Source organism: Vipera berus (assembly GCF_964194415.1).
Source record: "Vipera berus genome assembly, chromosome: 1".
Classification (NCBI taxonomy): domain Eukaryota; kingdom Metazoa; phylum Chordata; class Lepidosauria; order Squamata; family Viperidae; genus Vipera; species Vipera berus.
In genome coordinates, this window is record NC_138202.1 from 93,817,567 (window position 1) to 93,889,655 (window position 72,089).

The window sequence follows — 72,089 nt, forward strand, 5'->3', positions numbered from 1 at the left end:
AACTTACAAGAGAAATATTGTTGAAGTCAGCATGACAAAGAAACAGAATCACTGTGAGGGAAGGACTCCAGTGAGTCCTTCCTTCTCATTAGGTGGCCAAAGTATTTGAGTTTCAACTTCAGGATCTGGCCTTCTAAAGAGCAGTCAGCACTGATCTCCTCTAGGACTGACCGGTTTGAACGTCTTGCAGTCCAAGGGACTCACAGGAGTCTTCTCCAGCACCATAGTTCAAAGGCCTCAATTCTTTGGCGCTCAGCCTTTCTTATGGTCCAACTTTCACAGCTATACTTTGCAACTGGGAAAACCATGGCCTTGTCTATACAGACTTTTGTTGGCAGGGTGATGTCTCTGTTTTATAGTATGCTGTCTACATTTGCCATAGATTTCCTCCCCAGGAGCAAGCGTCTTTTAATTTCTTGTTAATTTCAGTCCCCATCTGCGGTGATCTTGCAGCCCAGGAAAATAAAATATGTCACTACCTCCATTTCTTCTCCATTTTTTGCCAGGAACTGAGAGGACCGGATGCCATGATCTTGGTTTTCTTAACCCTAATCCTAAGGAGGATACCTTTCTTTATATATAATTGTTTTTATTAAAGAACTTGTTTGCAAAGTTAAAAGATAAACATGAAAAAATGTAGAAGAAAAATAGGAAAGAAAGAAAAAAGAAAAAAAGCATTGAAAACAATAGCATAAGAAAAAAAGAAGGAAAAAGTTAAATAACAACTTCCAATCTTTTTTATAGCACTTGTAAATACATTTGGCCCCTTCATGGATTACTGCCTTGTCGTGGCGAAGGGGCTTGTGTAATTCAATGAAGCTATGAGCTATGCTGTGCAGGGCCACCCAAGACAGACAGGTCATAGCAGAAAGTTCTGACAAAACGTGATCCACTGGAGAAGGAAATGGCAACCCACTCCAGTATCTTTGCCATGAAAACCCCATGGACAGTACCAAAAGGCAAAACGATATGACATTGGAAGATGAGCCCCTCAGGTTGGAAAGCGTCCAATATGCTACTGGGGAAGAGCAGAGGGCTAGTACTAGTAGCACCAGAAAGAATGAAGCGACTGGGCCAAAGCCGAAAGGACGCTCAGCTGTGGATATATCTGGTGGTGAAAGGAAAGTCCGATGCTGTAAAGATTTTTTCTCCATAGGAACCTGAAATGTAAGATCCATGAATCAAGGCAAGCTGGACGTGATCAAACAAGAGATGACAAGACGGAACATTGACATCTTAGGAATCAGCAAACTAAAATGGACAGGAATGGGTGAATTTAATTCAGATGACCATCAGGTATACTACTGCGGGCAAGAATCCCTCAGAAGAAATGGAGTAGCCTTCATAGTCAATAAAAGAGTAGGAAAATCAATACTGGGAAAATCAATACTCAAAATGACAGAATGATCTCAGTTCGAATCCAAGGCAAACCATTCAATATCACAGTAGTGCAAGTCTATGCCCCAACCACCAGTGCTGAAGAGGATGAAATTGACGGGTTCTATGAAGCCCTACACCACCTTATAGAACTAACACAAAAAAATGATGTCCTTATCATCATGGGGGATTGGAATGCTAAAGTAGGAAGCCAAAAGATAACTGGAATAACAGGTAAGTTTGGCCTTGGAGTACAAAATGAAGCAGGGCACAAGCTGATAGAATTTTGTCAAGAGAATAAGATGGTCATAGCAAACACTCTTTTCCAACAACCCAAGAGACGTCTCTACACATGGACATCACCAGACGGTCAACACAGAAATCAGATTGACTATGTGCTCTGCAGCCAAAGATGGAGAAGCTCTATACAGTCAGTAAAAACAAGACCAGGAGCTGACTGTGGCTCAGACCATGAGCTTCTCATTGCAAAGTTTAGACTTAAACTGAAGAAAGTAGGAAAAAGCACTAAGCCACTCAGGTATGAATTAAATCATATCCCTGTTGAACATACAGTAGAGGTGACAAATAGATTTAAAGAATTAGATCTGATAAACAGAGTACCTGAAGAACTATGGATGGAGGTTTGCAACATTGTACAAGAGGTAGCAACTAAAACCATCCCAAAGAAAAAGAAATGCAAGAAAGCAAAATGGCTGTCTGAGGAAGCTTTGCAAATAGCTGAGGAAAGGAGGGAAGTGAAAGGCAAGGGAGAAAAAGAAAGATACGCCCAGTTGAATGCAGAATTCCAGAGAATAGCTAGAATAGATAATTAAATGAACAGTGCAAAGAAATAGAAGAAAACAATAGAATAGGGAGGACCAGAGATCTTTTCAAGAAAATTGGAGAGATGAAGGGAACGTTTCATGCAAAAATGGGCATGATAAAGGACCAGAATGGCAGGGACCTAACAGAGGCAGAAGAGATTAAGAAGAGGTGGCAAAATTACACAGACGAACTGTACAAGAATGAGCTTAATGTCCCTGATAACCACGATGAGGTGGTCACTGACCTCGAGCCAGATATCCTAGAATGTGAAGTGAAATGGGCCTTAGAAAAACTGAGTAACAACAAAGCTAGTGAAGGTGACAGTATTCCAGCTGAGCTATTCAAAATCTTAAAAGACGATGCAGTAAAAGTGCTACATTCAATTTGCCAGCAAATTTGGAAAACTCAACAGTGGCCACAGGATTGGAAAAGATCAGTTTTCATTCCAATTCCAAAGAAAGACAGTGCCAAAGAATGTTCATACTATTGCACTCATTGCACTCATTTCACACGCTAGTAAAGTTATGCTTAAAATCCTACAAGCTAGACTCCAGCAGTATGTGGATTGAGAACTACCAGAAGTACAGGCAGGATTCTGAAGAGGCAGTGGAACTAGAGATCAAATTGCCAACATACGCTGGATCATGGAGAAAGCTAGTGACTTCCAGAAAAACATCTACTTCTGCTTCATTGACTATGCTAAAAACTTTGATTGTGTGGATCATAACAAACTGTGGTAAGTTCTTAAAGAGATTGGAGTACCAGACCATCTTATTTGTCTCTTGAGAAACCTATATGTCAGTCAAGAAGCAACATTGACAACTGGACATGGAACCACTGATTGGTTCAAAATTGGGAAAGGAGCCCAGCAAGGCTGTATACTGTCGCCCTGCCTATTTAACTTATATATAGAGCACACATCATGAGAAAGGCAGGGCTAGATGAATCAAAAGTTGGAATTAAGATTTCCAGGAAAAATATCAACAACCTAAGATATGCAGATGATACCACTCTAATGGTAGAAAGTGAAAAAGAACTAAAGAGCCTCTTGTTGCGAGTCAAGAAGGAGAGTGCAAAAGTTGGGTTGAAACTTAACATTAAGAAAACCAAGTTCATGGCATCTGGCCCTCTCAATTCCTGGCAAATAGATGGGGAAGAAATGGAGGTAGTGACAGATTTTATTTTCCTGGGCTCCAAGATCACTGCAGATGGGGACTGTAGCCAAGAAATTAAAAGAAGCTTGCACCTGGGGAGGAAAGCAATGGGAAATCTAGACAGCACACTAAAAAGCAGAGACATCACCCTGCCAACAAAAGTGCGTATAGTCAAGGCTATGGTCTTCCCAGTTGCAATGTATGGCAGTGAAAGTTGGACCATAAGAAAGGCTGAGCGCCAAAGAATTGAGGCCTTTAAACTATGGTGCTGGAGAAGACTCCTGTGAGTCCCTTGGACTGCAAGGCGATCAAACCGGTCAGTCCTAGAGGAGATCAACCCTGACTGCTCTTTAGAAGGCCAGATCCTGAAGTTGAAACTCAAATACTTTGGCCACCTAAAGAGAAGGAAGGACTCACTGGAGAAGAGCCTAATGCTGGGAAAGATTGAGGGTAATAGAGGAAGGGGACGACAGAGAATGAGGTGGCTGGATGGAGTCACTGAAGCAGTAGGCATGAGCTTAAATGGACTCCAGAAGATGCTAGAGGACAGGAAGGCTTGGAGGAACGTTGTCCATGGGGTTACTATGGATTGGACATGACTTCACAGCTAACAACAACAGATACATTTGGTACCAATTCCTCCTTTCAAAATTACATAACAGTGTTTCCTTTTTCCCATAGGCAGCTCTTTCAAATTCAGAAATCCAGAAATCACCAGTTCATTTTTATACATTTTCAGCAAAAAGTGCATGCAAATTATCCAATATTTTATCAATGTAGTTGCTATTACTTTCCTTATCACAAGTCAATTAAATCATTTATTTAAGTTATATAACCATCTTATATAATATATACAACTATCTTTACCATCTTACCAACTCCTCTATTGTGGATCTTTCTGTATTTTTCCATCTTGTGTATATATCAGTCTCTAGCCCCAAAGATGACACAGCAAGATACAATCAAATCCAATATTATCTTTGCTTGTACCTAATGGACAGAATCTTGCCAAACTAAAGTTATGACTTCCTACATACATCCTGAGAGATTCTAGGGTGTGGCTATCCAAAACCTCTTTGCCTCTTCCCCTTCAGTTCAGGGCTGCACAGTCTCCTAATCCAGACCTATTTCTGGGAAAGCTCTGTGTTTCTCCAGGTACATGTTCCATCATATCACTCATATCATTTTACTGCAGTTATTATATAGAAAACCCATCATCCATTAAAAGGTAATGTTAAAGGTTCCCCCGCACATGCGTGCTAGTCGTTTCCAACTCTAGGGGCCAGTGCTCATCTCCGTTTCAAAGCCGAAGAGCCAGCACTTGTCCGAGGACGTCTCCATGGTCATGTGGCCGGCATGACTGGACGCCAAAGGTGCACGGAACGCTGTTACCTTCCCACCATAGTGGTCCCTATTTTTCTACTTGCATTTTTACGTGCTTTCAAACTGCTAGGTTGGCAGAAGCTGGGACGAGTAACAGGCGCTCATTCTGTTATGCGGCACTCGGGATTCAACCCGCCAAACTGCTGACCTTCTGATCGACAAGCTCAGCGTCCTAACCCACTGAGCCACCGCGTCCCTCCATCATCCATTAGTATACACTAATTGACTATCCATAAATCCTAGTAAGAAAATATATATGTATTACAAGTCTACCATGCATGGCAAATTGTCCATGTTTTCACATTTCCACCAACATTTAGAAATATTGTTATACATCTTAGATAATTCCTCTGGTGACATATACCGATGGTACATCATTTTATAAAAATTCTCTCTTATGTTATAAGACAATGTGAATTTCAGAACTTTTAAGCACATTTTCCCTATTGATCTATCTGTGTATTATAACCAAATCACATTTTATGATGCTTTCTTTAACTCGTTCTTCTTCCATTTTCAATCTCAACCCAAGATTGCACATTTTAGAAATTACATGTTCATTATTTGTACATAATTCCGTTTCAAATTCTGTTAAGAGAATACCTTTCAAGTCTTATATAATTTCTTTTAATCAAGATAAAATTGTTATTTAGGGATTATCCAGCAGGGACCAGCATGCAATTGAAATCTTTTCATTAAAAAGTAAATATTTCAGAGCCATTATGGAGCTTATGAACACACACATCCTTGTAAAATAGGATTCAAGATTATTGAAGGACAACACAATGAAAGCAGATCAGTGATAATTACTAAAAACATTTATTGCTACTAAATGTAGCAATAATGGGGGAGGGAAAAATGTAAAAATGTATCCCTGTAAAAATGTAGCAATCGCTGGGTAATTATCCTTTAAGAGTACTGAGGCAATAGCAATGAACAGACCTGGAATTTAATGTTGAGACACCACACAATGGTTTCTTATGATTTACCAGTTGTTGTTTGTAACTTATGATTAATGATTGTAACTATGATTATGATCTATGACCCATTACTTGCAGTTTATATGTACACTGTGAGCTTATGCGCCGGAGATAAATTCCTTGTGTGTCCAATCACACTTGGCCAATAAACAATTCTGTTCTGTTCTATTATTTTTTTAAAAAAATGGAGTGGATCCAATATATGGATACAGAAGCAGGGAGAGAATATGAGTTCTGGAGAAGCAGGAGAAAGGAGAAATGCATATATTTTCAGCACTGGAATAACAAAGAAAAAGAACAAAGGATAGACAGCAAAGCCAGACTTTCTATAAAGATAAATCAGTAGTAGATCAGATGATAGGGGTGTGGGGGGGAGGAGAACTGGTATCTTTCATTGCATGGATCTGGTTTTTGAAAATTAGTAGTAAACACAACTTCTAAAAGTTTGTGAAAGGGAAAAGAAGCCGGCCTCTATCCATAGCTTTTTCCTGATATTTTGAGGCTGGCTGGTCAGCTAAGCATGCTTCTCGGCTTCCTTACCCCATAGTCCTCCTGGAGCTAAGGCTATAGGTCATTTATTTGAGAGAGTGCTGCTTGTATTCAGCTCCATTGTCTGTAAACCCAGCTAATCAGACAAAGTCAGTCAGTTTTCCTAGGCCAGGGATAGGCAACCTTGGCTCTTTTATGACTCGTGGACTTCAACTCCCAGAATTCCTGAGCCAGCCATGCTGGCTCAGGAATTCTGGGAGTTGAAGTCCACGAGTCATAAAAGAGCCAAGGTTGCCTACCCCTGCACTAGGCCATGACACCTTATTTAGCAGACAGTGTTTCTGGGACCCAGAAAGCTATCTTTCTCAGATCTAAGGAGTGACATACTAAAGCGGTCATGCTTAGTTTCTAAAAGGGTCAGCAACATCTTTGTGATTATCACTGCAGTTTCAGCCCATTTGTTCTCTTAAGGAGGCCTGTCCTCAGGGTCTCAATTCCTTGGAGAAGGAATTGAGGAACTTGATATCTATCAGCAGCATCTGCAAAAGGGAGGCTGGAGTTAAAAAAAAGTCAAGATGGCAGAAAAATTCCACGACTGATGTTCTGCCTCTTTTGTTTCTGCATTTGATATCAAACTCATGTAAAAAGTAGTGGGGCTTCAGCCACTTGGTTGTGACTACAATCTTGATTTTTGACACAAATACACACACACAAACACACGCTCACCATTACATATCCTGATTTTTTTTAAAAAAATGTTTAATAGTGAAATTAAAAAAAAACAACACCCCTACAGCACCTACAAGGAAAAGGGTGACTATAAAGAAAGAAGCAGATCCATTATAGTGATTAAAATAGAACAATTAACAGAAAGATCCATAAAGATCCATATAATATGTATTGATAGTAATATATCATTCAACCCTTAATCTTATCATTAAATGTAGACTAAACAGAAACATTGCTTCACCTTCTCATTCAAATATACTGTAATGCCCTTCCTTTTTCAAACATTCTTTCCGGGATCCTATAACTGCAAAATCATCTTTTAAAAATGATATAAAATATATTTTTCATTTTTAAACTCCTGGATCCACTGATTCTTCAAAATTAGACGTTTCAATTCCTCAATCCACAATTGAGACAGGTATAACTAATGCTATCTGTTACTACTTCTAATGGTCTATAGCATGGAGGTTTGGAAATACACAGGTTACACATTTGGAAATACTGGGTTTGGAGAGGCTGACTCGGATTTATTGGTTTGCCAAGACCTATAGTAGAAGTTATGGAATTTGGCCCTGCAATTTAAGGATAAAAGGGTTGAAAACACCACAGATGAGTTTTCTTTAAATAATTCAATCTAGCAGATGGCTGAATCACTAAAAATTCACAAACAATTTCAAGGTTAGGATGGTGTCAGCTAGGTTTTCTATCATATTGCTGCAGGTTATCAAGCAATGATGTTAATAACATACAATCTGCTGGCTGATAAGCCAGGCATTATGTATCCTGAGAATGAAGGGAAAAGCAGATCTCTTCTTGAGCACTGTCAGCTTCACTACCCCAAAATGAGATAAAAATTGATCAAACGACTTGCTCAAGGCTGTACAATGTCTTCAGAGATTAGAATTCCAAAGTATGTGTGTGTGGTTATGTATTTAACATCAATTGCAAGGTAACATTGAAAGAACATTTTGGCCCTTTATTCCAATTGACACCAATTCCCCATTATATTTTCCTTAGTGGGCATTAAGCCTTGAATAAAGTGAAGTCTCTTTCATGTCAGTCTCAACTTCTGGTGATGTATCTATGGAGATTCTCAGTCATCCTGGTCATGGTTGTCCCAAAAGTGCTTTTTTGTTTTTCCTTGAAGACATTTTGCTTATCCAATAAGCTTCCTCAATTCTGACAGAATGGGGAGAATGGAAGGATTTATATTCCTTGAAAGTCATCTGGTTATTAGCCCTCTGAAGGTGATGACATGGACATTTCCCCCCCTATTCCTTGGCAGCCATAAGGAAGTGATTTTTCACTCCTTCTTCCATTTTTCTTAAACTTCCCAAAGTAATTCAGTCTCTTGGGTTTCCTGACAGTTTCATACCAATTATCTTCTGACAATTTAGCTTCTCAAGGTGAGACAAGGTCAGGTAGATGCTGCTATCAGGCTTCTTATAAGTAATAATAATAATAATAAGTTGGAAGGGACCTTGGAGGTCATCTAGTCCAACCCCCTGCTCAGGCAGGAAACCCTATACCATTTCAGGCAAATGGCTGTCCAGTCTCTTCTTAAAAACTTCCAGTGTTGGAGCATTCACCACTTCTGGAGGCAGGTTGTTCCACTGGTTAATTGTTCTAACTGTCAGGACGTTTCTCCTTAGTTCTAGGTTGCTTCTCTCCTTGACTAGTTTCCATCCATTGCTTCTTGTCCTGCTTTCAGGTGCTTTGGGGAATAGCTTGGCTCCCTCTTCTTTGCAGAGCTCCTGAGATATTGGAACACTGCTATCATGTCACCCCTCACCCTTCTCTTCGTTAAACTACACATACCCAATTCCAGCAACAATTCCCTATATGTTTTAGCCTCCAGTCCCCCAATCATCTTTGTAAGGGAGATTCTTCTGGGAGCAGAGGATGATGGTGAAATGAACCAGAGACTCCAGTTCTGATTCTGTGTTTTTGACCCCAGCAACCCAGACCTACTGCAGATTTTCTCCCCAATGCTATTCACAAGGTGGGCAATAAACTTTAATTACAGGGAGCTGACTGAGGATCTTAAATAGTAATGAGAGATCCTTCCTCAAGACCCACAGAGCAAAAATAAGCATTGTTTGCTTCTCTATTAGTGCAAAAATATTAGAAATGTCTACATTTAATACTCATAGTGCAGTATTGTGGAGTCCTTGGTGCTCCTTGGACTTAGTTGTTCACTTGCAGACATTTCATTACCCATCTAAATAACGTTATCAGTGCTACTGAGTGTGGAGTTTGCTCCTTGTTCATAAAAGTAATCTGCCAGTTTTGGTGGGGTGTGGTTTTCTCCATGATAGTTCCTTGATTAGGGTATTGTTTTCTGACTCAAGCAAACAACCAAGCTCAAACAGCAGCAGGGACTGTACAGTTCAACCCTGAGTTACATATAGTCTCTTCCATTAAAATAATGCAATAGCCCATCCATTCATTCATTTAGAGAATAGTCTAATAGTCTGGTTGCCAATATGTTTGTTACTGCTTCTTATGAACTTGGCAAGATTGGACTTCATTGATGGAGAGCAAAAGCAAATTATCTAAAAATGAAAGTAGGGGTAAAATTATGAAGAGTGGAAGACCTACAATGGGAGAATCTAATATTTTTCAGGCTTAGAACATTAACATGAAAACTAGAGGATTTGTAGACAAAGCAGTTAAGGTTGCTTCAAAGCTAATAAGGCACAGATATTTGCTAACCAAAATGCATAGAAGCGTCAGGTAGCACTCTAATTGTTGTTCTGTTGGGTATAATAAACAAATAGACATCCATAATAGTTGATCAGTTATTTACACTCAATATCCACATCAATGTGGGGCGAGCATATTTTTTCATGAATAAAATATTCTTCATTACTGAAGAAAGCAGTTTTTTCCACCAATTAGAAGAAAATATTTGCATTTATTTTGCAAATTATGTATTTATTTGCATCCAGCAAATCAATTACTGTGTCACTAAATTCTATTTAACGCCTGGTTGGGAAAAGATCCATTCACACTCTTTGAAATGCAGAGTAACAATTTAGCACTTCTTCCTCTATTTATTAACTTCTTGTCTTATTGTGGGTGCTATGTTAGTGAGTCTGTGCATCCTAAAATAAAGTTAAGTAAAATACTACAATCTCACACATTTATTCTTTGCAAAGAATTATGTAGCTCTACCACATTTTGAAGCAAGATCCTTGGGGATTTTTTTCCCCATAACACTAATGAGAAGAAACACAGTATGAGGTGAGAACTTGTCTGTTTTGCTGCCTAGAGAATTACTACTATGTTGCATCCACCTGATAAATAATGACAGAAGAAGATGCTGTGTAGATGTGATAAATAGGTGCTGGAAACATTAGCAAGGGTGGGAAAAAATCTGCCGTACATTTCATGATCAAAAACAGGATTTGGGGCAATCACATTTCCAGAAGACTGCAGTATCTTCAGACAACCTTCCCTAAGCCTAAACTTCATTCAAAAGATGGGTGAGCATTTTAACTGTTAAAAAAAAAAGACTGTGGGTCCAAAACACCTTGGGCAACTGAAATAAAAAATTGATATGGTCCTTTGAAGACCTTTTCTTCCTTTCAGTTTGTTCTTCAGCCAATATCTATCTCTAATCTTTTGATGGTCCGTGCTTCCAACCATTCTCAGTCAGCAAAAAGCCAAATCCAGAATTAAACACCGAATACTGGAAGTCAATAAGACCTCTACAGAAAACCATTTACTAACATAGGTAATTAGACAAAGAGCTTATTCTCTATGTATCTATACATGTGGAAAGCTATTTCACATGAATATCTCACAGATACCAGCTAAGGTTCCCTCCCTCTGGAACATCAGCAACCCAGACAGAGGATGACACTGAAGACCTGGTTCTGCCAGCGGGCCTGGAGCCCAGAGCAAGATGGAGCCCATTAAATGGCTAGTTTGAATGTGTGTTGTCACTGGGGTGGAGGGGTGGGGGGGATATTATTTCATTATTTCTTTTGTTATGTTTTTTTATTCTTTTTATATGGTGTTTTTATATCTGTGTAAGTTGCCTTGAGTCACCATGCGCAAGTAGGTGGCAATATAAATTTTCTAAATAAATAAAGAGAGAGAGAGAGAGAGGCAGCTTGCATCACATCTAATATATAAAGTTAGTCATTCCTCCTCACCATGACCACCACCCTCTCCAGTAAGGGTCGTTTTTTTTTTACATTCTTAGATAAATTCTGTGCTTTTCTCTCCTGCCACTAAAGAAATTGGAAAGGAAAAATGAATGCCAGTTCTGACACAACCCTACAGGTATCCACAAGGCCAAAGACTTGCTATATTGACTGCTTGTGAACCTCTCTAGTGAAGCTAGTCCTAAAATTTTCATTTCCTACTTGAGAGGTCTGATTCCTAAGACTATGGTTGCAATTGGTTTTGGGATGGATATAGGTATGGGTGCAAATGCAGCATCTGTCTTAGCAAAAGGCCAGCAGCTATCTCATCCCATTCTGAAGCATTCTGAAGCATTTCTTTCAAACTGAACCCAAAGCTTTGTACAGGCATAGTTTTAAATAAATACCCCTTCCAGTAATTTTAAAAAAATATGATCTGTTGGTGATGTAGCAATCTGGGTTCTGGGGGGAGGCACCCAGAGCCATGCATTCTCAGATTGTATACCTGCTTAAAAAAAAGGTCACACTTTTTGTTTGACACAGTTTGATCCTGTATCTGTGGGTAGGTACAGTGAAATAATGCCTGACTTCACAAAGGAAGGAGAATAGTGAAATTCTGTATAATAAAGGTGCCAACATTCAAGATATCTTATAAGATATCCCTACTCACAAGAATTATATTAGAAGATGAAATTAGCTCAGCACTCCAGACATTACTGAATCAGAAAGCTATAAGAACTGATGAAATACAGTATCTGCAAAAAATATGGCAAACAAAAGAAGAAGAATCAATAAAAATTCTAACCAAATTCAAAGAATGGCACATTAGCCCAAAATTTGGAAGAGGTCAGCCTACAAAGTTTACTAAAAAAAAACACTTAAAAGAGTGTGCAAACTATTATACCATATCCACAATTTCGCATGCACAATAATGCTTAAGAATATGCAATGCAAATGAGAGCCCAGCATGGACAAGGAGATGCCAAATTTTCAAGTCTTTATTTCTGATGCATGCTGGAAAACCAAAAATTCCTAAAAAGAAGAAGAAGAAGAAGAAGTAGTAGTCATGATGGGCTTCATTATTATAGAAAGGCCATTGATTGTGTCAATCATGTTAAGCTGTATAATGCACTTAGAAAAATCAGTATCCCAGAACATCTCATTATCCTCACAAGAAACCTACATACGGATCAGGAAGGCACAATCCTGGACAGTATTTGGCAAAACAGACTGACTCTAGTTTGGCAAAGGAGTGATACAAGTGTATATACCCTCTCCTTAATTATTCAATTCATATGTGGAGCATACCGTATATTTTGAGTAGCCGGATTGGTAAAAATTGATTGTTTTAAAATTGGGGTAGGGAGGAATGAGCAATGCTGACGACATTATTCCAGTGGATGAAAATGCAAATGATCTGCAAGCTCTAGTAATGAAAGTCAAGGTGCACAGTGGGAAAAAAATGAGATAAATATAAAGAAGATCAAATTAATGACTGCCGGTATAACAATCAGCATTAGGACTGAGAAACAAAGAAAATGAAGTGGTAGATAGCTTCATCTATTAATAGTAAAGAGACCAGAAGTTAAAAAATATACCACAGATTGCACCAGGTAGATATGTTTATGTGCCAGATGTATCTATAACTACAAAGATCAATACTGTGCAGGCAATTTTTTTCCTGTGGCACACTATGTAAGAAAAAAAATGGACTTTGAAGAGGCAGAAGAGAAAGATGATTGAAGCTTTGAACTTTTGAGCTGGAGAAGTCTTGGATAACCAAGAAAACAAACAAGTGGATCACTGAACAGATCAACACAGAGTTTTCATTTGAGGCACAAAAGACCAGGTTCAAATGATCATACTTTGGTCACCCTGTGCAAAGACCCAGCTCTCTGAAAACATTGACCAACAGAAAAGTGGATGGATTCAATTATCACATCAATGAAAGACCTGAAGGACCAGGTAGGGAACAAATTATCCTGCAGACTATGTGGCCACTAAAAGTCAATACACATCAGACAGCTCAATCAATATGTTAGAATGTTTTGGTTTTAAAACTAGTGCTGTATATTTTTCATTTCATTTTCGCTTTCCTCAAAACCACAGTTGGGCAAATTGGTCATCAGACCTGAACCCTAGATCTGAAGTGTTCATCTCTGTTTCTTAGTTAAGGGAGCCATCATTGTCTGAAGACAGCATGACAGCATAAAGTGCACAGAATCCTGTTACCTTCCCACTGAAGTGGTACCTATTTATCTATTCACATTTGCATGCTTTTAAACTACTAGGTGGGCAGTTGCTGGGACAAATAATGGAAGGTCACCCCATTGCACAGCACTCAGGTTTTGAACCCAGATGCTCAGCTCACTATCTTTAACCACTGAGCCATCACACTATACACAGAGAGAGGGGGGGGAGAGAGGGAGAAGGAGTGTGTGTGTGTGTGTGTGTGTGTATGTGTATACATACACACACACAGAGAGAGAGAGAGAGAGAGAGAGAGAGAGAGAGAGAGAGAGAGAGAGAGAGAGAGAGAGAGAGAGAGAGAGAGAGAGAGAGAGAGAGAGAGAGAGAGAGGGCATATATGTTTCCAGGGCTTTAGAGTCTAAAGTGCATTGTATTTAGCAATTTTCCATTTATATGTTTCCCTGGTTTGAACCAATCTAGACTTGTTTGAACCCAAAATATAAAGCTTAATATTCAACACTTATTTTGATAAAAAAAACAGAACAACTCTCTCCCACCCACTCATCCACCTCCAGTGGAATGCCAAGTGTTAATTAAACTCACACAGTGATACATAGTTGACAAAATTCAGCATTTTAAAAAACAACCATTTTCCTTTTTACCCACCCATTCTTAAACAACTGAATATAATTGGTATCCAAAAGGAAATATTATATTGTGGAAAAAATATCAAGTATTTCTTCATTTATTATTTTTTTAAAAAATCATGCCAAGCCCAACTGTCCCATGAATATTTCAAGTGATTCCTATCAAACAACACTCTAGAAAGACCACAATGCCACAGCTGACATCAGAACATAATTCCCATCTTCAAAAAAGGGGAAAAATAGATTCAGGAAACTACAGACCTATCAGCCTGACCTCAATACCTGGGAAGATTCTGGAAAAGATAATCAAACAACGAATCAGCAAACACCTACATGCAAACAAAGTCATTACTAAAAGCCAACATGGGTTTGTCAAAAACAGATCATGCCAGACAAATCTTATTGCATTCTTTGACCAAGTGACAAAATTAGTGGACCAGAGGAATGTTGTGGATATAATTTACTTGGACTTCAGTAAGGCATTTGATAAAGTAGATCACAACCTACTACTTGATAAGATAGAAAAATGTGGGTTAGATAGCATCACCACCAGATGGATTCGTAGCTGGCTGACAGGCCGTACTCAGTGTGTGGTCCTCAATGGAACTGCATCTACATGGAAGGAAGTGTGTAGTGGGGTGCCCCAGGGCTCTGTTCTGGGCCCAGTGCTCTTCAATATCTTCATCAAGAATTTGGACGAGGGGATAGATGGGGAAGTCATCAAATTTGCAGATGACACCAACCTGGCAAGAATAGCCAATACTCCAGAAGATAGGCTTAAGATACAGGAGGACCTGGACAGACTTGAACACTGGGTGCTATCTAACAAAATGAAATTCAATGGTGAAAAAAGTAAGGCTCTACATTTAGGCAGGAAAAAACAAATGCACAGGTATAGTATAGGTGGTATCTTGCTCAATAGTAGTGACTATGAGAGGGATCTTGGAGTCCTAGTAGGTAATCACTTAAATATGAGCCAGGAGTGTGCTGCAGCTGCCAAAAAAGCCAACACAGTGCCAGGCTGCATTAACAGAGGGATAGAATCAAGATCACGTGAAGTACTAATACCACTTTACAATGCCTTGGTAAGGCCACACTTGGAATACTGCATCCAGTTTTGGTCACCACGATGTAAGAAAGATGTTGAGACTCTAGAAAGAGTACAGAGAAGAATAACAAAGATGATTAGGGGAATGGAGGCTAAAATATATAAGGAATGGTTGCTGGAATTGAGTATGTGTAGTTTAATGAAGAGAAGGGTGAGGGGTGACATGATAGCAGTGTTCCAATATCTCAGGGGCTGCCACAAAGAAGAGGAGTCAAGCTATTCTCCAAAGCACCTGAAGGCAGGAAAAGAAGCAACAGATGGAAACTAGTCAAGGAGAGAAGCAATCTAGAACTAAGGAGAAACTTCCTGACAATTAGAACAATTAACCAGTGGAAAAACCTGCCTCCAGAAGCAGTGAATGCTCCAACACTGGAAGTTTTTAAGAAGAGACTGGACAGCCATTTATTTGAAATGGTATAGGGTTTCCTGCCTGAGCAGGGGGTTGGACTGGATGACCTCCAAGGTCCCTTCCAACATCATCATCATCATCATCATCATCATCATCATCATCATCATCATCATTATTATTATTATTATTATTATTATTATTATTATTATTATTATTATTATTATTATTATTATTTGCAATTAATAGAAGTTTGATTTATGCAGATCTGTCCAGGATTTCTTAGAATAAGGTAATCATAGGAATGTCACATTTTAGAGTGTGGTACCTTTATAGCAATAGCATTTAGGCTTATATACTGCCCCATAGCACTCTCTGAGCAGTTTATAATGTCAGCATATTGTCCTCAACAGACTGGGTCCTCATTTTACTGACCAAGGAAGGATGGAAAGCTGCATCAACCTTGAGATGGTCAAAATCGAACTCCAGGCTGTGGACAGAGTTTGCCTGCAATACTGCATTTTAATCACTGCGCCACTTGGGATCTTATTAAGATAAATAAGGTTGCTTGTGGTCAAGACAAAATGGTCAGGCAGGACATATTTTATTTTTTATTTTTTTATTTTTATTACATTTATATCCCGCCCTTCTCCGAAGACTCAGGGCGGCTTACAAGCTTAGCAGTAGCAGTAGCATATTGACTTTGTATGAAGCTAGTTTACTTTGCTTATAGAATCCTGTATTAACCCTTTCCTACTAGTTTTATCCTGGTTTAATTATGTGTTGGTTTTATCCTTCTTGTATTGTTTTGGATTGTATGTTTTTTATATACATACAACTCTGGAAATCACTAGGTTATTTCTTACTTATGTAAGAAAGCTAACCAATAAAATAAAAACATTAAAAAAAACATAAAGCATTATATATCCAACATATGTGGAATGTTTCCTTCTTCTTTGAGGGTGAAACTATTGACGATTTCCAACTCATATTTATCAGTCATTGTTTTTCCTTTTTTTTTAAATCTAGAGGAAGAGTAGAGGAGCCTATTCAAATATGGATTGTAACAAGAGCACAGTTACTTCTTTGCCTCCTTCCTCTCTATTCCCAGTCTAGAAACATAAAATCATTGATTTATATTCCTACGACAGCAAACTGGATGCTTAAGAAAAGCCCAGAAGAACAATATTTCCTTAATGCCTTCAACTCCACAAGGCATCGCAATGGTCCATTTCAGAGGACTGACATTTTATGTATGCTGTAGTTTCTGCAAAAATTCATACAGACATGTTAAGGAGGCCACAAACCATGACAATAAGGCCTGTGTGAGCCATTTCTGAATTCCAGCATTTACTTTGGCAACCTACTTTGCCTCCTTTACATACTTTTCCATACCACAAGTAGAAGTTGTTGGCATTTTTATCTCTTCTCTACTGAGCGGGCTTTGAGCAGTTGCTTTATGCTTGCTTTTCAAGTAGTTTGAGAATTTCCACCGATCATCCTGTTCCCACACTGTGTTCTTTGCTCTTGGGCTGAAATGAACCCAGGGACGTGTGTTCTAACTTACTGATCTGTACAGCTCCTGTCTGCCTGCTGTACTTCAGTTGAATTTTAAAGCATCATTAAAGAGAAAAAAATGAAGAAAAACTTCATAGCTGTAGAAAATGTTCTGTGTTAATACCTAACTTGAGCTGCATTGAATTATTTTGCCCATACCTAGCACTGTTACCAAGGGATGTTATTGATCTGATTGCTTTCTTTTTTTAAAAAAATTCTATTTCATCTTCAAATTATCATTTGTTTGGTGAGCTAATTTTTACTCAGTGCTTCATTTTAATAGCAGAACTGTACACCATGTAGCAAAATGCACTTCTGTTATAAAAGAAATAAATATTAAGCAATGAAAATAAATGGAATCTGTAACATTTATCCCTCTCTATAAGGACGCTGTGGCTCAGTGGGTTAGGACGCTAAGCTTGTCGATCAGATGGTCGGCAGTTTGGCGGGTCGAATCCCGAGTGCCGCGTAACAGAGTGAGCGCCTGTTACTCGTCCCAACTTCTGCCAACCTAGCAGTTCGAAAGCACGTAAAAATGCAAGTAGAAAAATAGGGACCACTATGGTGGGAAGGTAACAGCATTCCGTGCGCCTTTGGCATCTAGTCATGCCAGCCACATGACCACGGAGATGTCCTCGGACAAGCGCTAGCTCTTCGGCTTTGAAACGGAGATGAGCACCAGCCCCTAGAGTCGGAAACGACTAGCACGCATGTGCGGGGGAAACTTTATCTTATATAGGGACTAGTTCTTTCGCTGGGTGCTTTTGGTTTGGTGTGTCATACTTGAATAGAGTTGATAGCAGCCTTAAAAAGGGGGAAAAATAAAGAAAAAAGACAATGTGTGGATTAATGCTTGGACTTGAAAGAAGCAATAATGGTTTTCAGGAACAGAAAGGTATGGAGGGCTATAACAAATCATGGTAATGTAAACTAAATTTAAATAGATTTTTCCCCCTCCAATTTGTCTTGCTTACTACAATTTCTCTACTACTTTTACTATACTTCTTTTGCATTTTGCAAAAGGTTGCTTGCTCAAAAGTGAATTATGTAATGGGTGCTATGACAGTGTATTTTCCCCTCCATAGTGCTACAACATGAAAAGCACATGAAATGTGCAAACGTGAAGGTTTTTCAGAAACACAACAGCAGAAGTTCTTTTTAAGCATTAAAAAAAACAGGTGAAAAGGAAGTGGGCAGTCTCTGTGGGTCTCCTTAGAGCAGTGGTTGTGGACAGAATCAGAAAAAAAGCAACTTACCTTGATGCACATCTATCGGAAAAATGCTATGTTCTTATGTTTTCATTGGTTATGCATTCTGTGTCTCTAGAGTGGCCACAGAACACTGTTTTTGTATTTAAAAAGTTTTGGCTTCCTCCATCATTTTTTATCATTTGTTACAGTTCTGCTTTTCTGACTTACAGTATATGCTATGTAATAACTTGCAGAGTTTTGAAAACATATTGCTTCCAAAAGATTTTGGGCTGAAATTTGATGTGCCATTTTCCTTTATCCCACTGAAGTCTAACATTACATTTTTTGTAATAAATCAGTGATTTATAGGCAATTCACTAGGAAAAAAACCAGAAATCCCTAGCATATAATAACACAAGATTAAGCCTTCGGAACAAATGCATACAAAGTCAGAATTCAGAAGACAACAAAAGGCAGCAAATGCCACCTGTCCAAAGCTGAGGAAACAGTGGTCCACTTAGTTACTGCGAGAAGATTGCCCAGACTGACTATAAGCAACAGCGTGACAAAGTAGCAACAATGTTGCAAGGGATGATCTGCAAAAAATACCATTTGCCTGCTAGCAAGAACTGGTGGGATCATAAAATAGAGAAAGTAATAGAAAATGAAAAAAACTAAAGTAGTCTGGGAAGTTTAAAATTCAAACAGAAAAACACCTGCCACATGATATCCAGAGTTAGCAAATGTTGATAAGAAAGACAAAAAATAGTCTGGTTAGTGGATGTGTTAGTATCAGGAGACAGCAGAATAGGAGAGAAAGAACTAAAAAAAAAACCATACAAAATATAAAGATCTGCCAATAGAAGTAGAACAACTGTGGCAAAAGAAAGCAAAGGTAGTACCAATAGTAATACATACCTTGAGTGCAATCTGGAGCACTACTTGAACATCACCTACATTGTCAAAATCACCATCAGTCAATTGCAAAAGGAAGTTTTATTTGGAACTGCTTGCATCCTGTGACGATACCTCTATATCATCAAACAACATCTTCTTCTCAATTACAAAAGGCCACATTGCTTGGATCTATCCATATACTAAGTTGATACATTATGAGATCCTAAGTATTTGGAAAGAATTTGATGCATATGAAGGCCAACGCTAGCTAAAGAACTGGCAACTGTGATTTCATTTTTTTGTGTTTAATAATAATAATAATCAGGGCTTTTTGTCATAGAATGCATGGAACAGTGTTCCAGCACCCTTTTTTGAACGGAAGAACCAGTTCCTCCTAAGCTGCCAGCTCAAGTACAGGTATGGTTGCAGAGCGAGTTTGCGGACCCCCAGCATCCCTATCTGGGCTCTGGAGGCCTGGAAAAGGCCTCTGCCACCCAGATCTATGGCTGCAGAGCAATTTTGCACCCCTCCCACATCCTATTCAGGCTCTGGAGGCCTTTTCTAAGCCTCTAGAGCCCAGATCTATGGCCGTGGAGGAATTTTGCAACCCCCTGTGGCCCGATCTGGGCTCCAGAGGCCTGGAAAAGACCTCTGGAGCCCAGATCTATGGCCGTGGAGCAATGTTGTGGCAGTCACGTGGCCCGATCCAGGCTCTGGAGGCCTTTTCCAAGCCTCTGGAGCCCGGATCCATGGCCTCAGAGCGATTTTGCGGGGGGGGAGGCAGCAGTTTGATGTGGCTCTGGAGGCCTGGAAAATGCCTCTGGAGCCCAGATCAGACCGCGAGGGGGAGGGGTGCAAAATCACTCCACAGCCATGGATCTGGGCTCTGGGGGCTTGGAAAAGACCTCCAGAGCCCGGACTGGGCCACTGGGGGACCACAGAATTGTTCTGCGGCCATAGATCCGGGTGACAGAGATCTTTTCCAGGCCTCCAGAGCCTGGATCGGGCCATGGGGGGCTGTGGATGCGTCCCCTAGCCTCAGATCGGAACAGCAGCAGGAACTGCGGCAGAGAGGAGACAAACCTTTTCCAGGTGAAATCACTCCCTAAAGCGATTTCCTCTCTTCCCCCCCCCCAGCTCTGTAAAGGGCTTTCAACTGGAGCCGGAGCTGTGCATGAGTTCCAGCACCTTTTTTTTCTTCAAAAGATCTAATAGTAGTAGTAGTAGTAGTAGTGGTAGTAGTAGTAGTAGTAGTAGTAGTAGTAGTAGTAGTAGTAATACCACCTTTAATATTATTAAACAATAACATCTGCCTGTGCATGTCCTTGGGAAGGACTCAATAAGTGGGCAAAAATACCAAATTCAGTTTAAACTGTTTGATAATATAATTTCAGTCTAAATTTGCTTCACTGACTTTACTGTAAATTAGCTTTCTTCTACAAAGTTAATAGTAATTGGGAAATAATTACTGCAATTTTCTGCCATCACTAAATTTAGCATGCCTTGTTCTTGTTATTATCCTCCTCCTTCTCCCTCTCCATCTCCCTTTCCCTCCTTCTACATTTCTACCTTCTGTAGCACATAAAAACAGTAGCCTGAATGAGAAGTTTCTTGAGAGGGGGGGCAAAAATATTAAGTTGGCAGTTGCAACTATATAATCAAAGCCCTGCCACTTTCTACACACATTGCATTTGCAACACGGGTGAAAAAGGAGCAGAGTTTCAAACACGCTTTTGGGACCTCTGTCTTGACTTTTTTTTGACATGCCTCTACCAATGTCCCTAACCTTCATTCAAAAACGCAAGCCAACATGCAGCAATTGAGTGTGTATCCATTATAGTACAAATAATTGGTGCCAATACCTTATAAATCTGAACAACTGAAGAAAAGAAGCAAAACTTGGTGCTTAGACTTCATTCATTCTCCCCAGCCAAAAATAAAAAGGAAGAAGTATGGAGTTCCAAGATCTAATATTGTTAATCATTGATTTTGGAGGAAGAGCATAGATCACAATACTCCTTATGAAATTCAGGCATAGAAACATTATCTTCACAAGTGTGCTTTTTGTTACATCCAAGGTGGTTGGCTTTTACGCAATCTCAGCAATCAGGAAGGATGGCAGGTGCTATTTGAGAGAGAAAAAAGTTGCTTTAGGAGGCAGACCCTCCAAATGTTTCATTGATTTTGCTCTTCTTGTGGTTTTTTTTAATTCCAGCACTAAAGTCCAGCACCGCCCTGAGTCCTTCGGGAGAAGGGTGGTATATAAATAAAATTATTATTATTATTAAATAGCACTAACCAGCAGATCAATGACAGCTAACAATTGGATTTTTTAAATTCATCTGATTTATTATCAGATCATTGGTGGAGGAGAATATATTCTTAAAGGAAAAAAAGCTCAATTGCAAATTCTACTCAGTCAGCTTTAAAGATCAGGAAAATAGCACTGTGAAATCATAAAGGAACATACTAAGCACATTAAAACAGATTAAAAAGTTACCGAAAAGCAAACAACAACAGGAAGAATGAAAGGCCATAGTACTACTAAATGAATTGTTGAAATGCAAAACTTGGAGAAATGGTAGAATTACAAGATAAATTGGATTGGGTAAATGCAATAATGCAAAATAACAAAATAAGTTAGCAGGAAGAGATTTTTTTCCCACCTTGTCAATGCATGCTTCAACTACAAGTATATTCTACCAATGTTATTTAGATAACATTGAAACAGACACACACTAAAAACAATTGTTGGAGAAGCCAGAACTCTTTCAGATGGAGCTTTGGGAACAGATAATTAAATTTTGCTTTCGAATATACAAATTAAACTTAGAAAAATAGAGAGAGGTGTGCCAGCAAGATTTGATATCATAAACATACAGCCAAAATAGAAAATGCCTGTAAGACTCAGGCAAGAGTAATCATGGAAGAAATTTAATAAAGCCAAATGAGGTTAAAGAAAGACAGAAGTATTATAGTGAAACTTTTAACAAATTGGGTTATAAAATGGCAAAAGCACTTGCAGAGAGAACATACACGCAGGAATTGATTCCACTAAGAGGTGAGTTATGGCCGGCAATAGAACAGCTGCTAAACAGAACAGTTCCTACTGTTTCAGAAAAGACAGAGGGACAGAAGATCAGGTAGCTCACATAGAATGCACAATGGAGAAATCAAGAAAAGCTTATAAGAATTAGGTTGCCTTTACATCAGTATCTGCAGCAAGACCCTTGATTGCGCAGAACATACCAGAATAAGAAATCTACTAAGACTAAAAGATTCTGTATGACACAATATCTGATTATTGTTATGAAGAATCTTCACACTGAACAAAAAGTACTGAATTTGGAGGGGAAAATGGTTCAAAAATGTGGAAGGGAAGATGCATATTTTCATCATTTCTGTTTTATTTAGACAGCAACATATATTAAAAGCATGCTAGGCTTGGAAGAAACAACAGCTGATAACACCAATAATTTGCAATAAACAGATGATGCCATTTCATTAGCACAAAGTCAAAAAGACTTAGAAGTCATTAAAGTAAACACAGAAAGTGAACATCTGGATTAATGTTAAAAATGATGAAGACAATTTTTATGTCAGTCAGCATGCTTGGTGAACCTGAACTTAATATAATTAGGTACAAAATTTTGTTTTCTTGGGTTTAGGCATGGAGAGTATGTTGGAAATGCAAATAGATTGGTCCTTGGGAAGAAGGCAATAATGAATCCAGAAGAGGTCCTGAAGAAAAAGTGAATTTTATAGTGGCAAAGTGCAGAATAGTTAAATCAATTGTTTTTCAAATGGTAATGTTCAGTTAGAACAGTTGGCCTTTGAGAAAGTGAGAAGAATCTGGAAACTGATACCATTAATTCTAAGAAGAATCAGCCCAGAAGCAAATTAAATCTGACTGATATGATAATCAGCAAGCAGAAATTCACAAACTTTGGATGATTGACTAGCAAATACATTTTGCATGATAAAGTCAAGGGAAACAAAAGGAGAAAACAACAGCGAGGGGTTCAAAAGGTTAAGCACTGGCACTAGGAGAGTTAAAACAAGCATTTTCCAAGGAGGTTACTTGACTCAAGCACTCTTAAAATCGCATCACTTATCACATAGCACATTTGCTGCAGCAGCATTAGTTATAAAAGCTTTTTAAAACAATCAAAATAATTATGTCCACATTCTGGAAGCCAAGGCCAGGGGATTTCCTAAAGCCACTTATGCCATGCTATAAGCTTCTTGATTCGTAGTTTACAGACTGAGCTGTGATGTACATCAACTCATATGCCTCCAGGGTTTCCCCTGTATCACTTTTCATTTCCAAAACACTGCTGTATCTAAACAAGCTCAAATAAAGTCCCAAGGTCTCATAAAGTAATCCATATAAATCATTTATTTTGGCTAGGTAGAAAATGTCCATTGTTCAAATAAATGTCAAATCAATTCTCTGCCTAAGGCTGACCAGTTCGGAAAGATCAGTTTCTGTATGCAAGAAGCCATTGGGAATCTCGGGTAAAAGTTGCATAACAGATAATATAATAAAGGATGAATTTAGGAGTTACAATAAGGTACACATATTTAAAAGTTCTTAACAAAATAGATCAAAAGATCCAGTTGATCTTAGTAAGCAAAGCAATGGAGGGGTTGCCTCCTTTTAACCATAAAACAATAACAGAGCATCAGCTGGCTCCAGTACAATAGAGTACTGCTTATATTCTTATGATGGGGAAGAAAATTAGGCAATGCTAGTCTGGCATCCAAAGCAATTTATCAAGGAGATGAAAGACTCTTAGGAAATCTCAAGTCTGTAAAGTACACTAGGAAATTGTGAAGAGAAAAAAATCTGGAGGAAGAATGGCAAACCACTTCTGTAAAGTTGCTGAGAATAATATAAAAATGCCCATGTAATCTCCAAGAAGTAAACTTGAGTCAAGAAAGATTTTATCTCTCTTCCTATCTATCTTTGAAGCATCATTTTTATACTTACCAAAGCCTTCTTAAGAATTACTGTTAGTGGGTTCCAAAAAAAATTATCAATGCAATAAATTAACAACAGGGAGACTTTTTTTTTAAAAAAAAAGTTTCTTATCCCCAGATAACTGTGCATGAAAATCCTCCTCAAAAACATTTCTTTGGGCACACAGTTAGAAGTTGTGATGTGATGTGTTGTGATGTGTTGTGATGTATCGCAACTCTTTTTGCATTGCGGCCAATGGGGTGGGCGTGGCTTCAGTATGATGAAACCGGCACGCCAGCTGGCTGTTTGACACCCCTGCCCTAAGCACAATTTTTTCTCATTTGGTTAACTAAGTCTATGTTTTTTTAAAAAAAAATCAAAGGGCCAATATATAATCCCAGCCCATTAAAGACACATTCTAGACACAATAGACTTTATATGGGATAATGGGAGAGTAAACACATGAGTCTTGAAGGAAAGTAAGAATGATTAGCATGAAGAAAAGGACTTGTGTACCGAGTCCTTGATTTAAGCATTCAGACTCATTATTTAAATTAAGCCTGTGGCTATATTTTTATTATAAAGTAGGAACTACAATATTTAGCATTAAACTAATGTAGTATTAGTTGCCATAGAAAAATATCAGGTCATAATTATACTTAATAATGACATTCACTGAATGGTCTCCTTTGAGCAAATCATACAATATCTTAGCTGAACAGGGTTGTTGGCATGATGAAATAAATTGGGGAACATTCTCTCTTTTAACTGCCTCTTTGCAATTCTTCAAATGAAAAGAAAATAAGTACTCAATAATCCTCTCTTTTCAATCCAGTCTCCAATTCTAGCCCTCTGGATTAAATTTTAAAAAGCCAGCTATTTATATAGAGGTGCTCAGAAAATACATACAAAATTCATTTATTTTTCAGCCAGGTAATGTTTATCTCCTATTCCAAATATATTCATGCTAAGAAACCAATCGTACTTCAATGCTTTGAATAGATTTTAGAAATCTATCTCCAGAAAGAAAATGAATTAAGGGCCCCTAGCATTGATAGGATTGTAAAAGAGTTTATAATAACCAAATATTTCAATTGTGTCAGATTATGAGGTGTTGTAAATTAAAACATAAAAAGGATGCAGAATATTTTAAAAAATAGAAACTTGTTTATTACAGATTACTGTGTATGGACATTTATAAATAAGCAAAATGGTTAATTTTAAGCAAATTATAGAGAAGGTGGAAGCAATATATATTAAGCAGTTGAAGATTCCAGGCATAACTGCTAATTAGCAAGAAAGGCTATATGAGCTTAACATACAGCCAGGTATAGAAAGTTGAGGGCAGTAATTCATTAAATTTGTCATCGAACAAGTCTTTAGGTCTTCTATACTATTCAGTTCCACCAGGGTTCCCTGATCCTTTTTAAAATATAACTATTTGCAACACCATAGTATTTTCCTTACTTCCTTTCACAAATCATTTAGGACATCTGTAAGGATCTGCCTCAACTAGGTCTCTCAAGAAAGCAGAACTCTTGAAACAGGCATTGTTTCAAAATGAACTTCCATTGAGAGTTAGTGATGGCAGTAGAGCAAAGCAAAGTCTGAAGAATTTGCATGTGAATGGTTACATCATAATGCCCATTCAGGACTCCTCTCCCCAGTGTCCAACAGCCCAGTTGAAATCCAGCCAATCCACAGGTGACAGGCTGTTTTGAGGGCCTGGTGATTTAATGCCCATCATAGGATCTCTCTCGCTTTTGTTTAACGGCCCCAGGCAGATAAGGCAGATATTTTCAGGCCACCTTCCATCCTCACAAAGGGACGATAATTCAAAGAAGACAGAGCACAGCACAGCAAAGCAAATACATTCCCCCAGCAAGCAGCCCCCCTCCCACCAGAATGGCAGACCCCAAAAAACTACACAGGGTAAGGGGTCTGACAACATCAATGTTTACATGCTATACTTGTGTCAGGAATTCAGGAAGAAAATATAATGGTGGCATTGGGTTACAGATTACCATTTCCATTTTATCACTGCTGTCTCACATGGTTTGTTTATGATACTGCTGGAAGCCATCCCAAGAAAGGGATACGGTTCATCAACCACAGTAGCTAGATTTGAACATTATTGCAAGCAAATCACTTGGTGGCTTAACATTTCTAAAACCAGGTCATCCTCTCTACCTTTATGGTCTAATGCATCTGAGAGTCCCTAGTTTGAAACATGGGCCAAGCAATCTAAATACCGTGCTCAGCTGTGTGCCAGGTGTTTTTCCCAACTCTGCTTCTAAACATCTATCCAAGACTCATTTAACAGGATGACAACAGAGCTTCCATGCATTTTATCATAGTTGTATTTAATCTTGCCAGTGACAACTGCAACAAATGGTTATAAAAGCAATATCTAAAAATGTAACAGCTGAACATTTCAACATTCTAAAAAAGCAAAGTTCATAAGAACAAGTATATCTTAAAGGTTCAAAAACTACAACCTTGGAAGCTCGATCACAATATTGCCTTAAAATAATAGGACAAAACCCTGTATTTTATAACAGCTATCAAGCATTATAATTTACGTATTTGCAACTGGACATGCAAGAATATTATTCCAGAGGAATATTAACATGTTCCTTTATATAACAAAAAGTATTATTTGAAATTTAAATTCAATAAAAGTTCTACAACATTGTGTATAAAAATTTGAAAATAGGTTGTTTTGCTATATTACCACCACATTCACAGCAGTATATTTATAGGAATCACATACAAATCCATTTTAGTTTGTGTTTGTGTGTTACACGTACTTTATACGTGAAAACATAAAGATATCACTTCCTTAGGTCTATTGGAGAAATAGTACCCTCAATTAATATGCATGTTTTTGAGGTCCGATTCTAGGTTTAAGAGAGAATAACAGGTTGATAGTCACCTAACCAACTTCCATGCCTAATGGAAGACTCTCCCCTTCTTGTTGAGCACCTTAACAAGTACACCACACACAGAGAGAATATGAGGGGTGGGAGGGAGGGGGGTAGAGAGAGAGAGAAAGAGAGAGAGAGAGAGATGATTCATTCTACCTATGTGTAAGAGAAAAAGTCAGAGCTTTCAAGCCCCTTCTTCTCTCTCCGAGTGTAAAACCCTAGTATCTAAAGAGTTAATCTGTTTTTTCTCAGTCAAATGAGAAGATGACTCAAAAGCACATGGGGGCAGATATATATTGAGTGGGAAGGTGACATTTTTATCTAGTCACTTTTCTGACAGTAACAACACTTTGGGATTATTTTGATGTTAATTATTACATCTAGGGAACATTCTTCCCCTACAAATGAGGTTAAATGTTTTTCAGAGTTTTCACTCTTGCCCCATTGTTTCTCTTGCAATTTGTCAGAATAAATGCTTTCGAATATTTATGCAGTTAAGCAAGAAGACAAAGATAATGGTCTCTGCTTTCCCTAGTTAATGTCCTGTGACATCAAAATCTCTTTACATTAAAGAAGAGACAATCACACAACAGTAGCTATACCATTAAAAAAAAGGAAGCTCCACTGACATTTCTTATATAATTCTTGGGATCACAAAGGTGTCAACTGATCCTGGGGAAGGGATATTTAGTTTCAGAAACAGCCCCCATTATATACTCCCCATTCCCTCAATAAGTGACCATTTTCATGCGTTTTGGTTTCCTACAGGGTTGGCTGAAAGAAGGCCTTCTTTGGTGGTCCACTTCAGCATCTCAAAGCAAGCAGAATGGGCTGCTTGCTTTGAGATCAGAACACTCCAGTAACAACCCTGGAAATGATTTTAGCTCACTCCCAGGAAGATCAAAGCAGAACATTTCATGCATGTGATGATTTAGCTTGAAACCACATTGCACATTTTGATTATGTAACTGCTGCTGTATTAATAAAGGCATCAGCAGAACCTCCTCCTCCTCGCCTAGGTAAGTCCCTGCAGTTATCTTAGCAAGTTTTTTGGGGGGGAAGTAGTTCTCCCAGGGTCTCCTTCGTAGGACTGAGAGAGAGAGAGTGACTACTCCAGTACTCCTCAGAGAACTTTGTGCCTATGGTAGGACTGGAACTCACAGTCTCCTACTTTCTAGCTGGTGCCTTAACTGTATACCATTATCTCCATTATCTTTTAGAAGTTTTCCTTTTTTTTCTAACTTCTTTTTGACAAATTACAGTGATTTATTTGGAATGCAATTACTAAAGTAACTCTTTCCCCTAACCCAGGGCTAGGCAACCTTGGCCCTTTTTTATGACTCGTGGACTTCCAAATCCCAGAATTCCTGAGCCAGCCGTTCTGAGGGGTAAGGGAGAGGTTTCCAAGCTGAGCCAGGCTGGCTCACGAATTCTGGGAGCTGAAGTCCACAAGTCATAAAAGAGCCAAGGTTGCCTACCCCTGCCCTAACCTTTTGTCATTGCTAATTACTCTTGATTATTATTATTTTTAAATATTCATTCTAAAATTTTATACATGTTGTATGACAAATCTGTCTCTTTTCCAGTTAGTTAGTTAGTTAGTTAGTTGGTTGGTTGGTTGGTTGGTTAGTTACGGTAGTTAGTTAGTTAGTTAGTTAGTTAGTTAGTTAGTTAGTTAGTTAGTTAGTTAGTTAGTTAGTTAGTTAGTTTAAAAAATGGAGGGAGACATCAACCATGTCATCACTGCAAAAAATTCTTGGGAGGTGCTATTAAGTTTCACCTAATATCCTAACTCCTTGAAATATCTTCCAGAACACTGCTCTCTATAAAAGGCAACAGAGGAAGATAATTTCATTCTATCTTTAACTTCTTGTACCTTCTGTTTTGATAAGGCCCTTATCTCCTGATGTGACAGATCTTGGTTCTACTTTGGCAGGTACTGAGAGGTTTCCAGGATTTTCAGGCTCATGCCAATAATGTTTGCTTACTTTTTAAGTTGCTGTGGTTTCTGATTGGATTGTTGCTCTCAATTCCTTTATTCTGGCTCAATCATGGGCATAACATTTTATTCTCAGTAAACATTGATCTTATCCTCAACACTTTGTAATCTAATCATTGAAGTTGCCATGTGATACGTTCAAAGATGGTCCTTTATGGTTCAATTATTTGTGGAGCACAGAAGATATTTTCAATAATTCTTAATTGCCAGATCTAAAGGCAGAGTTTATTTGATTCATGTCATAAAATAGTACAAGAGTCTCAAAAATTCCCAAAGTGGTTAGAAGGTTGCCTACTCATTCCCTGATCACACCATTTAAACATTTTCAGCTTTCTACCTTTTTAAAATTAAGCTGCCAATCAAACATTTCTCAGCTCTACACCGGCAGAGCAAAAACTTTGCAGGTAACCAGACTAATTTATTACAGCTCAACTGCACATTCGGGAAACTATCCACAGCATTTCACAAAATCAGAAAACTTGGAAGTTGTTTTTATAATCCCAGAATCCAGTCATGCAACACTTTTATCACACATTTGCCCTGTGAAGAACATTTAATGCAATCAATATATTTTATCTTGTCTTGTTCATGTCATCATGTGATTAGAAACTGCTAACCATGGCAAGGCACCCATTTCCAAATTCACTAGAAATTAATCTTTATATTTTTCTCCCAGATCAAAGTCACCAACAGTATATAATCTGAACAGCAATCGAGCAGGAGAAAAAGGATGACCACATTTACTGCTATCACATCATAAAACAGCAGATTCTTTGTCACAGAACTTGTTTATAAAAGGATCTTGACAGCTATAGAAATAAAAATCTTACCAGAATGTCACAAATTTGTATATAGTACTTGCAAATATTTCTAATCAACATTCTATGTTAAAACACTGACAATAATTTTGTCTTTAGACAACAGGTATTTGTATAGTAGCAATTTTTTGCGTGTGTGCGCATATGTGTGTATGAGCTGCTTTGCTTTCATTCGTACCTAAAGTATGTACCGGCTTGACACTAGTACGTTTATGCATGCCAAAATTAACAGCAAATAACAACACTGATTCCTTATAGAGGAAGCCTAGGGACAGCTGGTAGCATTGCACAATGTGCACTTTGCTTCATTCTTTTCCAAAAGGTTCAGGAAGTAGAGATTTAATTGGTAGGACAGAGACATGTCTTCCCACCATCCAGATGGATAATGCATTGCCTTCAAGGTTTGCAAAAGCTGCTTATTCTGAAAAACTCACTGTCTCATATGCTTGTTATGAGTATTTCAGTGGGTGTGTATTTAGAGAGTACAAAATCTGTACACAAACATGAGAAAGGACTCTTTCTAACACCTGATGTCCATGCCTACACTTTCTATTGGTTGGTAGCAAGATTTTTGTGCTGCCCTCTTTGTGAAATATTAACTGGGTCTCTTTAAAACACAAAAAAATGTATAGCTGATAGGGCTGTGTTATTACATGGAAAAACACATTTCCATTTTATTTGCTTATCAACTGCATTCAGAGGTGCTTGACATATCTCCTAGGCAAGGATTATTGTCCTAGGACACGAGTTGGCAACCTGTGGCTCTGGAGCCACATGCGGATCTTTCAGCCTTCTCCTGTGGCTCCCAGTTTACAGAGAGAGACAGAGGCACTTGCACTTCCCTTCTCTCTCTCTCTCTCTCTCTCTCTCTCTCTCTCTCTCTCTCTCTCTCTCTCTCTCTCTCTCTCTGTGTGTGTGTGTGTGTGTGTGTGTGTGTGTGTGTGTGTGTGTGTGTAACACCCTGTACTCCAAGAAGCTGACAAGCTTATCGGGCAGGGCTCCTGCTCCACAGGAAGCAGGAAGAGAGCCCAATAAGAATGTATATCAGCTTGTCCAAGAACAGGGTGAAGCCAGCTTACCAGGTGAGCAGATCGGAGGGAAGGAGAGAGAGAGGGAGGGAGAGAGAGAGAGAGAGAGAGAGAAGGGAAGTGCAAGTGCCTCTGTCTCTCTCTGTCTCTGTCACTCACTCACACACACACACACACACAAAACACACAAAAACACTGAGTGGGGGAAGAGGACTGGCAGACCAAGGACAGAAAGAGAGGGAGGGAGGGAGGGAGAAGGGAAGCGCAAGTGCCTCTCTCTGTCTCTCTCTCACTCTCTCTCTCTCTCTCACACACACACACACACAAAACACACAAACACACTGGGTGGGGGAAGAGGACTGGCAGACCAAGGGCAGAAAGAGAGAGGGAGGGAGGGAGAGAGAGAGAAGGGAAACACAAGTGCCTCTCTCTGTCTCTGTCACACACACACACACACAAAAACACACAAACACACTGAGTGGGGGGAAAGGACTGGCAGACTAAGGTCAGAAAGAGAGAGGGAGGGAGAGGGAGGAAGAAAGGAAGGGAGAGAACAAGTGAAGGAGAGGGAGAGAGGGAGGGAGAGAGAGGGAGGGAGAGAGAGAAAATATGAATATATGTGGTGCATCTTACTGGACTTTTAGTAAAGAATGTTTAATGAAAAATTTTGATGTTTTTTTTTTAATTAAGAGGTGAGGTATGGGGATAATTATGCTGTATTTAAAGATGGTAGATAAGCTACTAAAATTGTTTTTACCTGTTCGGATGAAGGAGAAAGTTTTTTTCCCCTCTTTCTCCTGTCCTTTTCTTTTTTTTCCCCTGCAATTTTTTTCTTTTCTATTTTTCTCTTTGTAGTTTTTATAGTTTGCAGTGGCTTTTTATTTCATAAATACAAGGAGGATTCAAATAGACATTTGAGTATTTTATTTGAAAGTAACCTTCGACCCAGTGTCTTTTTTTTTTTGGAGTTCAAAGTGCTTTTGTTGCATGCAGAAATAAAAATTTGTTTTCTGTGTAGCAGTTCATTGATTTCATTAATCAGGCATGTCAAACTCGCAATGTCACGTGACGTCGCACAACATATTGCGACTTTTTCCCCATTGCCAGCAATGGGGTGGGTGCGGTTTTAGTATGATGTATCCGGCCCGCAGGCCAGCAGTTAGACATGCCTGCCATAAATGCAGCACACTATAGCTTTTTTATACATAGGTAAAGGTAAAGATTCCCCCGCACATGCGTGCTAGTTGTTTCCAACTCTAGGGGCCGGTGCTCATCTCTGTTTCAAAGCCGAAGAGCCAGTGCTTGTCCGAGGACGTCTCCGTGGTCATGTGGCTGGCATGACTAGACGCCAAAGGCACACGGAACACTGTTACCTTCCCACCGTAGTGGTCCCTATTTTTCTACTTGCATTTTTACGTGCTTTCGAACTGCTAGGTTGGCAGAAGCTGGGACGAGTAACAGGCACTCACTCTGTTATGCGGCACTCGGGATTCGACCCGCCACAGTGCTGACCTTCTGATCGACAGGCTCAGCATCCTAACCCACTGAGCCACCGCGTCCCCTTTTTATACATAGCATAAAGGTAAAAAACAATATATGCAATGTTATCTTCATTTTAGATGTCAAAAGGGTTTTGTTGCTCCCAGTGTTTTCTGTTCGGTGGGAGATGGGTCCAAGTGGCTCTCTGAGTGTTTTAGGTTGCCAACCCCTGTCCTAGGGTGACACACTGCATTGTGAAACAACATACCTTCACACCAGTGATGTGATACCTGGACAACCAGTTCTCTTATTGGATGCAGGCCTGGGCCTCCATTTCGGAGAGCCGTTCTAGGCCTGGAAGGCCTCCTCCAGGCCTCCAAGGCCCACTACAGACTTCCAGAAGAAGTGTGCATTCAGCTGGTTCCCCAAACTCAGCAAAATTTAGCTACCGGTTCTGCCAAACCAGTGCAAACTGGCTGAATCCCACCACTGCTTCACACACATTCTAAGATGTAGTGGATTTCAAAACCTGTGATGGGTGGAGATACTGGATATTGGACCCAAAAACTTCTGAAGATTAATTATGCACAAAACTAAGCCTTTCATGAACATTCTTCTTCTCTACCTGAATCAATGGGCAATATTTCAATGTTATAAATAATGATCAACACATGATTATCATTACAAGTGATTTAAACAATTCAGTAGTCTATAGTAGATAATCCATGAGCATTTATACCAAAATGAAACTGTTTCATCAAGAAAATTAATTTAAAAAAAAGCAAACTTGAGTCCTGGAATGTCTCAGAGTATTTTTGGTCACTTCTCTTCTGAATGAACTTAATCAGTTTTGACTTTCAGGTGAAAAATGTGCTATTGGCAAATAGTATTTATTCAGCAAGTGCTATAAAATTAGAGAGTTATTGTAATATAGTGATTAAGATGTTTGACTAGTACTGGGAACATTCAGGTTCAAATCCACAGCCATAAATGCTTACTAGGTAACTTTGGATCAATCTCTCTTTCTCTCTCCCCAAACAATCTATCTCATAGGATTGTTTTAATGGGGTAAAATGAGAAAAATGAATGCCATATATTTTACTATCCTAGTTTAATTCCAAGGAGGTGATCTCCATTTGCATTTCCCACCGCTCATTCATGAATTGTTATTCCTGTCCCATTACTCCTAGTTGATAAGCTCACATCTAAACCCTAGGAGGCACATGGCCAGATCTTACAATTAAGGTACAATAGAATCAAAACAATCAATCTAGTATAGACCTTCACTTCCAGGATCTCCAGCATGGTCCCACCACTAATAATCTCTATGTTCTCCAAAACAGATGCAGGTGGACCATTTCAGTTCTGTTCCCTTTCTCCTCCATTTTTGTCCAGTAACTAGATTCCAAATGGCAGGGTCTTTTCCTGGAATTGTCAGCAGTATCCCTGGAAGAGTCTACCACTCCAGATCTCACTGCCAGTAACTCTCCTACATGATTTCACAATTCTGCCTCCTCTAGTCATTCTTGTAAATAGCACCTTCAGCCAAGTCTAGTCTTCTGTCTTCATGGCTTTCATGTTCTCTTTTCTTCCACACCTCCAAGATTTTTCTCATTATTCATCAGTTGAGAATATTGCATATCCTGGTTTTACGATATGTTTACCATAAGGCAAATTTAGCAAAATATGTTTTCAGTTTTTTAATTCTAAACAACTGGATATACTGTAGGTGGGGTCTGTAAATTACGATGGCAGCTTCAACCATGCAAAGCACTTTAAAAAGGACAGAGCTTCTACATGGCATGATTGCGGCCTGTATCTTGATTTTTTTGATCCCTCTGCGGACACCCATGACTGGATACATATCTATCAGAGCCAGAGCTATTTTCCTCAACTGATTTGAGGCTGTCTTATGCATTTATCTCAGGCTGTCAATCAAAACAATGACATTACTAATTTACTCAGCATAAATATGGGGTGTCAGCTGCCTTTGTGTTCCATATTAACTCTGTTGCACTGGAGGCAGGAGGCAAGCTGTTGCCAACAACCCTGCTAACAATTTTGCTTGCCTCAAAGTATGTATAAATTCACAGTGTTTACTAAATTGTCATCAAAATTGTTTAAAAATCAAAAGAAATCAAATAACATGCTATATTTAGGGCCTGATGAATACATGATTGCCAAGCATATAGTTGCTTAACTTTAACTGAATTGTGAGGCTACTTTATTACTTATTTATTTCATTTTTATGCCTCCTATGCACAATGGCTCTTCATCATGTTTCTTTCCGTTTCATAAGTAACCTTTCACTTTTCATGTCTACCTGCTCTGCTTCTGTGACAAGGGAATGCTTTCAAGAGCATTTACTCCAGAACCAGCAAAAAGAAAACAAGCATGCCATAGAAAAGGAAAGAGTGCCACAGACAGGTTATTCCAGGAAATGCGTTGCTTGTAAATAAAGGGAAACATCTATTTGTTATAATGTTTTTATTAAAGTTTAAAAATACAAAGATGAAAACACTAACGCAAATTAAGAAAAATATAAAAAGGAAAAAAAGAGAAAAATGCAGAGAAAAATTGGGAAGATAGATAGATAGATATATAGATATAAATAATCAAATAAATCAGATTCATATTCCTTTACTTTTAGCACTGTAACTCATCACTTTATCTGCATTTAAGAGTAGGAGATCATGGCTTGCCCAATCATGGATTGCCCAGTTTAATAATCTAAAATGTATTGCATTGATTTAACTTTGTTTCATAACTCTACAGTTTTTAGGATGCACAATTAGGAGGCTATTCAAAGGCCACACTCAGCACTCAATCTGAAAAAGATAGAAATACAACACTGATGGCAAGCAGGCCTGGTCAGCTGTTTTGGAAGATTTAAATTCAGACTGCCTTGCTTGAGGGTACATATCATAATATTAGTATCTTAACACTGCCTAGTGCTACTAGCTCCTTCAAGCTTATTCTGACAGGCCTTAAAAAGACCAGGAACTTCCCTGGGCACCTGGATCTGGATGAGTAGCCTTCCCAATCAGTGAGATGTTGTAGATTTTAGTTCCAACAGCTGTTTAATAGCATGTTACTTTCCTTTATCATGTTAAAGTAAAGGTAAAGGTTCCCCGCACATGCGTGCTAGTCGTTTCCAACTCTAGGGGCCGGTGCTCATCTCCGTTTCAAAGCCGAAGAGCCAGCGCTTGTCCGAGGACGTCTCCGTGGTCATGTGGCCGGCATGACTAGATGCCAAAGGCACACGGAACGCAGTTACCTTCCCACCGTAGTGGTCCCTATTTTTCTACTTGCATTTTTACGTGCTTTCGAACTGTTAGGTTGACAGAAGCTGGGACGAGTAACAGGCGCTCACTCTGTTACGTGGCACTCTGGATTCAGCCCGCCAAACTGCCGACCTTCTGATTGACAAGCTCAGCGTCCTAACCCACTAAGCCACTGCGTCCCTAGTTTATCATGTTGCTTTGCTTCTAAATAATTACATAATTTTCTTCTATGATTGGCCATACCAAATGCAGCAGGCATACAGTAGCTGACTTTTTAATTTCATACAAAGCCCTAGAAAGAGATAATAAAAAAGTTAGGACTGGTCATCTCTAAGTAATTCACTGGGGCCAAGTGTCTTTATTCCATTCCTTATATTGAACAAGCAAAAAGTATGGTGAAAAATTCAGAAGTACAGAGCACTGAAGAGAAACAGAAATGTTTACTGCAACACTTGTGTGCCTACTTTACAAGAGAGATACAGGGAACAAAGGGTTAAGGGATACTTAACTTCCTCTTTAACTGGTATAGGCCACCATAGGAAGGAAGGAAAGAAGGAAGGAAAATATCCTAATTTGCTACTGAGCTGCAATTTTCAAGTAATAAAGTAGCTTTCATGGATCTTAGTCCTTAAACAAGATAATGAACCCTGTGGCACCCAAAATAAAAGATAATTAACTTTTTTGAGGCATTTCAAAATGAAGACTTATTTCATCAGTTTCCTTAAATTATTACTGGGTATGTAAATATTATTCCATGTTTAAGTAAAGAAAAAAAATTGAAAAGGTAAGATATTTGAAGGGTTTTTCACAGATAATCTTTTCTTAAGGATATATCTAAAATATTGACTAGACCAGGCATGTCAAACTGCCAGCCTGCAGGCCGGATGCATCACACCAAAACCACACCCACCCCATTGCAGGCAATGGGGAAAAAGTCACGATATGTTGTGTGATGTCACGAGTTTGACATGCCTGGTCTAGACCATACATAAATGCAGATGCAGCAGGAGCCTAAAATGGCTTCAGTACAGAGAAATACCTACAATGTCTGTGGGTGCATAAAGGGACATTAATATACATAAAATATAAAATTTGTATACATTCAAATATTAAATTTCTCTTTATATTCTCCTTTTCCCCATTTATTACATGAACTCAGCTCAGTTTTCATATGAAATATAAATCAATCTTCACCACCTTCTTTGTTCAACTTCAAATTTATTTTTATATATACATTTATATTTCATGGTGTTTTTAAAACAGGGCTTTTCAATCAGTGGTACGGGTACCACCTGTGGTACATTGGCACCTAGCAGGTGGTACGCAACCATCCTAGAAAAGTGGTAGCGGGGGAGGGGAATGAGCTGAACCGCTCATTCTGGTGGTAGCACCGCAGAAGCCTGAGCGAGAGATGGCTGGAGCTGCAGGGCTCTCAGGGCTCAGCGGAAGAGTCAGGATCAGCGCCAGGCTCCAGCTGGAGCTTGGCGCTGATCCTGGCACTTCTTCTGAGCCTAGAAGAAGCACCAATCAGCTGGAATGTTGCAGCATCTCCAGGGTCTTGTGATTAACATTCAGATGCTTGGCAACTGATTCATATTTATAATGGTCGCAGTGTCCCAGGGTCATGTGAAGTGACCAAAACCTGCTGCAACCACCCAGCAGAGGGGGGGGGGAATAAAAACCAAACACACCCCACCCCACCCCCACTGACAATCCTCAACAGAAATGCTCACAACAATGAAAACCTCGGACAGGAAGAAGAGCGCTGCCGGGCTGGCAGGCCGGCGTCTTGCTCGGCTGTGGCTTGGGGGGCACTTTTTTCAGTGTCATTGTAACTTCAAACAGTCACTAAGCAAACTGTTGTAAGTCGAGGACTACCTGTACTTCATCACTTTTTTTCTTTTTTCTTTTTTGGTCATCAAATTTTTGACACCTTGCTAGGTGACTGGTGGTACCCGGATGTTGCCATATTCTAAAAGTAGTACAATGGGTGAAAAAGTTGAAAAGCCCTGTTTTAAAAGACTATTCCTTGCCCAAATAAATCCAAACTAAGACTTTGTGTGCCCTCTGCTGGCTTTTCCACGGTACTAAACCTTGCTTCTAGGTAGAAATTGTGCCCAAAAAATGTTACACAACCTCAAGCCTAGCTGCTCAAGTGAATGATGTTATATGAAAATATGAGCAGCATTCCACTATACAAATACCATTCCTTCATCTCTGTTTTGATAGTCTACCAGATCATACAAAATATGTAGGGAATGATTGCTAAATACCATAGTTTCAATAATCAAAATAAATTGGAAAAGCTGAAATTCTGAACTGAACTGAAATAAGATACAATCCAATAGGAAGATTGTATATATACAATCAAGAGCAGAGAAATGTGACAGCATAAAAACATTTGTCATCAGCAGATGCAAAAGGGATATAAGTAGTTTACAAACTGGAGTCAGTAATATGATGTGGCTGATAAAAAATGAATTGTTTTACTTATCAGTAATTATACATTATTTCATATTCATGTGTAGGCATTTTTATACGTATATACAAGATGCTTAGTGGAGGGAGCCTAGAACACAGCTGTTTTGCTAAAATGTAGTAAACGGGCATAAACAAATGGTTCCTCAGATATCCAGGCCCTATGCCAAACAGGGCTTTATAGATGACTAGCACCTTGAATTTTATTCAGAAACTGACTGGCAACCAATTCTGTTCATCTAGCAACAGTGAAACATAGGCATTCTGGAAGGTGCCTGTTACTGCTACTACATTTTGATCCATCTGTAGTTTCTGGGTGGTCTTAAAGGAACACACTATTTTGTTTTGAACTGCTATGTGAGATGTATGCCATTAAAAACAATCAAAACTGAAGCTTTCAAGCTGAGAGCGTCAAGCCCCCCAAAACCAAGAAAGACACGTGGGGATGCTTCCAAGCAGGTTTCTTTATTGTTCCTCCCCTATAGACAAAATCTTGCCAGACTGAAGCACTCTACTATCTACATCAGGGGTGTCAAACTGCCGTCCTGTGGGCCGGACGCGTCATCTGGAAGCCGCGCCCACCCCATTGCCGGCAATGGCAAAACCATCCCGATACATTGCGCGACGTCACGTGACATCGTGAGTTTGACATGTCTGATCTACATTAAGCATATATTCTGAGAACTATTATGAAGGACCTATCTTCACACTCTTTCTCTCACACAAACTATCTGAATTCCTCTGGAATGCATCATTCCCAGGTGGGAATGTCCAGTACATTTCATCACAGAGAGCCAGCTCATATATGATGCAGGATAGTCCTCAATTTACAATTTACAACTACAATTGACTGGTTTAGCCTATTTTATATAGTGACTTTACAACTGATTTTAATATGTCATAGTATCAGGGCTTTTTTTGTCATAGAACGCCCAGAACGGAATTCTGGCACCTTTTTTGGATGGAACCTTGTAGGATAGGCAAGGCGGGTTATATGACATGTGTGGAGTTCCAGCACCTTTTTTTTATACAAAAAAGCAATGCATAGTATTATCATTAATCTGTATCTAAATTGTGTTTAGTTAAACATGCATTATAAAATACTTTATTAAAATTATTGATATTTAAAATTAAGCAACATCTATTTAGAATTATCTACATTTTAGTAGTTATAGAAAACAGAATAAATGCATCTAATAGAAACTTCCTTTCCAATTCGTTTACTCAGTTGAGCTGTCCAGTGAATTCTATTCTATTCTATTCTATTCTATTCTATTCTATTCTATTCTATTCTATTCTATTCTATTCTATTCTATTCTATTCTATTCTATTCTATTCTATTCTATTCTATTCTATTCCATTCTGCCACCTATGGGAGGAATGTTTGTATTTATATAATTAGAAGTTCTCTTACATCTGCAAGCTAGTTGTTTCCAACTCTAGGGGCCGGTGCTCATCTCCATTTCAAAGCCGAAGAGCCAGCGCTTGTCCAAGGACGTCTCCGTCAAAGGCGCACCAAACGATGTTACCTTCCCACCGTAGTGGTCCCTATTTTTCTACTTGCATTTTTACGTGCTTTCGAACTGCTAGGTTGGCAGAAGCTGGGACGAGTAACAGGCACTCACTCTCTTACGCAGCACTCGAGATTCGACCCGCCAAACTGCCGACCATCTGATCGACAAGCTCAGCGTCCTAACCCACTGAACCACCGCATCCCTTGTACCTCTACTCTCTTGTAAATGAATCATGTACGTATGCTCTTCAGATGCTCTGCAAAGGAAGTTATTTTTAAAAAAATCAGCTGCAGATTTATGCAATTTGTGAATTCCTCTAGTCTAGAAATAACTTCATTCATTCATTCATTCATTCATTCATTTAGCAAGCAATTTGTAGGAGCTCCTCTGACATATAGAGTAAAAGGAGTAAGGCTTCCCATTTGTTTATTCTACATGGGTCCACCTCCATACCCATAAAGCATGGGGAGGGCATTACAGCAAAAGTAACAGATGCGACTGTAGGGGGGGGGGGAATTACCCAGCCATGAAATAAAAGTGACAAAGAAGAGCGTTAACAAGGGACGTACTGAAATAAATTCACAAATCCTTTTTAGCGGGCGTGAAGGTTCTCTATCAGGGCGAAAGGTTTGCTAATACTGATTTAGCCCAATTTTAACCCTGGCCTCAAATCAATGATCTAAAAGATGCAACTTCCCGCATCAGTTTCTCTTCGTGTGACAGTCACTGGCTACTGATAGCAGTATTCCCAGTATTTGAGAGGCTGCCACAATGAAGCAGCGCCAGAGGGCAGGCCAAGAAACAATGGGTAGAAACTAATCAAAGGGAGAAGCAACCTGGAATTAAGGAGAAACTTCCTAACCATGGGTGCTTCATCACTGGAGGTTTTTAAGAAGAGACAGGTCAGTCACTTGTCTGAAATGGTATAGCAGGGGGTTGGACGAGAAGACCTCCAAGGTCCCTTCCAGTTCTATTCTGATTCTGTTGAACTTCTGCCTGCAACTAAACTGGGGGGAGGGGGAGAGGAGCCAGGGGCTCTGTTTCGTCAACCCGGAACAGAAAGTACGACGATCTTGGGGGGGGGGGAATCCGGCGAGGGAACCAGATGCGGTTCCAACACCGGCTTCGCTCTTCCTGCGGCGTCCTCTGCGAAGCCCTCCGTACCCGGAAGTGCGACGTCGGGCCAATAGACTCGCCGTTCCTGCTTCTGCGCCTCGCAGCCGTCGTCGCCCGACGACGGGGAAGCGGTCGGCTTCATGGCAGCCGTGGGCGAGGCGGGCGAGGCGGGCTTAGTGGCGACAGCGACGGGACTCGGACGGAGAAAAGCCAACGGCAAGGTGAGCGTCCGCGAGCAGGAGCGGGGAGGCCGGGTGGAGCGGAGGGAGTTGCCGCGGTTCTTTCTCCCTCTGCGGAACGTAGTTTAACAAGCTCCCTCCTCCCCCCTCCCTCCCGATTCATTGCACTCGCACTCCCATGATCCCCGTCTCGCTGGATGGTTATGGGAGTCGAAGTCCACGTCGGAAGGCCGCCGGATTGAGAAAGGGTGGCACAAGAGAGGTGGAAAGTCTTTGCCTTTCTTTGGCTCGTTGAAAGGAGGTCGTTTCGTTTCCCGGTTCGGCTCTCACCCTGCGGATTCGTGACTTTTTCTTTTTTTCCTTTTTGCCTTTTTATCTTTTGGAGAAGATAAAGCATTGAAAAACTTTAGTCTTAAAAATCCTAAACATCCATTTGAAGGCATGCATAGAGGAGAGAAAGCGTTTCTCTTACTCTGGTTAAAAGCCCCTGGTTGGAAAGATTTTTTTGGTATTTTGAATTCCACACTTTTTTCAGAGAGTACAAGTAGTCCTCGACTTACAACGGTTTGTTTAGCGATCGTTCAGAGTTACAATGGTATTGAAAAATGTGACTTATGAACGTTTTTCTCAGTTACCACCTTTGCAGCATCTCCATGATCACATGTTCAAAATTCAGATGTTTGGCAACTGGTTCTTAGTTATGACCGTTGCTGTGTACCAAGGTCATATGATCACCGTTTGCAACCTTTTTACAAGCAAAAACATTTGGGAACCTAGATTCACTTAACAGCCGGGTTACTAACCAACTGCAGTGATTCACTTAACGGTGACAAGAAAGATGGTAAAATGGGGCAAAACTCACTTAACAAATGTCTTGCTTAACAACAGAAATTTTGGGTTCAATTGTCATAAGTCAAGGATTAACTGTATAGGAATTTTCTCTCTATTCTGATCTTGACACCACTCATGAGGTAGGCTTGAAAACAAAAATGGATAGTCACCATTGTGAGAGTATATATGTCTTTTTAAAACTTAGATATAAGTCAGTCACTTATGGAAATATTTTATGTCATATAGAACAATTTTATCAAGTTATATCTAAGAAAGTCACTCTAGCCTGATCTGAGGCTACATTTGAGGGAGGTAAGAAATGCTTTTTAGAAACTTTCAACCAGTATTACAGTTGGACTGCCATAGTTAACCAACTGACATTTTCTGTGTGCATTTGAGAGTGAAATGTTTGTAGAAGTATTTGCCTATAAACAAAAATAGTAAAAAATGTTTTAGAATATATTTCAACTTACTACTTTAAATGCCCCATGAGGTATAGACCCATTTAATAATTTCAGATAACAAATCATACATTAGATAAGATCTTGTTCTATGGATAGGCTCAGATTTTTGTCTGATTCTGGATTTATGTTTTTATTTTATGTAATAATAGTATATATTTGAGCTATGGCAATCCAGTGTCTCTTTCGTTAGTTTAAAAAGTAAAGATATTTTCAAATGTAAGTACCTTTAACTCTTAAAAAGTGGGGAAAGGTGGTTGCATTTAAATCTAAGTAAGTAAATTTGCTATAATCTGATTTAATTACCTTTATCATTTGATTTTATGGAATGGAAACAATGTGCCACTTTATATGTTACATTGTTAGATACACTTTAAAATATGTTAAGTGTGAGGTTTGATTGGCTGCATCTCTTTATTCAGTATATGGTTTATATCAATTGATAAATTAGGGAAGTCAAGTCTTTGGTTCTGAGGGCCTTTCCCCCCCCCCCTGCATACTGTATTTTCTTTCTTAAAAAGCTGCTGATGCAGGATCAGGACCAGTTCCCTGATCATGCAAAATAGCAATGACTGTCATTGCAATATTCAAGCAATCAACTACATAATCTGTTAATAACTTTTATAAAATGTGGTTTGTATACCTTTTGACAAATAGTTATATATGCTCTGCCGTAGCCTGCTTTGCTTTGCTCTATATCTTTTACATAGTGCACATGCTGCACAGACTGTTCCCAGATTAAGTCCTCATGTGATTTCTGTCACAAAAACATTTCCTGGATTTGGCCATTCTTCTTTGCTTTCTGTCCCATCCTTAAGCAGTATTTTTTGTTGATATTTCAACTGAATTGCATAGATAAAGAATTTTCTACTACCAGCAAAATATATTTAAAGTGACTATGAGGATATGCAAAGTTCTTTTTATAGAAACTTGTAGTCATCAATTTACAACCGTTTGTACATACAACCAATGATTTAGCGACCGTTCAAAGTTAAAATGACACACACACACAAAAACTAACCTCCAACCGATTCTCACATTTAGAACTGTTGCAGCATCCTCATGGTCACATGATCAAAATTTGGCAACCAGCTTGTATTTAGGACAGTTGCAGCATCCCAGGATCCCGTGATCACCATTTGCAACCTTCTCAGTTGGCAAAATCAACAATGGAAGCCTGATTTGCTGGATGACCTCATGATTCACTTAACAACTGCAGTAATTCACTTAACCATGATAAAAAGGGTCATGAAATTGGGCACGACTTCACAATCACCTTACTTAACAACAAAAATATTGGTCTCAATTGTGATCATAAGTCAAAGACTACTATTTCTGTGTTACATTTTATTATTATTCATGTTTTGTGAGCCACCTAGAGTTTGGGGAATGGGGTAAGCTATTCATTTTAGTAACTAAATAAATTATAACTTGCCTACTCCCCCATTCCCAAATGAAAGGCTGGCATTTTTTGATTTGTAAATAAAATTGTCATTTCAAAAACAGCTAAGTTATACGTATCTTGAATCCAATCTTTAATATTGAAGATTGGAAGAATATTACTATTTGTCCAATTATTTCTTAAAATAATTCTCTTACCAATATTCCAGGACTGGTATATAATTCTCACAAATAATAAGATTCCAAAAATAACATCAACAAAGATTTCTCTTTAAAATTTACTTAAAATGTATTTTAAATGTGTATTAAAATACTATTTTATACAGATATCAGTGACTTACCAGACAAAAAGCATATGAGTCAATGACTATCTGATGTCCATCATTTCAGATACATTCTTGGGTCTATCCAGTAGATTCACAGTAAAATTGTTTGGTGAATCAATGTTGATGTTAAATTCAATTAAACCAAATCTTCCTGTTTACTACAAGTATATTTTATCTTATATATTTGTTCTTCTCTCACTTTTTGTTTTATTGTACTTACCAAATTGTACTTTAACCAGCCCCAACATCTCACTTTTCAACTCATCTTAAACACTGATAGATTTAGTTCAGCTGATGTATTTATATTAACTTTGTACAAGCATTAATTCTAAATACATAATTACAGCACGTAGGATGATATGCTACATGTGCTGAGCCAAGTCTCTATTTTTGCACCATTCTCTATTTTTTCAGAAGCCGAGATAGTAGATTTGGAAATGGAAAACACAATTGCATATTTTTTCCAGCTATCCTAGTTTCAAAGTGATAGAACAAAGCTAGAGTAAGGAGAAGGATAATTTTAAATTATTTGCTACTTGGCCATTTGACAGAATAATTTGAATTCCAGGGTAGCAGATATCTGGAAATAGAACCTATTGTTAGGACTTTTCTCTAGCACAGACATGTCAAACTCGTGATGTCACGTGATGTCGCGAGATGTATCGGGACTATTTTGCCATTGCCGGCAATGGAGTGGGCGTGGCTTCCGGATGACGCATCCGGCCCACGGGCCAGCAGTTTGACACCCCTGCTCTAGCACTTCAAGTCAACATTTATAAAAGTGCTCACTTATGTTAACAAGTTGAATTATTCCTTGTGACTACTTTAGCATCAGGTAAATCAAAGAAATATAACTTGCATTCCTCCAGTTACTGCTGGGCACAGATTTGAGCAGCTTCAGTTCCAGTATAGAACTATAACTTTCAGAAGGATGCTGGGAGTTGTAGTTCAGGAGTGGAGTGCCTCACATTCCTCACTCTTGAGTTACACGGTACTGAAGTGCTAATGAAAATATCCCAACACATGTTGAAGTTATTCTTTCTGTTTTGTTTTCTTTCCATGACTTGGCTCTGCCACTATAATCTTACTTTTTAAATGTAAGCAGTTGTTCCTTGCCTCCTTTCTATGATTACCTGCCATGTTTTTAATGAGCTTATCAAGGCGTATCAGCTATTTATCTTCAATGATTCACTCCTACATAAAATTAGTGCATTATCCTTGACATCTTCTGCTCTTACTAAAATTTGCCCACTCTCATACATCACATAAAATGTTTAATCAGAGCAAAGCAAAACTGGAGCTTTAGATATTGCAACACTTGTTATTGGCAATATTTTATACTGATAATTAAAAACCTTATTCCTGTCATTTTAAGTTGAGTCTGGGAGCTGATATAATTTTATGTATCTCTTTTCCATTACAAATGGGTTTAAATTATTAACAGGACCTTAGATCTCTTGGCTGACATGATTAAACAATACAAGAAATCTGAGAGGCAATCATGTTTGTTTACATAACAACAAACAAAAAATACAAAAAATTGAGCTGTAAAAGTATACCTGTGTTTATAGAACACGGTCAAATATTTGATGACAAGCTGAAATCTATGTCTTTTGGAGTCATAACTAACTTGGAGCAGAATAGAGGATGTAAAGTATAATACTGTGTGAAAAAAGGCAAAGAGTTAAAATATTCCAAGACACGGGTCCTCATATGAATTTTTGTTTCAGATTCTAAAATAAGGTATTCCAAGAAGACAAGACAATTAGGCTAAATATTGAGATTCAGCATAGGATCCCAGTTGCTGCTTACAAGCCTCTACATGCAAATCTGGACTTTTTAAGGACATCTTCATCTAGCCCTTTGTCCTCCTATATGAAATGATGATGTGGAAGATTACGGGGCATCCTATGCAAACCCAGGACACTTTAGTTGGAAGGAAACTCGGATAAAGAAAATTGCATGTGTAGAAGCACTTACATGCATATGTGGATTTTTTTTGGATCTTGACCTCTGCAAGTGTTTGAAAAAAAATACTCATGATTTTGGTGATCCTAAAAAAATAATCCTAATTGCTGTTCTGATAAAATATCAGTCTGGAATGGGCACGCATGCGACTCTTGATTCATCGAGGAAAAAAAGTTGCAAGTTTTTTTTCCCTTTCTGATTTTGTTGCCAACATTTAATCTCTTCATAATATTGCTTGCAGCTTAATAGCTTCTTCGCATTGGCTTTGCTTCTGCCATCGTTCTTGCGACCGCCTGTCTTGCACTGTTTAATTAAAGTGCCATTAGGAAATATTAATTCAGATGTTTTAAGGCTTCTTTCCACTGTTAAGACAGATTACGGAAGTGGCATCATACATTTCTCAAGAAATAATCTGGTGCATGTTTTGCTAGCAGATTCTGCAGTCTGGACAAGATGCATATTCCCAAGGTACAAAAGCGTCATGTTGCAGCTGCTTCGATACACGAATCTTAAATTGTGTGCTAGAAAATAATTAAAGGTGGTCCTTAGGCTACTCTGTCTGAGAGTTCTAACTGAGTTATCTATATAACTTTCAACTTAATCTAATGAGCATAAAACTCTTACAGCTTCCCATCAGATCTGTTGCAGATTTCTTCTGCATAAGTACAACGCTAGTACTGTTTGGAATTTATTAACAGCTTAACAAGCTGGCCTTGGTTTTTTTTTTAGTTTTTTTTTTAGATTCTTAATATCAAAAACCTAATATAAGTATCTATTATTATTTGGGCAACTTTTCCACAATGAATATTCTGAAAAAGATGGTTTGGTTATTGTAAAACAACCTTTCATTTTGGAATAGAAACCTATCTAGATAGCTTAGTTTCCAACTAGGTTAGTCTTTTCAGTTATTAAAACTAATTGTACCAGTCTATGATAATTCTTTTAATCTGTGAAAACCTATACATGAAATGGTAGTATCTGGAATTGATAAAAACTGGTATATAAATGTACTCTAGTTGCAACATGGCACTTTAGTGCCTAAATTTAATGGTAGGCAAATCTAATAATTGCTTGAAAACCAAGAAACAATGACTGGCATTACCTGCAGAAATACCTATTTTATGATTCCACTTCATCCTTAAAAAATATCAAGAGTACAGGACACATTGCTGGGTTGATTTTGTTTTGGCTCTAGTTAAAAATAAACTTATGCATCACAAATTTTACTTCCTTCACTGCTTTCTCCAGGATAATCCTCGTAACAGCTGTTAAAGACGACAAAAGATACAATTTAAATACTGAAATATATTTTACTGTTCAAGTAAAATGGATCCATGTTCAATTGGAAATCAGCTGCAAGCCAGCAGTGATTGTCATAAAGCATACTTTACCTCTCAAACTGGCTTCAAGACTAAGCAAGATTTATCAGCAACTGATCTGTTACTTCTTCAGCTTAGAACTGGGATAACTCTTTCAGAGACTCATACCATCTGCTTCCATCATGCTAAAGTTTACCTTGATAGGTACGAAGACTTGCAAAAGTCATGTTGCGATCCTTTTAATATGCACAAAAAACTCTCAAGGAAAAACTTGCGTGCAATTGACATAGATGATGTATCATTTCTAAGTGCCAAGTTTGGACGTCAATTTATACCAGGCTGGAAGCTTTGCCCCAAATGTACACAGATAATAAGTGGAAATGCAGAGGTTGACTCTGAAGACCGTCAACGAAGGAGACTTGATTCAGACGTATGTATATGGGACCATTTTTTCAACTATCTTAAGTACTGGACTAAAGCTGTAACTTTTGCAGTTATATGATAGTAAATCCCACCCACTGAAAAAAAAACAACAGGTACCTCTAAATATATGTGCCATAGGAGACAGGTTAAAAGTATGAAAAAAAATAGCACCAATTCCCTCCCTTAAAATATTAAGAGTACACTTGGTTCTGTACAGTTCCTGATTGTATGGCTCATTGGATAAGCACTCCATGAAGAAAATGCCATCATGGTTTAAATATCAGAAATGGCGTTTTCATGTAAAATTGCAACTTCTCAGTTGAATCTTTGTATGAATTGTATGTATGATTGAGCTCCAATCCTTTTAAGGGGAAAAGAGACCAAATCCTTATAGGGAGAAAATAAATGTTCAGCTTTTGAAACTCTAATATACATAAGCTTTTCCCTTAACTTTCAACTCAGTTAAACAAATTTCTATTTTATTCAAACCAGGATACAATAGTTAAAAAGCTGTTTTAATAAAGTGGCTTTTCATGAAGATGTTAGCCATACTTTCCTGGTTTGTATGATGATATTATCTTAACTCTTATAATATTTAAAGGCAAATTAGCTTATATGAACACAGACAGGATGATACCACATAATTTGTGTAAGCAATGAGATCTTATCAACACACTGAATACCTTGAGATTTAAAAGAATGTAAGACACCAAAATGGGATGTACTACTTCAGACTGATGGTAGGCCACACTTTTAACAAATCCCCTGTGCAAAATACTCTGCAAATATAAAACAGGGTGGGGAGACGTACAATGAAGAGAGATTCTAACATCTCCCTACTTTGTTAGTGCTTTTCCTGCAAGGTATATTTCACTAAGGGGAATATTCAAAAACTGAATTACCATCTGCAGTCTGAAGCTGCACACTTCTTAGAGTTCTTACATGATTGATAGAGGAAGATTTCTCTTCCAATCAATAAGGAGCATCATGATGGAAGACTTTCATCTTTAAAACTGAACTTGCAATCCAGCTTTGCACAGTCTATGTTTAATGAAGACATGCTACACTTATTTTCTATTTTGGAAATAGGAAATAAAAAGAGAAGTGAAAAAAATTACCCTGTTTTATTAAAGTAACTATTCCTGCTTCTATTAACTTGCATCTCTTTAAGGGTATACTCCTGTCCAACCTATTATCTTTGCTTTCTTTTGACTATTGATATTACTATTACCATTACTTTTATTCATTGAGATATCTCATAAGCAACTTAGAGCGCAGTTGATACCATAAATAAAAAGAGAGAAGTGTATATTTGGCTTCAGCGTTTGTCTCTTAGCAGAAATATAATGTCACTTAATTAGAAATGCTTTGAATTTTTTTAAAATAAAATTGTCTGTATTTATTCAGGGACGAACAGCTAAGGCCTTGAAGTCCTTACAGTTTGCTAATCCAGGACGGAATACTGGATTTGCTCCGGAAGCAAACAAAAGAGAAAAAAGAAGGCTACAAACAAAAAACACATCCGTTAATTCAGACAGGTAGACCCATTTATTGATTGATTGCCTTCGCTTTTTCACTTTGAGGGGAAATTGTCCTGCTTACATATGGATTATAATTTAGAACTGCTTGGATGCATGGGTTTTTTTCCCTATGTTTGTGCATAGGAATAAAATAAGTTGTACTGTCCAGTCATTGTAAAGCAGCTTGAAAATTGCTGGTGGAGATATTATACTTAGTTGCAATTTTAATATTAAACAATCATAATAAATCAATTTTTGTACTCTTTATGCTAAATTCAAAGCAACCTGAATTAGCTATAACCCTATTGCAGTTGCATGTCAATTGTGATAATTGTACTTGGTGTTAACAATTAAAATTGAAGTAAATGTACTAGATATTTTTAGAATAGTGGTGGCCAGATGGAAAGTTCTAAAAGACTTTTTTATGTAGTGTGAGCATTAAAAAAAAGTGAATCATTTGCCACAAGAGTCAGAATTGTAGCATGGACAGACACCCAGTATAGTTCCTTAAATATATAAATGGCCTCTGCACTGAATTAAATTCTTATCCTGCAGAAGTTTCTTGGCAGCCTATACAATTGTCATTTTTAAAATAAAATAAAATAAAATAATTATATGGCCTCCCACCTTATGTCTCTCCCCCCCCCGCCCCCTGTAATGGGGCATTTCAAAAGAGTGTCAGGGTAGGGGCCAATCTTATTTCTGCAAGAATGATGTTCCTTGGGGAGGGAGCTAGCATGGAGAAAGCCTTTCTTCTTGTCCCATTACATGGACCTCCTTAGTAGACCAGACTGGTAATATCCCCTGCCTCTCCACTGCGGTGGGTAAGGTACATGTAATTGGGAAAAGATGGTCCTTCAAACAACTTGGCTCCAGGCCATGTAGAGCTTAATGGTGACACAACCAGCACCTTGAATTAGACCCAGAAGCAAATCAGGAGCCAATGCAGCTCCCGCAAGAGAGGTACCAGTCTAGACTTGCATAAAACCATTCAAGCCAGTGTAGTTTGAACTAACTGAAGCTTCCAGAAACTTTTCAAGGACAGCCCCATGTAGAATGCATTGCAATAGTCGTATTAGTTTATATCTGCTGCTTCTTAGTACGACAAACTAGAGAAATTCACCTATCGGGAATTTTCAACTGAATTGTCAGTTATTTAAAACAGAGTGTCTAGTATTACAAATCATTGTTAACTATTGTTGCTTGTATTTTTCCTTCCAGGCAATTAATAGCAGCAAAGAGCAAGGTATATGACAGCCAAGGCTTTCTGCTTTATAGTGGGATAGACCTGTGTGACTGCCTTGATGAAGACTGCCTTGGGTGTTTCTATGCCTGCTCCAAGTGCGGCTCCCGCAAGTGTGGACCTGAATGCCGTTGTGATCGCAAGTGGCTCTACGAGCAAATTGAGATAGAAGGAGGAGAAATTATTCGTAATAAGCATGTGATATAGCCTGTGCTCCACATTTCATTACTGAGTCACAGGAAGGTTGTTCATGTAATAAAATGTAATCTGTTCATATTTCCAGTTAAGATTCATTGTTGTCCAAACAAGCAATAAGTAATGGGAATTTATATCGTCTGACAGAAGAAAAATTAGAAAGTTGTCTAAGCATTTGTGAATTAATGGACAAACTAATAAGAATTGTATTTGCTAATATTCATTGTGTGCTTTGTGCAGCATATTTTTCCTCCAGATCATTATTGTTGCCCATTGTAGGAAGCCTTTTTAAGTATTTCCTTTTTTCTGGAACACAGTTTCTCCTGCAGACACTTTAAGCACTAGCAGCATAAGCAGTATTAGTTGTAGAAAATGGGCAATTTGAGAAGGATGTTGCACAATAAACAGAAAATACATATGTCAGACTTTCAAGAAGATGGCTTACCTTTATTAAGCAGCAATATGAAAGTGATTCACCTTTTTTTTACAAACAGGCATTGCCATGCGAAGAAGGAATTATATTATGCCTTCAACAGTATTTTACTGCCGGTGGAAAGAAAAGTCACCAAAGTTACAGCCTCAGGCAATATTTTTATTGTGAATATCTTGTCTGGAGACTTTATAACTGAATCCATACCATGGTTCCCCGAAAGTAAGGCCTACCCCAAACATAAGCCCTGGTTTGGAGGCAAGGCACACCTAAAAATCAGGCAGGGTGGGGTGTGCAGCTGCCCCACGCACCATGCACCCACTTACCTTGTAGCCAGGCCTCACCTCACTGGCCCACGTCTTCTGTGGCGTCTTCTGGAGCCAGGCCTGCATTTCTCAGTCAGCCTTTCCGGAAGCCCACTGCAGCCAAGAACCGAGCTATGGATTGAATCCATAGCTCAGTATTCGGCTGCATAGCCCTTCCGGAAAGGCCTGACTGTGAAATGCAGACCAGAATGCATCTGTAGAATGAAGCTGCTCCTTCAGCCACAGAAGAAGTGGACCGGCTGGGCGGAGCTGTCAGTGCCAGAAGTGAGTATAAAAGACATCTCCCAAAAATAAGACCTGGTGCCTCTTTTGGAGGCAAAATAAAAATAAGACCCAATCTTATTTTTGGGGAAACACGGTAAATGGATGGAGAATTGGTGGCTAAAAAATGACACACTAACACCTTAGCTTTAAGAAATACTCAAAAATTTATTTGATGGAATTATACAAGCATAAGTATGATGAGACATTTATAGTCTTTCTACAGTAGCAGTTGATAGGCAATGTGTGTATTCTACTTGGATAATTAGCCATGTGCTCCAGGTAAAATGCATATACGCTTAGTCTGATGCATATGGTGCATGTTATAGAAATGTGAGGTTCGGAATTTTGCAGGAAAAATATCATTTGTACGGTATGCCAAGTATCTTTTTATTTTTAAAATATGAAAGTTGTGATTCCTTTATCTGCAGATATTAATAAAGAATTGATTTTCACCAAAATATCTGTTTATTATTTATTCTGTTACTGTATGTACCCTAATTCAGAAAGAGAAGACGATATAAGTAATCAAGGAATTGTATTATGCTACCATTATATAAATTTTGTTGAATTACTAGAACATGCAATTTCTGCATATAATCATGGTCCAAAAATACTAAAATTTAAAATAAGGATTCCATCAAATATGCAGACAATGGGATTTCCCTTTGTTTGCTTCCTAATTCTCCTAAGTGTGTTTAAATGAATTTCTCAACCCTTTCTTGCAGATGTTATATCTTATCGAGAGAATTCCCCCCCCCCAGGTTAATTAAATATATTGAAAATGTTGAAATCTTGTTTACCACACTGGAGGTTCCTCACAGGCTTGCTCTATAAAAACTCAAATATAGAATGTTCTACATGTAAGCTTCCTGTATAATATATGTTGTTGAGCTCAATTGCTAAGCTTGTAAGCCGCCCTGAGTCTTCGGAGAAGGGTGGGATATAAATGGAATTAAAATTTTTAAAAAAATGTAGACCTAAACTAGGCTCAGTATATGGCTAAACTTTATTGCTTGGATATTTTAGGGTTTGGAAGTAGAAAATTTTTATTGTCTATATATTATTGTTATGTATGGTTGTTATAACTGATCTGATGTCTCTGATGCTTGGATTTTATTCCTTTGGATTCAGATCATTGTGGGGTGGTTGTATTGGGAAGAAATGGGACAAAAAGATAGAAATAAAATTAGCTGGGGTCCAGGTACTGGATTCAGTATTAACTAGTAAAAATGAACTGAACTAATTATCCCTTAAGTATTGCTATTCCTTTAGTACTGAAGAAATTGCTATTTGTTTTTTCTGAACTCAGTGCAGCCCATAAAGAGCTCGCCATCCAGTGTGCACCTCTCATCCTGAAACAAACAACCTCTTGTTCAGTAATAATATCCCAGAGGCCAGAATTAGCGAGTCTCTCTTTTGTGGAGAAAACTGATCCACACTGGTGAGGAGAAGAAATAGGGGACATTTGATGGATTTACACTTTTAATTTAATAAATAAAAGACTATCTTAAGATTGGATCTGGCTAGGAAGTAGAATGTGAAAGCAACTGCTGACTCTGCAGTGTTTGTTTTTTCTTCCCTTTAGGGGCAATGTGCATGTCTTAACCATTGTGTATTATTAAATGTTGTATTTTCCTGACAGGTTAGTAAATGGTTTAAACCCACCATACTCTTCTTGCCATTTATCTTGGGGTGGGGCAGACAGCTAGTTAAACATTGTGCATCTTTTGTAACTACCCTTTCAGTTGAAAGAGCTTTAAATCTTCTAGGCCTAGGGCAGGGGTAGGCAACTTCGGCTCTTTTATGACTCATGGACTTCAACTCCCAGAATTCCTGAGTCAGCATAGCTAAAAGAGCCGAGGTTGCCTACCCCTGGCCTAGGGCATTAAAAAAAATATCTAAACTAAGCCACAGACTAAAGTTGGACCTCTTAATCACATTAGATTTTTTATATTAGTCTCCTGAAGAGAGTTCTGAGCTGTACTACTTACAGTTTTGCCAAATAGTCTTCTGCAATTTGCCTCTTTAAACAAATAGAAATCATGCTACTGAATCTAGGCTAATGTAGGATATTTGGGGGGGGGGGGGGAAACCTCATCAGTTCATCTTGGAACAATAGTTTTGTATCCACCCAGCAAAGTTTGGATGAATTGCAAGTTGTCAATACCTGTTTTGCTTACATTAAACCTTGATAAAATTTTAGGAGATCTTAGACGGTCTGGAACTTTGGTCCCCAATCTGTGGCTTGGCGGCCCGGCTGGAGTGGGAGAGGGGAACATATGCGCACACAGCCCTTGCTCGAGTGGTGGGACAGCACATGTGCTCACACAACCCTTGCATAAGTGGTGGGTCAATGCATGTGCACACAGTCTTGCAAGCAGTGGGCTGGTCCAAGCGGACAAGCTGCATGCATGCATGTGAGGGCATGCTGCTCGCAGAAGTTGAGTTACGTGCGTACTGTCTAGCAGCCACTCATGCGGCCCAATTCAGGATAGGCCACAGCCTGGTAGTGGGCCTTGGCCCAGAGGTTTGGGACCCCTTCTCTAAAATCCCCCATTTGTAGGTGATTTAAATTCAATTCACAATAGAACTCCCTGTAATGCTGAACTCTCCCTAGCTATATTTTTAAGATCATACTGTGCATACTACACAGAGGAAACCTTTTTGTGTTTGATATAAATTGATGCACTACCTATCAAGTAACAGCTGGAAGATAGTTCAAGCTCCCATACAAAATATTTATGTTCAAACTGAAGATTGAATCTGCATCCCGTGTTCTAGTAAAATGTCTGATCTATACAAAGTGGCAATTAAAAATTGTAATCCTAGGTTTGTTTGCTTTGTCCCTTCAAGTACGCCTGGCAGTTTTCTTGTGAAGATTTTTCAGAAGTTTGCCATTGCCTCTTTTTTAGGGCTGAGAGAAGGTGACTGGCCCAAGGTCACCAAGCTACCTTATGCCTAAAACAGGACTATAATTCAGTGTCTTATTTTCTAGCCTGGTGCCTTAACCACTACACCAAATTGGCTTTCAACCCTAGTTATTATAAAGTTTAATTTCCCTCATGATGAAAGATCACCATTTTTCTTTTAAAAGGCCAATTTTTAAATGTATTGAGCAGTGGCAAAATTTTTGTCTATAACTATTGTCTATTAGCCTACAAGAATTGGCTAGTATTCTCCTCATAACTGATTATTTTTTGCTTCTGTATAATACACACACACATACAGACACCAATGAATTTTAAACTATGCTTCAGTGTTTGTCAGTTTAGTCTTTGAAAATAAATTAATAAATAACAAACCTGATACAGTCATTTTTCTAACTATATCATTTGTTTTATTCTAATGAATCCAAATTCAGCTTTAAAATTTCTTGCTGGGTTGATCCAGTGAATACATGTTGGCTGCATCTTTATTACCAAGGTATTAAGCCAAATTGAATATTGAGTAATTTACATCTGTGTAAACTATAACATGGCATTGGAAGTTACTTGATACTACCCCAAATTCAAAGTTTCACTGGGGGGGGGGGAAAGAACACAGCTAATTAAAGTTGCATAAACCTGAGCCTTGGGTATCAAATTAACAGCATAAATATTCATATTAATGAACTAAAATGTAAAATAATTTTAATGTGCTAATTAATTGAGGCTTTCTTATTTCTACCCTTTCCCCACAGTTCTGATACGTGATAAAGGAAAAAGATTCAGGTTATGTGTAAATATAAAATGAGCTATATATTCTCCGATCCCTTTGCCACTGACAAATATAGCTACTACATATTGGTAAATCACGTTTTATAGTTGTGACATTTTTAAAATGAAGAACTTTATTTTTCTTTCCAATATCACAATGACGCTTCTTTTTTCTTTTCTTTTTTGCTTCAATCCCAATCAAATCCTCAAGTGCTGTGTGGTTGGTCTTCTCGGCCTCTTTGGCTTTGCAGACTCATGAAATATAATTACTGCTAACGCTGCACAAAAGCTAGACCTGCTGACCGAGTCAGCTTTTATCTCTGCTTTTCAAATCTATCTTAAAGCCTGACCTTCAGCCTCTCTTAGGCAGAAGTATGGAACCAGAAGAACAAAGACTCCTTATTTTAGTGAAGTTCATGGCTTTTTATCATGTGGATATATTTTTACATGGTAGCTGCCTGGAGGTCATCAATCTCATTTTCTTTATGTCCTTTGCACAATTTGAATCCAGCTTCCTGAGGTGAAAGGTTAAACAGCTTTCAGGAAGAAGTCTGGAAAGGGGAACAATCTAGAGGTAAGAATAGTCCAGGTTGTAGGTAATAACTGGGACTTATTTGCTCATGAGATTGTTGGGGTTTTTGTTTTTTTTAAAAGGTAGGGCTCCCAGGTCTGAATTAGCTAAGAAATTCAAGCAACTATTAGATGGTGGCAAAGAGATAAAGACACTGCAGAGTTTTCCTTATCTTGTATCATCTAGTCGTCATCCTGATAGTTGCATTTCAAAGCACTTGTTTGTGTGAGCTGAAAACACTGAATTTTCTAAATGACTCGTTTTTATTAGACAGTTTTAAAACTTCTCTCTACACTAATTGATCGCGTTGGGAAATGTATGAATTAAAGTTATTCAAAAAGTTCTACTATCATTTCTAGGCCTGCATATAATTAGTTCAAAGGTTAAAAGCTACTATAAATAATACATCTGTTGTATTAGCAATAAAGGATGCAGCCGTTTGTGAAATTGTATGGATGTTAAATTTCCTTTAATTCCTATCATTGTAAAATAATATGTCCAAGGTTACTAGCCTGGAAAGCATCAAAAAGGGGAAAATCTTTCTGAATTGGCCCATTTGATTGCAGTTTATTTTTGACAGCACGTTTTTAATCCCAGCTGATCAATATTGTTCACTGAGTTATGTCATTTCTATCACAAAACAAAAACAACAACACTGAAACTACATTTGCATCCTACTGAGCTTTGGCTATAAAGAAAAGAAACCAGTTCTGGAAGTTCCAAAATCAGGAATGATATCTGGAAGAGCTAAAAAGGGATGTTGCAGAGACCAAGACTAGGGCTTCTAATCTGAGTTTCAAGAATCTAAACCACCACTAGATGCCAGCCAAGAGATGCAGAAATTGGTCATCCAGATGTTGTTGTTTTTTTGCAATTCAGTTTGCAAAGGAAGAGCTGAGTTGTCCAAATACAAAATTATTTATTATTTATTTATTTATTTATTAATTTTATTTGTATACTGCCCTTCTCCTGAAGGACTCAGGGCGGTGAACAGGGCAATGCATGTTAAAAGACAAAAATTAAAAAAGATTAAACAGAATGCCAACAACTCTTACAATAAGTTAAAACACAATAAGAAAAGTTAAAACACATTAATAAAACCCAACCCCATCCCATCAGGCCAGGCCAGCTTGTTCGAAGACATAAGTCTTTAGATCGCGCCGGAAGGAGCGGAGGTCGGGCGCCATCCGGAGCTCAACCGGAAGATAGTTCCATAAATCTGGCGTGCCCACAGAGAACGCCCTCCCCCTGGGGGCCACCAGTCGACATTCTTTGACCGGTGGCACCCTGAGGAGGCCCTCTCTGTGGGAGCGCACTGGGCAGAGGGAAGTTGATGCCGGCCGCAGGTGCTCCCTGAGGTATTCCGGACCCATGCCATGAAGGGCTTTGTAGGTCATTACCAGCACCTTGAATCTCACACGGAAGACAACTGGGAGCCAATGCAGCTCGCGGAGCAGAGGTGTAACATGGGAGTATCGGGAAACTCCCAACACAACTCTCACGGCTGCATTCTGTACCAGTTGGAGCCTCCGAGTGGTCTTCAAGGGCAGTCCCATGTAGAGAGCGTTGCAGTAGTCCAAACAAGAGGTCACGAGCGCGTGAGTGACCGTACGTAAGGCAGCCCGGTCTAGATAGGGCCGCAACTGGCGCACCAGGCAGACCTGGGCGAAGGCCCCCCTAGTCACAGCTACTATATGGTCTTCTAAAGAAAGCTGTGAATCTAGGAGGACTCCCCAGTTGCGAGCCCTATCTACGGGGGGTAATAACTCACCCCCCATAGAAAGAGATGGGATATCCTGAATATCCCGAGATGCCGGTACGCACAGCCACTCAGTCTTGTCAGGGTTGAGTTGAAGCCTGTTCCTCCCCATCCAGACCCGAACTGCCTCCAGGCAGCGGGACATCACGTCGAGGGCATCACTGGGGTGGTTTGGGGTTGAAATAAAAAGCTGGGTATCATCAGCATACTGATGATACCCAACTCCAAAACCACGAATGATCTCACCCAGCGGTTTCATGTAGATGTTGAACAGGAGAGGCGAGAGGACTGACCACTGAGGGACTCCACAAGCGAGAGGCCTCGAGGTCGACCTCTGCCCCCCTGCCAACACCGACTGCAAACGTCCCAGGAGATAGGAGGAGAACCACTGAAAAACTGTGCCTCCCACTCCCAATCCCCTGAGACGCCGCAGCAAGATACCATAGTCGATGGTATCGAAAGCCGCTGAGAGGTCTAATAGGACTAGGACAGAGGAATATCCCCTGTCCCAAGCCCTCCAGAGATCATTCACCAGCACGACCAATGCCGTCTCCGTGCTGTACCCGGGCCTGAAGCCCGATTGGTACGGGTCTAGATAATCTGCTTCATCCAGAACCAGAGGGAGCTGATGCGCCACCACGCTCTCAACAACCTTCGCGAGAAAGCGAAGGTTGGAGACCGGACGAAAGTTATTTAACACAGCTGGGTCCAAGGCAGGCTTCTTGAGGAGAGGTCTCACCACCGCCTCCTTCAAGGCGGTGGGGAAACTACCCTCACTCAAAGAGGCAGATATAACCGCCTGGAACCAGCCTCGTGTCCCCTCCCAAGCTGCATAAACCAGCCAGGAAGGGCACGGGTCCAATAAACATGTGGTGGAGCTCAGCCTCCCCATAATCCTGTCCACTTCCTCCAAGTTACAGGATCGAACTCCTCCCAGATAACATTGACAAGACCACCCATGTCCTGATCGTCGGACTCTGCCCAGTCGGAGTCCAAACCGGTCCGAATCCGAGCAATTTTGTCCAACAGATGTTGACTAAACTCCTCGGCAGGCCCCTGCAAGGGTTCCTCACTCACCTCCTGATTAAGGAGGGAGCGGGTCACCCTAAACAGGGCGGCCGGGCGATTATCTGCGGACGCGATAAGGGTAGCGAAGTAATTAGACCTCGCCACCCTCATCGCCGCGAGATAAGACCTAATATGGGTTCTTAGTCGCAATCGGTCGGATTCAGATCTGCTGGATCTCCAACCGCTCTCTAGGCCCCGTCTCCGATGCTTCATCTCCCGGAGTTCTGTGGAGAACCATGGAGCCCACTGGGATCTGCGCCGGGTCAGGGGCCGCAAGGGTACAACTCGGTCAAGTGCCTCCGTGGCCGTCCTTTCCCAGGCTTTCACTAAGGCATCTGCCGAGCTGTGAGCAGAGGAGGCAGGTGGGGACCCCAGCGCTGCCTGGAACCTATCAGGGTCCATTAAGCGCCTGGGGCGGTACCATCTAATTGGCTCCACACACCCACGGCGGGGAGTGGCAAGACGGAAGACCAGCCGCAGGAGATGATGATCGGTCCATGACAGGGGCATAACAGTTGGGGAGCCCCCACCAAGATCATCTAACCACCGTCCAGATAAGAAAACCAAGTCAAGGGTGTTTGCCTCCCACATGAGTCCCACAAAAGACTCTGTGAAGATATGGTTTCAGGCATATCTTTTTAGAGATGGAGCAGCATCTTGTACTTTTCATATTATTATCTTATGGTGGTAATGATTGTGTTTGTTACCTTAAGTAGTAAAGTCTCTGACAATGGCTTGGGATCAAGGTTCTTTACATTACAAAGGAGGCCATGACAAGCGGAGCCTCTCCTGGTCAACTTATCAGATCTTCAGCAGTAGTAATCTCAAGAGAAGAGAATATTTGTAGTTTAGGGTTGAACTGTGGGGTTCTTGGTGGTGTCTGAGCTTAGTTTCTTGAAGACGTTTCATTCTCCAACTAGGTAACATCATTAGGGCATCATGGTAATAATCCCAATAAAAGGATCTAAGAACGGAACAGAGAGAATATTTTCAAAGGAGATAATCTGGAAAAGCACGAGGGGTTAGAAACAAAAAAGAATAAGAACTGGCAATATTCTACATGAATATGGGAAGAAGGCCGAAGGGCCACGCATTACGTACCTGGCTCAGTCTTTTTCTTGAGAATTGGCTGTTTTTTTTTCTTCTTTCAACTGAGACCAGCCACTCCTACGCCTCTTCTACTTTATACAGAAGGGTGCCTTTTGATGGGAGGGGACTTGGGGCAACATGCTTTTCTTACTTTACAAAAGAGCTTCCAGTCCTTTTCTAGTTAAATATTAATTGTGGGATGTGAGGAGGGAATAAGAGCTGTAGCTGGAAAGAAAGAGAACGGGAGCAGATTGACTTTGTTTAATGAAGCATGGTGTGTGCATTTCTGCGAACTATTGTAATTCCATTGCAAATAGCAGGCAGGGAGGAGAAGATCAGAAACTGGAACCAGATGTTAGGACCAGTTGTTGCCTAAAGTGAGAATTGAAAGAAAAGAAGAAAGGGAGGAACCAAGGAAGGAAGGAAAGATCAAAGATGGAAAGGGTACCCAGTATGCATTCTAAATACTAGCAAAAAGGTGAAATTAGCCACTCTGAATACTTTGTCAGTTTAATAAAAAAAAATCTGTGTTTTTACCGATGGGTAAAAAAACTGTATAATGAAAAAAAATAATAGAATGACTTGGTCCACCCAGAAGGGGGCACCCCTTTCCTACAAACTCAGTCTATATCAGTCTGAATATTAGTTTCAGAAGACCTCCTAAACTGTTCCTTTTTTTAAAAAAAAAAGCCACTGGGCCTTCTTACTGCCACAGACTTTCATACCGGGAGGTCACAGTTTCTGTTCAGTAATCAGAAAACTAGATTAAATTCATATAGCCAGAGCTTTAAGGTCAGGAGCATTAAAAATAAATGTTAAGGATAAAGTCAGTATTTTAATCATAAAAGAAGTAAATCATTCCCATTTGCTTCACAATTGCTGCATCTACTTTCTGTATTTATATATATATTTGCAATATTTTTCTCGCAACATATTTTACTGAGTTTTATACTAATGCACAAATGAGGAAATCTGAGGAAATTAGAAGAGCTTGTGTTTCCAAAATAGCCTGTTTTTATTATTTTATCCTAATGGCTATGAGCACATCTTCAAATTTTATCTGCGACTTTAGCTTCCTTTACCTCTCTCGCACATTTTTTTTGTTTCTTTTTCCAAAATTTTATCTGCAATTTTAGCTTTGTTTACCTCTCGCACATTTTTTTTCTTTCTTTTTCCAAAATTTTATCTGCAATTTTAGCTTTGCACATTTTTGTTTCTTTTTCCATTTTAAGACTAAAAAGTTTCCACACAAGCTATAAGCAATATGAACTGCAGGCTTTTCACAGGAAATAGATAAGGTTTTTCTCAAGGCCATCACAAACCAATGTACAAATTGTGCATTATACAAGGTAAACCGCATAGGGGGTTACCAGTTGCATGTTTTAAAAAGTCAAAAGTCCTACTGTACATCACATCACAAGGGCACCTAGTATGCCCACAAGAGCCCTGTTTTTTCCCCTGGCCCCTCCCACCTCCCCCTATATACTCAACATTTATTGAATAATCACTCTAATTAAAAACCTTGGTGAACTTGAAAACCCATCTGGGAAGTTTTGTTTTGACACAAGGAAATATTGTCTCTCTGTGCAAATGAGCTAAGCAAATTTTCATGGATGCTGTTATGTTCAGAGCCAGCCCTACCATCAGACAAAATGGTTGGCCTTTTCTGTAGAAAATGCCGATCATCGGCAAAGTATTAGAGGATATAAATGTGCATCTCCATGTAGATACTCTCCATCCACATATAAGTTATCTGTCTGATCTCTGGAGGGAAAGCAACATTCATCTCTCACTCCATTTACTTTGGATGTGTGGACAAGGGAACTGACAGCCATCCCTTTGTCCTTTGCTAATTTCTGCAAAAATTATTTATAAAGTAATTTATTTTTATAATTTGCCATGGCAAATGGTTGTTGTTTTTCTCAGTTCCTTCCTGCAAAATTCTGGGCCTAGATCCAGAAAAATGTAGTCATTCCTAACACTATTTGAAATGAATGAGATTAGCAATGAATGCCTTTGCTGTAATTCACAACTTTTAATTGGTTTCATCACTAGAGAACAGTGCAATTTCTCTGGACTGAGAGCCAAGTGATTACAGTGGCAGGGCTGAATAAATTGGGTGAAAAGTTAAAGGCACTTAACTTACACCATGGGTCTACAGACCTTAGCTTTGCCTTATGCCTTTGTTGGTGTAGTGTAGAGGATATAGAGAATGGTCTTGAAGGATGGGATGGAAGGAAGAACCACTACTAAGGCAATAGTCAAATAAGCCGAACCTGAGCCCAGGTCAAGAAACTAATTTGAGAAAACATCTCAGACAAGCCCCTTCTAGTTCACTATAAGATAAAACAAGAAGGGAAAAACACATTGTGTTGCAAGCTTCTGTTACTACAGTTATTAAAGTAAAAGTAAAAACAGTCCTGACCTATATGGCATTGGTATCTTAGTCTGGTCTACCTTATAGGAGGGCTGTGTGATGGAATGTAGTAGGGTTGATTCCCAGGGGTGCCTTCCAGAGAAATAAGAGACAACTCAGCCAAATATTGTGTGAGAGAAAGAGAGTGCAGACAGCCCCTCCCTAATAGTTCTCATAGTATAACATAGATGCCTATTCAGCTTGGAAGATTTTGTCTATAAGTGTGGAAATAATAGGGAACTCAGCTTGGAAAAATTACCCCATGACATTCTTGGTTTTGGGGCCTGACATGTTGACAAGAGAGTAACTTGGTAGTTTTCACTGCTGCCAGCTGTCTGTCACAGAGTACCTTACCTTGTCCCACTAATCAGATATGACAGAGAGAGAGAGAGAGAGATACACCCATAGTACTGTACTAAGTCATGGAGATGACCTTCAAGAAAGCAGTCAGAAGGCCTTAGAACCAAGCAAGTGAAGACATATGAATTAAACTCAGGAGAGGAAAGCAAATAAGGGAAACGGGCTCAGACTGACTCCCCTTCACCCCTGCCCAAATTCCCTGAAGAGGGAAGGAGAAGCAGAGGCAGTTTTTCCAAGTTTCTGTTCTGAGATATTATAGTCTATGTTGTGTAGTGAGTTTGTTGCGCAGGAATGGAGACGAGGCAAGTGAGTTCAGCAATGGTCATGTTTATTTGCTTGCAGGATCTGAACTGAGAACTGGGCTGCAGCCTGCAGCAATTTATAGCCTGGCCCCTAGGCGGCAACCGATAGGTTTAAAGCAACCCATTGCCACCTAGGGGCAGCTAATAGCAGCACTGGAGACGGAGAGTCTGAGTTGCTGGAGAGCCGTTAGCTAGCTCCAGCTTACCACGTTATCATTGAGCCCAATACATAACAGTCTATAAGTGTCCCACCTGGAGCGAAAGATGTTTTGCAGTAACAAGAATAAGAGAGAAGAGTTTCTACTATATTTCAGCATCCTGCAAAATAGGGCAAGCTTTTCTATTCATTGGTAAGCTAGTCAAGATCAAACATGATTAAGATAAAAGTACTAATGTGACACCATTATTCCAAAAATTTAACTTGTAGGACAAAATACCTACCCCTTTAGCTTCTGTATGTCTATCTGTAAATATATGCCACTGAAAGCAAGTTGAAGAAATAAATCATTCCACAATAAATATGGTGCAAAGCAGCATTAAAAACATGTTACTAAATCCTATCTCTAACTCCTTAGGAACTGAACTTATTCTATAATTATTTCTTTATAACTAATTCTGTAATTCTGCTATGTCTAGCTCAGTGGGGGTAAACCTATGGCATGTGTGCCAGAGGCGGCACTCAGAGCCCTCTCTGTGGGCACACACGCCGTCGCCCCAGCAGAGTTCACCAGAGTAGCGAGCATGTGGTGTTTGGAAGAGATGGGGCAGGAAGTCAGCGGCAAGGGACTGGTCCCCACCACCCTGGTCCCAGCCCACCCACCCCAGCCAAGCCCACCCAGTCTGCCGTGAAGACCGCAGCTGTGACCACTGCAGCTATGCCCACCAGCAGCCATCCCCCCCCCGCACTCTCCCTGAGAGCACCAGAATGCTGATGCGGCCCTGGCACTTTGCAATAAATAAGTGGGTTTTGGGTTGCAGTTTGGGCACTCGGTCTCTAAAAGGTTCGCCATCACTGGTCTAGCTTTTGCCATGCCATCCTAGATACACATAATGTAATTGGTTTGAGACTTTCTTAATTGAAAAGGCTTAATTCCTGGCAAACATTTTTTAAAACCCTCCATGTTGCAATTGCTATATACTAATATACGTATAAAATGTATAAAATATATGTACATATTTTTGTACGAGAGGCATTTCTGTGTGAGAGTTGCACAATACTGGAAGAGACCTTAGGGTCTTTAAGTTCACTGTTTTGCTGTAATCACAGTCCTTTCTAGCAGGATGTGTCCAGAAGATAACACTGGAGTACTATTTGACATCAAGATGCTGATCTTGAGTGACTCATCTGTAACTCATCTCCTATGTCATTTAAGATTTACTTGAAACTATTAGGGAAGATCATTTGGAGCTTTTCTATGAGGATGTCATAAAGGTAAAGGTAAAGTTTCCCCCGCACATGCGTGCTACTCGTTTCCAACTCTAGGGGCAGGTGCTCCTCTCCGTTTCAAAGCCAAAGAGGCAGCGCTTGTCCGAGGACATCTCCATGGTCATGTGGCCGGCATGACTAGACACCAAAGGGACATGGAACGCTGTTACCTTCCCACCGTAGTGGTCCCTATTTTTCTACTTGCATTTTTACATGCTTTTGAACTGCTAGGTTGGCAGAAGCTGGGATGAGTAACAGGCGCTCACTCTGTTACACGGCACTCAGGATTCGACCCGCCAAACTGCCAACCATCTGATCGACAAGCTCAGCATCCTAACCCACTGAGCCACCGCGTCCCTTATGAGGATGTCATAGTATGCCTTAATAACCTATTTCTACTTTTCCCTACCTTCTAATTCCAAGGAAACAATCCACATCCCAAATCCCACTAAGGATAGAGAACAGGCAGAGATTAATTCCAAATAAGACCATGGGGAAAGAAAAATCTGAACTTGGTCACTGAAGCTTAGATGGGGGGTCCATTCTGCCCAAAAGAGCAGATTTGCACCTTGGCTATGTTTTTTTTTAAATTTCCAGCTTTCATTTGGATATGTAGATGGAAAATCGAATAAAAAGCATGTTTGTGTTGGCATATTTATGGCTTGTTTTCCAACCCTGACTTTTCCTGAGCTCCTCAGTCTTACTGATGATTATCCAGACCTTGGTTACCATCCAATTTGACTATTTCAATCTATTTGCATGGGAGTGCATTGGGAAAGTGTCCAGAAACTGCAATCAGAAACTGAAAATGTTATAGTTAAGATGCTGACAGGTGCAAGGTACAGAAAGATCCTGTAATGAAAGATCTGCATTGGCTAGAAGCTGTTTATTGGACATAATTTGGCATTGTTCTTTATGTCCCCAAACAATGTAGTGTTTGATTATTTGATGGACTGCCTATACCACAATGAACCTGGCTATTATTTACCTTAGCAAAAGAAGACTGTCTGAAAAGGCTCCCGCTATCAGAAACCTGAGTATTTTAGCAGGAATTATGAAGATGGCAAAATAAGTTGCCTTATTAAACTTTTTGTCTTTAATTATTGATTATTTGAAGGATTTCTTTTTCCTCTGGGATTTGACTTTACTTGTTAATGAATCGTTAAGTTGAAAAATTGTACAATGATTGTTAAAAATAAAAAGCACACTCCTTTTTATTAAGCCATGTATACTGTTGATATAAACAAAATTTGAAATGCTGAAACTCAGCAGATTCTATAGATCAAGGGTGTCAAACTTGCAATGTCACGTGACATGTCGTGATGTATCACAACTTTTTTTCCATTGCCGGCAATGGGGTGGGTGCAGTTTTGGCATGTCGCATCTGGCCCACGGGCCGGAAGTTTAACACCCCTGATATAGATGGACCATTTTTTATTGGGAGGAATTCTGGCTTCATCCTATTTCCAATGTCCTGGGGTCAACTTCAACATTATGCCCAGGATGCTATTACTTAACAGATCTTTTAAATGGAACAAAGGGATAGTGTCTGGACAATTGTGTACAGGCCTCTTTTGGAATAATTCCTACCCCCCCCCCCAGATATTTTTGCACATCATTGGACAACTGCAACAGTATGAACTAAAATGTGGTAAGGGGTAGAGCCAGCTTAAATAATCTTTCTTCTTTCCTATGGATTACCTGGAGTGAGCACTATATTGGTAGCATGAAGATCATCACCAATCAACTTCAAACTGCTTTTGAGAGACTGAGGAATTTGAATCATGGAAGTAGAAAGAAAAAGAGAAAGGAAGGAAAGAAAAAAATAATATATTGAAATATTCATTGTCACAAAATATGAAAAAGATGACTAAATGATCAGCCAGTCAGGTTTTTATACTTCTGAAATGTACTCAGATGCAGGTGTTTATAGCAAAGCATTTGTTATAAGCAGAAATAATTCAGCTCACTCTCCAACTTTTCTTCAAATGAAATTGATTTCAGAGAATTTCATTCTTTGCTGAAATTAATCTAATGGCTCAGTCGTGGATAGCAAAGCAAAGTAACTGCCTATTTAGCTTTCAAATCTTTAAGCCTATATCCCTGTATTCCAGACCACTTAAACTTACAAGACCAGCTTAATCAGCCAGATTAATCAGGAGGGGCTTATTTTAATGATTCAATTGCCATTGTTGCCCGGGCCACTTAATTAAATCACTCATGTGTGACTCTTAACTATTTCAGAGAGTGAAATGTTAAATTATAACCTTCAAGCATTTTACTTTTTTCCAGCTTCTATGTGAGGAAAAAATTCACACAATTGTTGTCTTCCAGGCAGTTATTCTATTCTTCACAGCTGTGCATTGATTTGCCCAGGACCACTTGGACATCTGACCTATAATATCACTCCAGTTCACTCTGAAAGTTTGCATATGGAAGAGAAATGTGAGCCAAAAATTTCCATAAACTAAAGAAAACTTTTGACTCTCTCTTGGGCAAGAGGACTGGACTTCTCCTGCTTAGTATAGTCATAGTGTCCTGAACACAATACTTTAGAAGTAACAGCTCTGGCCATGGAAACTGGATTAAGGAAAATACAACACAGAGGCATGGTACACTGATCCTCAGTTGTCATCATTGGAGTCAATAGTGGCTAAAGATATTGTGCAGTTTCCTTAATGACTTGCTGGATTGCAGCCAAAATAGGAGGCTAAAACCCATTGATTTCAGTAGAATACATTTCCCTATAATCTGGTAGACGTTTTATAAAAAGAAAATTTTGGCTGACCCTTTCATCGCCTCTCTTTGAAACAGAAGAGGCAGAAGAGCAAAATGCATTAAAGAGGATGGGAAAATTTTCTTGTTAATCTCCATGGGATTTAGATAGAATAACTGTAAGGAAACTAGATACTAAACGATCTGCAGATGAAAACTTGACATGTGATACAAGAAAGCAAATGTTCACTCCTAGCTTGTGAACACAGTTGTCTCAGATTTTTTTCCCCAGTCCACAATAGTATGAAGTATTTTTAAAAGTTTTAATATGAATTATATGCGTTGTGACCAGAATACTGTAAATATTGTGACCAGAATACTGTAAATAGACAAATTAATAGCTATTATCTTAATATCCAAGTGAAATGGAAAGGCATTGTAAATACTGTTCAGCTAGCAAAAATTCATCCAGCCGCTAGATGGTAGAATTACATATTTCTTGGATGCCACCTAAATTTATCCAGAGTTTTGCAGTCTAGATACAGTAGTCCTACTAAATACAAGTTATTTGACTAAAGGTGAAGCTTTCATTATAATTTCCTTTTCAGGTTTGTAAACAAGTTGTGTGAAGTAACTAAGAATAGCAAATACGATTTTTTTAAAGTTTTATAATGTGGTTAAAAGAATCAAATCAAATGTGAAAATATCAAATCAAATGAAAACAGCAGTGACCAAGCTAGGTGCAGAAATGCTAGAGAATTCCTGGAAGCCTGGCATCCAGACAAATCAGCCATCAACAGCACATAGAGATAAACAATATCTACATACCATTCAAAAGAGACAATCAAAAAGCTAAAAAGGCAACAAAAATACTAAATCACTTCCTCACCAGCAAACAATACCAGATAAGCAGAAATTAACACCAGGATGAAAAATCAAGCAGTAAACAATACCCCAATCAAGAAACTACCAATAATATTTCCACCCACATTGACAAGGCAAGTCACTTATATATAAATAGAAAACCAACACTGCTCCCTTCTAGCACTGATGATGTTATCTAGTTGGGTAATGAGATGTTTGCAAGAAAACAACCAAGCTCTGAGAGCACCAAGGACACCACCCCGCCATCAGCAATGTATCATCAGTAGTTCATCATCTAGTCTGATTGAAATACTTGGATATTAGTCTGCCATCTCAGGGTCTTAAAGGAAAGGAACAAATTACAATCCTATATGGTAGAGAGTTCCATAGATTCAATGCTCAATTATACTGTGCACTCAGAAAGTATTCAGACCCCCTTCACATTTGTCCATTTCTTTTATGCTGCAGTCTGATTCTACAGTTGTTGAAATTCATTTTTTCTCATTAATCTATTCTCAGTATCCCATAAAACAAAGTGAAAACAGAAGTTTAGAAATGTCTGTAAATTTATTTTTTTAAAAACCCCTGAAATATCACATTGGCATAAGTATTCAGAACCTTTACAACAACTCATGAAATTTAGCTTAGGTGCCTCCCAATTCTCTTGATTGTTGCTGACATGTTTCTACACCTGATTGGAGTCCACCTGTGGTAAATTAAATTGATTGGAGAGGATTTGGAAAGGCACACACCTCTCTATAGAAGGCCTCACAGCTGACAATGCGTAGTGTAGCAGAGCAAAAGCCATGAGGTCAAAAGAACTGCCTGCAGAGCTCAGAGACAGGTTTATTGCAAGGCACAGATCTGGGGAAGGCTGCAATAAAACTTCTGATGCATTGAAGGTTCCTAAGAGCACATTTACTTCTCAAATGAAAGAGGTTTGGCACAACCAGGACTCTTTCAAGAGCTGGTCACCCAGTCAAACTGAGCAATCAGCAGAGAAGGGCCATAGTAAGAGAAGTGACCAAGAACCCAATGGTCACTCTGACTGAGCTCCAGAGATCCAGTGTGAAGATGGGACAGAGTTCCAAAAGGACAACCATCACTGCAGCCCTCCACCAATCTGGGCTTTATGGCAGAGTGGCTAAATGGAAGCCTCTCTTCAGTGCAAAACATATGAAAGCCTGCTTGGAGTTTGCAAAAAAGCACCTAAAGGACTCTCAGACTGTTAGGAACAAGATTCTCTGGTCTGACGAAACCAATTTAGCCTCAATTCTAAATGTTATGTCTGGAGGAAACCAGGCACTGTTCATCACCAATATCATCCCAAAAGTGAAGCATGGAGGTGGCAGCATCATGCTGTGGGGGTGTTTTTTAGCAGCAGGGACTGGGAGACTGGTCAGGGTTGAGGAAAGCTGAATGGAGCAAGATACAGGGATATCCTCAGTGAAAACCTGTTCCACAGTCTTCAACATCTCAGACTGGCTTGAAGGTTCACTTTCCAACATGACAACAGTTCTAAGCACACTGTCAAGACAACCCAGGAGTGGCTTAGAACAACTCTGTGAATGTCCTAGAGTGGCCCAGCCAGGGCCCTGACACGAACCCTATTGAACATCTCTGCAGAGATCTGAAAATGGCTGTCCACTGACAATCGCCATCCAACCTGACTGAGCTTGAGAGGATTTGCAAGGAAGAATGGCAGAAAATCCCTCAATCTACGTGTGCAAAGTTCATTGCGTCATACTCAAAAAGACTCGAGCTGTAATTAGCTGCCAAAGATGCTTCAACCAAGTACTGAATACTGAGTGAAAGGTCTAAATACTTATGCCAGTGTGATATTTCAGTTATTTCTTTTTAATAAATTTACAGACATTTCTAAAATTCTGTTTTCACTTTATCATTATGGGGTACTGAGTGTAGATTAACGAGGGGAAAAAATGAATTTCAACAACTGTAGAATCAGACTGGAACATAACAAAATTGACAAAAGTGAAGGGCGGGGGAGGGGGGGTTGAATACTTTCTGAATGCACTGTGTGTGATTGTCTCCAGCATTCTTAACTGTTACTCTAAATTTTTATGGAACGAGAGCAAGGAGGACACCAAGGGACAGCAAAATTCTATGAGATTAGATGAGTATCCAATACCATAAATTATAATAACCAGTCAGTAAATACTGTACCCAGAGCTGAAACTACTTGCCATCTTCTTAATCCATGAACCAGACCCATATTCTGACAGTCCAATTTGCTGAGTTTGTCCTTTCTTTTAGTAGCAAAGATTTCAATGAAATTCTATAGTATATGAAAACTATTCTTCCTATTTTATTCTTTCAGTCTGAACGATGAAGCTCATTCATCACACAATTACAGCTGGGAGGGGTTATTTGATATTTTGATAGTATGATATCAAACTGACATGTATCCCAAAGGAATAGATATAACTTGGCTGCTTTTCCACCCGTCTTTTCCTCTCTTTTTTTTCTCATTCCACTTTTTGATTTGTTTAAACACTAAACTGCAAATCCTGCCTACTATCCTGCACTTGCTGAAGATGTGCTCTGCATGTCAGCAATTGTTATTGACATTTCAATTTTGCTTTCTTTCTCCCCTCCTTTCCTTTGACAGTATTATAGAGGAAATTTACATTTGAATAAAAAGCAAATAGCGCATGTCAGAGAAAGCATCAGGGAATGTCAAATTGTTTTTTTCCAATTATGGCTCTATTTCACATAGTGTAATGCAATTAAAGGATAATTACTTGGAGTGCAAAGCCAAGGTTATGATCAGAATTGGTTGCCCTTTCACTTTAAATCCTGTCTTTCTGTATAAGATATGCCTTGGGACAAGTTAAAGGGCTGCCAAGTTCAATACCTGTACTTGGAAGCTTTCCAATATCCTGTGCTGGCTAAGGCGCCCTTTTGGGGTGTCCTAGGCTGGATTTGGCATTAACTGTAGGCAACCTCACTTCTCTTGACTTTTTCACTCTGATTAATAATGTGATAAATTAGCTGGAGGACATGAAATTAATTAACAGTATATTAGTCACATTTTATTGCCAGTCACATAACAAGTGTTGAAATAGGAGCCCACAGTAAGTCACTGACAGGTTATCTTCTGAATAATAAGCTCAGCTTGATTTTTCATTTGATGAAATCAAGCACCAACAAGATGATATCAATAGACCATTACATGATACACATATGCCCAGAAGGATGCTCACACACACATGCACATGGACACATATGCACATGTGCACACACTTCTGAAGTTATCACTAAGATCCAGTCTATTCTCTGTATTTCCATCCATATTAGATTGCACATTACAGAGATTCACAAAAGTAGGGTACCACAAGCTTCTGTCCTAGGCCCAGTACTCTTCAATATCTTCATCAATGACTTAGATGAGGGAATTGAAGGGGAACTCATCAAATTACAGATGACACGAAACTGACAAGAATAGCCAACACCCCAGAAGACAAACTCTGGATCCAAAAAGATCTTGACAAACTTGAACAATGAGCCCTGTCCAACAAAATGAGTTTCAATGTGGAAAAAAACCAAAGTTTTACATTTAGGTAAGAAAAATCAAAGGTACAAGTACAGATTGGGCGAGACCTGACTTAAAAACAGTAACTGTGAGAGGGACCTTGGAGTCCTAGTGGATGATCACTTGACTAGGAGCCAGCAGTGTACAGCAGCAGCCAAAAAAGCTAATACAATCCTGGGTTGTATAAACAGGCATAGAATCAAGAGCACACAAAGTATTAATACTGCTTTATAAAACCCTAGTGAAATCACACCTAGAATACTGCAGACAATTTTGGTCACCATATCACAAAAAAGATGTTGAGAGTTTGGAAAAAATTCAGAGAAGACCAACTAAGATGATCCAAGGCCTGGAGATAAAATATACAAAAAACGCTGCAGGACTTGGGTCTGGGTAGTCTAAAGAAAAGAAGAAATAGGGGAGATATTATTGCAGTATTCCAATACTTGAGGGGCTGCCACAAAGAAGAGGGGGTTACGTTATTCACCAAAGCAGGCAGGACAAGAAACAATGGTTGGAAACTGAACAAAGAGAGAAGCAGCTTAGAATTAAGGAGAAACTTCCTGACAGTGAGAACAATTAACCATTGGAACAGCTTGCCTCCAGAAATTGTGGGTGCTCCATCACTGGAGATTTTTAAGAAAAGGCTAGACCACGGGTCGGCAACCTGCGGATCCGGAGCCGCATGCGGCTCTTTCAGCCATCTCCTGCGGCTCCCGATCCTCTGCCATGTGCAGTGCAAAAAAAAAAAAG

General features: G+C 39.2%; 1 protein-coding gene across 3 annotated transcripts; it reads left to right on the top strand.

Moving 5' to 3' along the window:
- Window positions 1-40,695: 40,695 nt before the first annotated feature.
- On the top strand, window positions 40,696-53,182 carry ARL14EP (ARF like GTPase 14 effector protein). Of its 3 annotated transcripts, none has more exons than XM_081341402.1 (5): window positions 40,742-40,853; window positions 45,561-46,266; window positions 47,047-47,547; window positions 48,948-49,078; window positions 50,282-53,182. In XM_081341402.1, exons 3-5 carry the CDS (start codon window positions 47,125-47,127, stop codon window positions 50,508-50,510), a joined length of 783 nt encoding a protein of 260 aa, XP_081197528.1. In that variant the 5' UTR covers window positions 40,742-40,853; window positions 45,561-46,266; window positions 47,047-47,124; the 3' UTR covers window positions 50,511-53,182. The 3 variants fall into 3 exon arrangements, with proteins under 3 accessions (XP_081197527.1, XP_081197528.1, XP_081197529.1); XM_081341403.1 differs by having other exon boundaries at window positions 40,763-40,853; window positions 46,173-46,266; XM_081341401.1 differs by lacking the exon at window positions 45,561-46,266 and having other exon boundaries at window positions 40,696-40,853.
- Window positions 53,183-72,089: the final 18,907 nt, after the last annotated feature.

Coding starts and splice junctions, on each gene's coding strand:
- ARL14EP (XM_081341401.1), top strand. CDS start 47,125: ATGGATCCATGTTCAATTGGAAATCAGCTGCAAGCCAGCAGTGATTGT. Junction 47,548..48,947: donor GAAGGAGACTTGATTCAGAC/GTATGTATATGG, acceptor GTATTTATTCAG/GGACGAACAGCTAAGGCCTT. Junction 49,079..50,281: donor ACATCCGTTAATTCAGACAG/GTAGACCCATTT, acceptor TTTTCCTTCCAG/GCAATTAATAGCAGCAAAGA.